Source organism: Arachis ipaensis, chromosome B3 (genome assembly GCF_059453495.1).
Source record: "Arachis ipaensis isolate K30076 ecotype BB chromosome B3, ASM5945349v1, whole genome shotgun sequence".
NCBI lineage: Eukaryota > Viridiplantae > Streptophyta > Magnoliopsida > Fabales > Fabaceae > Arachis > Arachis ipaensis.
Window position 1 is genome coordinate 109,614,616 of NC_142438.1, and position 72,089 is coordinate 109,686,704.

General features: G+C 33.0%; 4 protein-coding genes and 1 long non-coding RNA gene across 13 annotated transcripts in view; 3 read left to right on the plus strand and 2 right to left on the minus strand.

Moving 5' to 3' along the window:
• Positions 1-15,761: 15,761 nt before the first annotated feature.
• Positions 15,762-54,368, plus strand: LOC148572006 (uncharacterized). 8 transcript variants are annotated; one of them, XM_088507011.1, is made up of 7 exons: positions 15,762-16,089; positions 16,283-16,371; positions 16,563-16,679; positions 25,424-25,592; positions 32,085-32,206; positions 40,635-40,689; positions 42,976-43,950. In XM_088507011.1, the coding sequence occupies exons 4-7, from the start codon at positions 25,490-25,492 to the stop codon at positions 42,999-43,001; spliced, it is 306 nt and encodes a 101-aa protein (XP_088363137.1). In that variant the 5' UTR covers positions 15,762-16,089; positions 16,283-16,371; positions 16,563-16,679; positions 25,424-25,489; the 3' UTR covers positions 43,002-43,950. The 8 variants fall into 8 exon arrangements, 4 of the variants coding, with proteins under 4 accessions (XP_088363137.1, XP_088363138.1, XP_088363135.1 ...); XM_088507012.1 differs by having other exon boundaries at positions 16,292-16,371; positions 40,798-43,950; XM_088507009.1 differs by having other exon boundaries at positions 16,292-16,371.
• On the minus strand, positions 45,722-48,172 carry LOC107633426 (replication protein A 70 kDa DNA-binding subunit B-like). Its single transcript, XM_088507351.1, has 9 exons — positions 48,023-48,172; positions 47,666-47,936; positions 47,487-47,616; positions 47,119-47,346; positions 46,742-47,041; positions 46,525-46,639; positions 46,218-46,415; positions 46,036-46,113; positions 45,722-45,907 (listed from the first exon to the last, which is right to left on the minus strand). The coding sequence occupies exons 1-9, from the start codon at positions 48,170-48,172 to the stop codon at positions 45,722-45,724; spliced, it is 1,656 nt and encodes a 551-aa protein (XP_088363477.1).
• A 9,210-nt stretch (positions 54,369-63,578) lies between the features above and the next one.
• Positions 63,579-64,600, plus strand: LOC110269758 (uncharacterized). Its single transcript, XM_088507352.1, has 4 exons — positions 63,579-63,728; positions 63,843-64,058; positions 64,325-64,426; positions 64,553-64,600. Exons 1-4 carry the CDS (start codon positions 63,579-63,581, stop codon positions 64,598-64,600), a joined length of 516 nt encoding a protein of 171 aa, XP_088363478.1.
• Positions 64,601-66,730: 2,130 nt separating this feature from the next.
• On the plus strand, positions 66,731-68,259 carry LOC110270252 (uncharacterized). Its single transcript, XR_002359566.2, has 2 exons — positions 66,731-67,109; positions 67,187-68,259. It is a non-coding gene; the product is annotated as an uncharacterized LOC110270252 (long non-coding RNA).
• A 3,613-nt stretch (positions 68,260-71,872) lies between these two features.
• The window catches only part of LOC107630745 (respiratory burst oxidase homolog protein A), an 8,627-nt gene continuing 8,410 nt past the window's right edge, over positions 71,873-72,089 (minus strand). For both annotated transcript variants that reach the window (XM_021119129.2, XM_088508775.1), the window contains exon 14: positions 71,873-72,089. This exon is cut by the window's right edge and continues 637 nt beyond it. The gene's annotated coding sequence lies outside the window, so the exon portion shown is untranslated.

Genomic DNA, 72,089 nt, shown 5'->3' on the forward strand with positions numbered 1-72,089 from the left:
GCTATGTTTCATTGATAGTTTGGAATTTATAGTATATTCTCTTCTTTTTATCCTATTCGATTTTCAAGTTGCTTGGGGACAAGCAACAATTTAAGTTTGGTGTTGTGATGAGCGGATAATTTATACGCTTTTTGACATTATTTTTAGTATGTTTTTAGTAGGATCTAGTTACTTTTAGGGATGTTTTCATTAGTTTTTATGTTAAATTCACATTTCTGGACTTTACTATGAGTTTGTGTGTTTTTCTGTGATTTCAGGTATTTTCTGGCTGAAATTGAGGGACTTGAGCAAAAATCAGATTCAGAGGTTGAAGAAGGACTGCTGATGCTGTTGGATTCTGACCTCCCTGCACTCAAAGTGGATTTTCTGGAGCTACAGAACTCGAAATGGCGTGCTTCCAATTGCGTTGGAAAGTAGACTTTCAGGGCTTTCCCAGAAATATATAATAGTCCATACTTTGGCCAAGAATAGACGACGTAAACTGGCATTCAACGCCAGCTCTCTGCCCAAATCTGGCGTCCAGCGCCAGAAAAGGAGCCAAAACCAGAGTTACGCCCAAACTGGCACAAAAGTTGGCGTTCAACTCCACAAATGGCCTCTGCACGTGTAACATTCAAAACTCAGCCCAAGCACACACCAAGTGGGCCCCGGAAGTGGATTTATGCATCAATTACTTACTTCTGTAAACCCTAGTAGCTAGTTTATTATAAATAGGATCTTCTACTATTGTATTAATCTTGGGTCTCAGTTTTAATCCATTGTTCATCTTAGGAGACTATTGATCACGTTTTAGGGGGCTGGCCATCTCGGCCATTCCTGGACCTTTCACTTATGTAATTTTAACGGTAGAGTTTCTACACTCCATAGATTAAGGTGTGGAGCTCTGCTGTTCCTCAAAGATTAATGCAAAGTACTACTGTTTTCTATTCAATTCATCTTATTTCGCTTCTAAGATATTCATTCGCACTTCAACCTGAATGTGATGAACGTGACAATCATCATCATTCCCTATGAACGCGTGCCTGACAACCACTTCCGTTCTACCTTCGACTGAATGAGTATCTCTTAGATCTCTTAATCAGAATCTTCGTGGTGTAAGCTAGAATGATGGCGGCATTCAAGAAAATCTGGAAAGTCTAAACCTTTTCTGTGGTATTCCGAGTAGGATTCAATGATTGAATGACTGTGACGAGCTTCAAACTCGCGATTGCTGGGCGTAGTGACAGACGCAAAAGGATAATAAATCCTATTCCAGCATGATCGAGAACCGACAGATGAATAGCCGTGCCGTGACAGGGTGCGTTGATCATTTTCACTGAGAGGATAAGATGAAACCATTGACAAGGGTGATGCCTCCAGACGATTAGCCGTGTCGTGACAGGGCATTGGATCATTTTCCCGAGAGATGACCGAAAGTAGCCATTGACAGTGGTGATGTATCACATAAAGCCAGCCATGGAAAGGAGTAAGACTGATTGGATGAAGATAGCAGGAAAGCAGAGGTTTAGAGGAACGAAAGCATCTCTATTCGCTTATCTGAAACTCTCACCAATGAATTACATAAGTATTTCTATCCCTATTTCATTAATTATTTTCGAAAACTCCATTACTATTTTAATATCCGCCTGACTGAGATTTACAAGGTGACCATAGCTTGCTTCATACCAACAATCTTCGTGGGATTCGACCCTTACTCACGTAAGGTATTACTTGGACGACCCAGTGCACTTGCTGGTTAGTTGTGCGAAGTTGTGAACCATGGTATTGGCATCATGTTTTTGGCGCCATTACCAGGGAAAGAAAGAGCGATGAATTTTACATAATTAAAGTGTAATCACAATTTCTGCGCACCAGCCCCTCTACCACCACCCGTCATACGATTGAGGATTTGACCTGATGGCATGCAGGCGTAAGTACTATTTTATTGTCTTTATCCGCAATCTACTTTGGATTTGTTAAGTTTTATGTGTTTTTATGTGTTTGCTAATCTTAAGTTTTTCATTGATCGGTTTGCACCAAACAACAATGCATGTACACAGGAGATCTCCAATGCGATTAAATCCATGTACAACAACCCATGGTCGAGCTACACAAAGATCCCTGCTAAGACCAGAGAGCGATGATTTCTGAAGTGGATGGTAAGAATCCAATGTTGTTGAATTAACTATATTTTAATTGTATTTTATTTTGACTAACTAATGTTGTTGAATTACTTTGTGTAGGAGAACTTTATACGGAATAGAAAACATAATATCTTGATAAGGAAGATCTACGACTACCGGATACCTAGGCTACTTGAGTAGATAATGTAGGACGCTCATCAGGGGCACGACCACCTCACGGTTTGGCTCCGTCCAGATATTAAGAAGGAACTGAATGTCCATTTTAGTACTAATGAGGGGTTCAAGCGCCACCGTCTGACGAACAGAACTAACAGGGCTTCGCCGAGGTCGTTGAAGTATACCGGTGGGTCGGCAACTTTCATGAAGACGAAGAACAGGCTAGTATGTAGTTTGCTAATCTTCATTAATAATTACTTCATTTATTTTATTAGTTAGTTTCAATATCTGTAGTCTAAGTCATTGGAGTGTGAGCCAACATTGGCATAGACCTTTAAGTATACCCATAGGTTGAAGGCCAATAAGGAGAGATTTACTGATGAGCGGTCTGCGGCTCACTATGTGAGTTTCAATTAATTCTAAGTTTAAAATGTATGTATTCGGTTTAAAGTCAATTAACTATCATCCTAATCACAATATGTGTTATATAGGAGGACTACACACAATGATTGGAGGCTGTGACCCAACAATCTCAGCTTAGTGGGGACGACCCCGACTCCAATGCCTCAATCATTAATCCTAATAAAGCTTGGCACGAGACTGTCTCTGAGCTCTATAAGAATCGCGTATACGGGTTGAGGTCATTCTTTGTTAGTGGCTTCCGCACTTCCACATTGATGGCTTTATCTGCCTCTGCCTCTGCCACCAACCTTGCTGATCCTGAAAAAGTTGTCGATTTAAGGGAAGAGGTGCAGAAGCTCACACAGGAGCTTCACCAACAAGCTCAGCAGTATGAGGAAAGGTATAATGAGCTTCTTGCATGCGTGGAAGACACTGTTGCCATAAGGTTGGATCTGACGGAGAAGCTAGAGTGGCTAGAGCGCTTGCGAGACCTGATGGCAGTATACAATGAGTAGATGCACGCTGGAGGCAGCGGCTGCTAGTACCAGCGGCAACACTGCTGGTGGGACACCGACATCAGCACCTGGTCTGCCACCTTAGCAGGGGGAAGACGATGACGACGATGATTATTAGGATCCGTAGGGTTTATAAATTTAATTTATTTATGTGTATTTTACTGTATGTCACTTCTTTAAATTTTTATTATATTCAGACCCTTGATATTTAATAAAATCATTAGCTGATTTCTGGTATTTAGAATTTGTTCACTAAAAAATTTTAAAAAATTTTAATTTGATTGCTAATTATACGCTAATTGTGAAAAAAAATTGCATACCATCAGGATTTACCGGTGGAATAATCCGACGGTAAATGGGGGCCACAAAACATAACATGGCGCCAAAATTACCATCGGATTTTCACTTATTTTCATCATTAATTGCAAAATCCGATTTAAAATTTGCCGGTAATTAGCGTCGGATGAAATAATCCACCGGTATATATTTTTCAGCACCATTTATACCGTCAAATTCATTCCGTCGGTAAACTAATTATCGATGGATTTATTTGATAAATCCGCTAGTAAATCTGATCTGATGGTACTCAACACTTTTTTGTAGTGTCCTTCACTATTTCATAAAATAAGAATTTTCTTTTTCTATTTTAAAGTAGATAAATTATATCATTATTACTAATAAATAAATACACATTTATAATTGACAATATTTTACATAATCATAATACTCTCCATAATTCCTACTATTCCTGTGTTATACTACTACCTTTTGCATAAATGCATTATTATTTAAAAGAAAATTATCATATATTAATTAGATTATTCACTAACCATATATAAAAAAATAAACAAAAAATATTAAATTATCATACTATATTTAGGGAATGAACTAATAACACATACAATGCTATTAATAAGAAATAATAAAAAAATCATTAAATGATTATAAGCACATAAAAAACTATGACATATATATAAATAAAGAAATAATCATAAAAAAATAATTAATATATGTGAATTAAATATTTACGTACAATTAATATATATATATATATATATATATATATATATAATATTCAAAATTATTTAAAGAAAATAATATATCCTGAAAATTTTACTTTACGTACACTACAAGAGACACATCAAATAACGATGGTTCTTTTATGGATTTACGGTGGTTTTAAATCGTCGCAAAATGATATACTAGCGGTTCCAGAAAACGTTGTGGTTTAGGGAGTGGAGATTTGATTTTGCGACAGTTACAAAACCGCAGCTATTTTGGGCAATGAATTTTAAAAAATGCGACATTTTGAACTGCCGCAATTTCATACATGAGCTTTAAAAAAAACATTTATAAACTCATACCAAAGTGGTAGTTCAAATGGAAACAAGCACTAAATCATTCAATACTTTATAGTAGTTATAATAAATAACTCAACACTTTATATTTACCACAAAACCGTCTCTAATGTAAATGACAAGTGAAAAACACTATTGAGAATAATACTTTTCTAGTGTAAACCTTTCTAAGAGTAAATACTGCTCAATCTTAGAAAAAAATATAATATATAAATCAAATTAAAACTTAACAAACGATGCACTACTTAATAATGTAAGAATGAAACATGGTTCAATTGATCAAAAAGTACAAAAAAATTTATTTGATATATGAATGACCAATTAGATCATAATGGATCATGACTCATCGATCTCTTCACATAATTTATGAAACCACTGCCAAACCTGAAAAGAAATAAAAAAATAACTTGTTGAACGAATAAGTGAAGCAAAGAACTCCCAAAAACACAAAAGGATACAAGAAAAATATCTTTGGTCCTAAATATGACATGCAAGAATACCATAAACATTAATTAAGATATAGTACAGTATAAAATATTATGTCCCTTACAAACGATTCAGAAAATGGCATAAGAACAAGTTAAGCATATATGTATAAATTTCAACTATCAATTTATAAATATACAATTAGACAGACATGTAAGTCTGTGTTGGTCAAGATATATATATAATAACAGCATATGGATTATAATTATAAATAGAATATAATATTTTCCAAGACAAAAAACTATCATAATTATAACTAGTAAATTTTTATTTAAATTATATAGTTAGACACAAAAATCCACATCATATTTTCAATTAAGCAGAAAAGGATTATATATGCTATAGATCAAGTTTAGACTAAGATCAATAAACATTAATAGAACCAAATTAATACGCCAAATTAAGATTAGCTATACGTTAAAGAAAACGATCCACAATAACAAATAAGATAGAAAATCTTATAGCACATTACCATTTTGAAAATCAGTATATATGAATAGATGACATGAATCTCAGCCCAAAAAATTTCTAAAGACAACAACAAAGGGAACATTTCCATATTAGGAAAAGACATGTTTACCTTTGAAGAACTAAAACCATTAACATGTAACAGTGACAAAATTTTGATAAACTTTACCACATATGTACTTTTTTTCGAGCATTTACATCCATATCTGCATGATAGTAATCGGCTTCCTTTTTTTTTGTAACTCCTTTGCAACCTAAAATTATCTTGCCAACAAAAGGGATAAGTATCTACTTTACCTCACAAATAGCATATGACATAGGATCTGAAGTATACACATATTAACAAAGAGAAAATACTAATCTTCCTAAACACCCTCTTCATTACTAAATTAAGGAATGATTGTTTACTTTTTAATATTTAAAGAGACTTGAAGTGTCTACTTGTGATCCATTTAGCCTTTAGGAGAATATGTAAGAAGATTTCTCATATGATATAACATTACTCATTAGAAAATAAATCAAACACTATATCAGAATTCAATTAGCTCATCAGGTATTGGGGCAAAGCTTTTCTATTTTGGAAACTCTTGAAATGAGCACATTATGCTCCCTTGACAGCAAAATTTGACATTCGAAATATATGAAATGTTAGAAAAAGAAAGCAAAATCAGAGGTACTTGTCGCATTCCTTCCTAGAGAAGCAATATACAATTCCTGATTCATTATTTGGATAAGATTCTTTAATGAATTTAACAATTTCATCAATAATCACCTTTTCAACAGATGATTTTTCCTTCACCTGCAGTGTGAATTACAATATAAAAAGCACATTTAGTTTTTAAATTTTAGCTTTATACAGTGAAAGACCATCTAGTACAAATGTATCACTTTGTTGAGGCATTTCATCAAACAACTTAAGGACATGAGCCACCATGGGGCTCCCCATGCCACAAATTGCAGCAGATAGAGAAACGGCAAACAATTTGTCGCTGCTATTGTCTATGTGTCTTGGAGTGAAAAATTAATCAAGTCCCGATGCACTAAATACAGTGGACATCTAATCATCTAACGAAGATTATATAATTTTTGGAACCCACCTTGGCTTGGATTTTAGAATAGAAAGAAACATTAGAATTTGGTTTATGATCAAAATTGCCACTAAAAACAGATTAAATAGTATTAGAGATCATTACTTACATGTATCACCAATACAAGGCTCTTGAACTTCTTTATTTTGTTGATGTTCTGCATTATTTAGATATGAGATGATACAGAAAAAAAATTTAATCAACTTAATCCTAACACTTTTAAATTGTCAAGTCAATTTAGTCTTAAAATTTTCTCAAAGTAAAATTTCCATCAAATAACTATTATAGAACTAAATATATAGACTACCTTATAAATATCAAAGCAAAATGTGAACTTCACATGGCAGAAAACTGTAAGTCCAAAAAGAATGTCACTGTATAGAACATTACTAAATTTGATCTCATTGTTCCACAAATTCTATTCTTCCTTCTAACCTCCAACTCTCAAATGAACATAATCATTGCAGAATAAGAACCAAATAATGAAGTAATTAAGTGACTAAAGAACTCAATAATTAGAAATCAAATATGAGGATAAAATCAAGTAATAAAGTAAGAAAATGTAGAACCACAATAACTTACAATCCTTTTTGAGAACTCATTTTCCATTTAGAATTGCCATAAGAACTTTTAGTGTCCTAGAACATGTTCTATTTTCATTAGTAGCTACAATCAAATGGGTGACTTCTGAACTCTAAATCTTGGTAACTATAGTACTAATCTTGCTTGCAAAATTAATTAGAAGTATTCATACCATCAACAGAGGAAAGATTAAAAAAATAAATATTGGGAAATACTAATTGACTAATCATATGGGAACTCAAGACAAAGAGCTTAAATGGAAACTCACCAATTACAATAGATTCAAAAGCTCATCCTAATTCCTAATAGATAACCCTAATACACATTAATTAATTGAAAGCGAGCACAGAGAGAAGATCAAACAATGAAAGAAGAAAGCAAGCAGTAGCAAAGATGGAGCATATCAGAACGAAAGAAGGATGGTGCATGGGTGGCGTATTGTGGGAAGATTTCGTTCGCGGGATTTGCAGGAGCAGCGGACTGAATAGGCAGTGAGAGGGGGATTCACACACAAGGTGATGCAATAGGATGGAGCGATGACCAAGCAATATGATGAGGGTGGCACGATTTTGAGCGCAGCGGAGAGGCAGAGAGTCCTTGGAGGTTTTGCATTTTTCTTGAATCACAGAAGAAGAGGGTTTCTTTTTTAATTCCAATTGGGTATTTCTTTGTGTGCATTGCGTTTATCCCTTAAGTCACAGCCAAATTATTTGATTTAGCAGCCCTATTTAAAACCGTCATTGAGACTGCTGTAATCTAGCATTTTAGCGGTATTTCTAAAAACCTCTGATATATTGCCTCCACCATCTGTGGCTTCTGGCGTAGTGGTACAATTAATTAAATTATAAATACACAAAAATAATTCTAAAATATTAATAGTTACATTAAAAATTTTGTTAAGGTATAATGAATAGGATTATAGGATTAAAATTTAGTTGTCCAATAATATATATTTAGATATATAAAAAAATCATAAGTATAATAAAATTAAGTTAATAACTACAATTAATAGTTATAATTAATATATATCAAATTAATTTAATATTAGTTAATTTTTTATTTTAAAACAGATAAATCCTATCATTATTACTATTAAATAAATACACAATTATAGTTGACTTTATATACATAATTATAATACTCTTCATAATTATTATTATTCCTATTATACTACTATTTGCATGAATGCATTATTATTTAAAAGGAAATTACAATATATTAGTTAGATTATTCACTAATTGTGCATAAAATAATAAAGGATAAAAAATTGAATTATCATATTATATTTAGGAAATGAAATGATAACACGTATAATGATATTAATAATAAAAAATAAAAAATTATTAAATAATTATAAGTTTAAAAATAATCATATATATGAATAAGAAAATAATTATAATCAGAAAATAATTAATATATGTGAATTAAATTTATTGGAGCTAAAATATAGAAATTCAATAATATCATTTTCTATTATACTACTATTTGTACTAATGCATTATTATTTAAAAATAAATTATTGTGTATTAATTAGATTATTCACTAATCATGCATAAAATAATAAAGAATAAAAAATTATTAAATAATTATAAGTTAAAAAATAATCATATATATAAATAAGAAAATTATCTTGATAAAAAAATTTATATGAATTATAAAAACATAATTCATGTTTAAATTTATCGACGGCCTTCCGTCGATATAATAAATATTAAAATAGATGATATTTCTATCAATTTTAAAGCAAAAAATATTTCAACTTATCCTCTGTTAACAATGCGATGATAACATTAAAATGTTCTAAATTTTTAAAATAACAAACGATTCCGTCGTTGATTTTAATATTTTAATTTTAAATTTTATTTTTTTATTTTATCGATGATAAACTGTCGAAAATTATCAATAAAAATTTTGGCTGTCGATTTTTGGCATCAATAATTATACTATTTTTTATAGTGGGTAGTAATTCAATAATACCATTTCCTACTATACTACTATTTTATGAATGCAATATTATTTAAAATAAAATTGTCATGTATTAATTAGATTATTCACTGATCATGCATAAAATAATAAAAAATAAAAACGTTAAATTATCATACTATATTCAGGGAATTAACTGATAACACATACTATGATATTCATAATAAATAATAAAAAAATATTAAATGATTATAAGGTAAAAAATAATCATATATATAATCATAATAAAAAAATAATTAATATATGTAAATTAAATTTATTGGAGCTAAAATATAATAATTCAATAATATTATTTTCTATTTTAAGAGAAGAAGGATCATATATTACATAAAATTAATGTTAATAAATAATGATATAAAAAAACTACATTTGAAAGAAAATTATCATTGATTTTTAATTTAATAGATCAATCGTATGTGGATAATTATAATGATATATTCTGAAATTAGATAATTGATTTAATTAAACATTAATTGAATATTTTTATTTCTATTTTAAAGTAGATCAATCTTATATTATAATATACTCTCTTAATATATTACATCATTGTAAACTTTTATATTTAAGGCTTATATTTTTTTTTATAATTGTCATGACTATTAAATTATGTTCTAATCTTAGCTTGAATTTAATATATATATTGTTAAATATAGTTCTTTCTAAAATTTTTATTTATAGTCTTTTGTCTTTTTATTTTATCTTAATTTTTTTATAGGTATGAATTTCTTAAAACAATATCTGAGCATAAAATTTGAAAACTTAAAGTTAGAATACTTCGATTATAAAGAGTCAAACAATTTGAAACATATGTATACAAAGAGCTCCAAATGAAATTATTCTACTTGATAAAAAGATAATATAGAATTGTATATCAATTTTAAATTAGTTTGTTATTTTTTATTTTTTATTTTTTATTTTGTTATTATTTTACAAGGGTTCTCATATACAATGTATAATAAAAAATAAATAAGTATCCTTATTCGAGAAAAAAATATCTGAAGGAAGAGTTTATATATGTTATGACCAATATTGGTGTAGGTCAAAATAATATTAGGTTTAAGCCAAGTAGACATGAATATAGGGTTTACTTAAGAAAGTATATTATTTTTGTAATTGGTTAAAGACTCCTTAATCCTGGTAAATTCGTTTAATTTTACTTTGAATATACAAAGATAATTTTAATTTGCTAAGTATTGGTAATACATCTAAGACATCAAATATACCATTGATATAATTAACAAAATATTTATAGAAAAATTTATAACTTTAACTTAATTAACAAATTATACTCTATTTCTTTAGTATTAGTGCAACTTTAATTTGTTTTTTTCTTTAGATATATTAACAAATTAATATTTTTAGGCGCGATTAGTATTTTAGATATATTAATATTAATAAATTTGATTCTTTTGATTAGCTTTTCAAATATATTATTTTGAATTAAAAATTATACTTAAAAATATCTATTTGTAATCAATATTTTCGCAGGTAATAAAAAACTCCAATGACTTAGAAATTTCAAAAACATTGGTTTCAAAAAAAAAAGTTACAACTGATGTGAAACATAATATTAAAAAAGAAATGGAACAGTATGTAACATCTAATGTCGAAAACATAAAGTTGATTGAAAAAATGGTAAAAAAGGTGAAATTGCTATAAAAATGACTCTTTTACATAATAGAATTTGTCAAATAAAAATTGTTCATCATAGATTTTTCATATATTTTATATATATTTATATGCTATTTTGACTTTTCTATTTTAATTTAGACGTCTTTTTTTTTTGTTTTAGGATATTAAATATAATTTGATATTGTTTTTTTATTTGCTAGCCACTAATATTTGATCGTTGTTCGTTTTATATTATTTGTTAGAGAATTACTAGAATATATTAACCATTAAGTTACTTGCTAGCAAATATATATATATATATATATATATTATAAAACACTACACAACATATTATAAAACACAACATATTATATGCATAGGACAAACTTTTTCTCTCTAGGATTAGTTATACGCAATTTTTATCAAATAGATTTATTAGTTCATAACACTACTCATTCGTTAAACCAATAAAAAAATATATTATATAAAACATATTAATTAGAATATAAAAAGTATTTATATATTTATAGGATGTAAAAAAAAATAATTAAATGAAAAAAGTTATGTTACAATATAAAAAATTAATTAGATATGTAATACTACTAATTAGAATATTCAAGGTATTTATTTATTTACAACTAAAAAAATATTATAAATTCATCTCCTAATATTAAGATTTTAAATAAAAAAATTTCAATATCAAATTCTATTTATGAAGACTGTGAATGGATCAGAAGAAGAATTTTTTTTATTGTCACGGTAATTGCGGTAAAATTTTTTTTATAATTTGATGTCAGTAAAAGTTAGATCAAAAAGTAAAATAGTATTTAATGTGATTTTCAGTGGAATAGAGCTTCACTTCTACCAAGTGATATGATTGCACATTCTAAATTTAAAATACCTCTAATTATAGATGAATATTGTACGTGTAATATCTAACAGGGCTCACCTCTTGCTAAATTATTGATAAAGATAAATTTAATAATGTGAGATGGGGCACCTATGTTTGGCAGGTATTGTTATAAGGCACTAGATATATGTTTAAGGGATATTATGAGACACGCATCAATTGTTAATCATGATTCGTGAGCATCCATTCGGGGGCAAAACAGTTATACTTGGTGGAAATTTTAGACAAATATTGCATGTAATTGCAAAAGGATCTCGACAGGATATAGTGCATGCAACCATAAATTCTTTCTATCTTTGAAAATTTGTTAAAGTTCTACGACTGTCAAGGAATGTGAGATTAACTACGGGATGCAAAAATGGAAACCAACAAAAAATTAAGGAATTTAGTGAATAATTGTCAAAAGTTGATGATAGCCTACTAGGAGATAACCTAGATAGAGAGTCAAAAATTGAGATTGTTATTGATATGATAGTTCCAAATTCTTAATAGATATTTGATGAGTTGATCGACTTTGTCTTTCGGGACTTAGTGCATGGTTATTTGTCAAGAAATTACTTTAATGATCGAACAATATTAGCACTGGTCTTAAACGTTGCTAACAAGATAAATAATCAACTATTGTCAATTGTTCCTGGTGATGAAAAGGTGTATCTTAGTTCAGACAATCTTTGTATTGAAGAAGATAATATGGAAAGTCACTTGAAATGTTTGATCTAGAAGTATTGAATCCTCTTAATTATTCTGATCTTTCACCTCATAAACTTACACTTAACATTAGTGTTCTGGTAATGCTACTTAGGAACATAGACCAATAAAATGGCCTATGCAATAGTATACGACTATAGATTAGAAAACTTTAAAATCACTTGTTAAATGCAAAATATTATTAGGGACCAAAATAGGAGAAATTGTATTAATCCACATAATGAATATGGTTTCAAATAATGACAGCTTTCTAATCAAGTTCCAGTGAAGATAATTTTCTTTAGCACTGCCTTTTAGTATGACAATCAACAAAGCTCAAGAATAGACGTCGAAAACTGTGGGTTTGTACTTAGCGAAATTGATTTTTAAGCATGGACAATTATTTGTGGCATTTTTAAGAATTAAGAGCAAGTAAGGGATAAAATTTTTAATTCAGAATAATGAGAATGTCTTTGAAAATTGCACGATTAATGTTGTGTATAGAAAATCTTTGATAAATTGAGATGATTAAGTACTAGTTTAATCATTTGGTATCTCTTTGTCGTTAATTGTGTTTTTTCATATTTTCTTTTATAATTGGATAAAAATTTTCATATAAATAATATTTAAATTTTATTTGATACAAGATCAAAGATACAATCTATAGATGTACAATGATCAATGTTAGAGATATAAACTAAAGTTTTAGTTGTTTAAAAAAAATGTGTGCTTACATTTTCTCATAAAATTTAAGATATTGATTTACTACGTACTACTCCTTTTTCTTTAATTAATCTAATTATTTTGTGAATTTCATTGTTATGTACTTTTGTTTAGTATTCACATAAATGTGAAAAAATATATGAAAAATAATTTAGAATTCTTTGGTCCAAAAGTATTGAATGCTCTTAATTGTTCTGGTCTTCCATCTCATAAGCTCATACCTAAGATTGGTGTTCCGATAATGCTACTTAGGAATATAGACCAGTCAAATAGCTTATACAGTACATGACTACATGTTAGGAGACTTAAAAATTACTTGATTGAATGTGAAATACTAGCAGGGACTAAACTAGGAGTAATTGCATTAATCCTCAAAATGAATATGGTTCCAAATAATGACAACATTCCAATCAAGTTTTAGAGAAGACAATTTTTGTTGATGGTATCTTTTGGAATGACAATCAACAAAGCTTAAGGACATGTTGAAAACTGTGGGTTTGTACTTACCGAGATTGATTTTACGCACAGATAGTTATATGTGGCATTTTTAAGAATTGTACACTTAATGTTGTGTATAGAAAATTTTTTAATAAATTGAGATAATCAGGTACTAGTTTAATTAACTGGTATCTCTTTGTTATTAATTGTGTTTTTTTTTTTAAAGTTGGATAAAAATTTTAATATAAATAATGTTTAAATTTTATTTGATACAGGATTAGAGATACGGCCTATGAATGTGAAATGGTTAATGTTAGAGATATAAACTAAAGTTTTGGATTTTTACAAAAAAAAATATACGCATATTTTCTCGTAGAAATTAAGATTGCATCCTACATTTTCTTTAATTAATTCAATTATTTTTGTGAATTTGTTTATTATGTAATTTTTTTTCCCTTCCAAATTAGGTGTATTACACTACATATTTCATTTCATGTAATGTAATAAAATAGATACAAAGATTTTGGTTTAGTTAAGACAACCACAAAACTAAAAGTAGGATATTCAAAGAAACACGTAAAGAGTAAACATACTAATTTTGCTATGTGGCTTTTTTTTTTATCAAAAACTAGTTTAGTGCCCCCACTCTGCACGAACTGTGTATTTAACTATTTATCATATTATATAATTGAATTATTATATATATAAATATATAAACAAATTGTGAAATGGAGTGATGATATAATTTAATAATAATAAATTTCAAAAATAATGTCTCAAAATTGACTCCGACCTAAATATTATTTCGTATAAGTTAATAATTAGTATAATGTATACATTAAAATATTTGTTAGGTCCATGATTTCGCTTCATAGAAAATCCATCCAAGTAGATGGTCTAATTTATATGAAGTATATTAATAAAATAATTAACAATTTGAAAATATTAGTCAACGTTATTGCACATGTATCATTTGAAAAAAAATAGAAGTACAGTAGATTTTTTGTATTTGAAAAAAATTTAATATTTAATAAAAAATAATTATTCAAAAGAATTATAAGCTTTTTGTTATGTCAATTAAAAAATAATTTTTAAGTTGATATATTTTAATAAGAGTAAAGTGTTTTTTATTTTTAAAGTTTGTTAAATTTTATAAAAATATTTTAAAATTTTATTTTGTTTTAATTTTATCTTAAAATTTTTTTATTTGCATAAATTATAGATTTGACAAGTAAATTTCTAAAAAAATTATGATCTATTCAATAATAATACATGACAACCATATTTAATTAACTTGTGTTAAGAATTATTTTTGTTAACTTTTTGTTAAATTAGTTCAAAATTTAATAAAAAATTAGTAGTCAAGAATATATTTAATGCAAATTAAAAATTTTTGAGATAAAATTAAAATAAAATAAATTATTTTACAAAAATTTACAAATTTTAAAAACAAAAAATATATTTTATTCGCTTTTTACTTTATTTTTTTTGTTGACAATTATAACCTTCTAATAATTGGTAAACTAAATATTTAAATTTATTATAATACTATATATACTAATTGAATTACAAAAGACCATAACTCCCGCTTAAAAATCACTTACAAACTTATTGTCATTAGGGATGGCAATACCACCCGAACCTGCGGGTACTCACCCTGCTCCTACTCGCTCGGGGCGGGTAATTACTCGCCCCGCACTGGGGCGGGTTTTTAGCGGGGCGGGGTCGGGTTTAGGTAATACCCGCCCTGCATATATATAATATATATAATTTTAATATATAATATGTATAATATATGTAAAATAATTAGTAAATGATTAATAATATTGTATCATATTTAAATTTTTACTTTAATTTATGTTATGTATGTGATGATGGTTATATAAATTTTGAAATTTAATTTAATTTATTGAATTTTAATAATTATAGGGGCGGGTTAGGGTTCAACATTTTACTACCCATGGGTAGAAGCGGGGCGAGTTCAATGTGGGTTGTTGTACGGTGGGGCGGGGTCGGGTAGAGCATAAACCCGCCCCGTTGCCACCCCTAAATTGTCATGAATAAAACATTTTTAAAATAATAAAAAACGTATCTTTGTCTCTTCCACTCCCACTTGTATATACAGATATACACACATTTATTATTACTACAATTCAAAATTAAATTGGCACCTAACTTTTCACCAATCAATCAACAAAAAGATACAACTTTTAATAGGTTAGAATAATAAACAGCCAGGAGCATTGAAAACTTGGGATGCTCAATAGTTAGAAAGCTGGATCAGAACTATAGTTCTTAAGTCTGAGTGGATTTTGATCGGAAGTTCTCCTCGCTAATTACACGCATTAAGAAAAATCAAAAGAAATCGTTCACTTTCTTGTCACCAATGATCTTCTCCTTCTTCGAGTTGTTGACCTTGTCAAGGAAAGAATTACCGCTGACGGTGTTGATAATGGTGCAGCTAATGATGCAATTTCCGCCATTTTTCACCATGTCATCCGCCATAATTCTACAGAAGATTTTTAGCTTACCCCATGAGCAGCCATCTGCAATATAAAGGTACTTATGAGATCTGATTTGAGAGTCTGCGATTATAAGTGCGCTCCATTTCTAATAATAATAGGTGTATCTTTTTCTTAAAGATTACTCAATTATATTATTTTTGTTTTTGATTTTTCAAATTGGGTTTCTGTTGAATATGTTTAGTTTTACACATGTTGGTTTCCACTAACATAGTTTATCTGATGTGGAGATATTGCAGATTTATAGATGATACTTGTGAATTTGACGGGGTTGATTATGGGATTTCCGTCGATCTACTTCTTCACCAGATTATTATAAGTAAGTTAGTTAGATTCTCAAAATGTGCCTGCATAACTTGATCTATTATTATTATTTCTGTAAGTTAATAGATTATGCCTCTGTCTTTGAATTTAACAAATTAAATTAAATATATTGTTAATGTTTCTGTAAATTTTGTATAGAATTTTTTTTGACTTTTATTATGTGTTTTCCTTTTTATTTGTGTGGAGAGTACTGCTCTTGACAATGGTAGATATGATGATATTTAGATGAAAATTGGCAAGATTGTGGATAAAGTTATGTTAACAAAATGGTGACCACTCATGACGGAAGCTTCATACTATGAGGTAATTAAAAAGTAAACAATATAAGAATGCTATGTTTTATTGTGAGTATAGTTGATGATTTTTATTACAATGGTATCATTATATGTTTATTGATTTGCCTTTTTATCTATTATACATGATAATGACAGTTGGCTTAATTGTTTTGCATACTTTTATCTATTTAATTTTATGTTGAGCTATACAAAGTGTGTGGTTGGATTATAGTTTACAAATAGGAGTTTGCATAAAATTGATTTTGCAAACTTTATTTTGATAAAAAAATAGATTTGTATTAAGGTAATTTATGTTTGGCAATTTTTATATCAAAATAGATTATAATAAAATAAATGTTGTTTGGATTACACTACTCAAAATTACTTTTAAATAAAAGAACTAAAATAAACATCAACTTAAATAATTTTTATATATTATCTTATCATTTTAATTTAGATATTTGAATAGATCTTATTAATTAATTTTATAATAAAATTAATATTTACTTACTAAAATAAAAATAACATAAAAATTGGCAAGTATAGTTTTAATTAAATCTAAAAAAAATATAAATTTTTGAGAGTACTATAAATAATAAAAAATTAAATATTTACCTTGGTAGTAATCGAAATAAATCAGAAAATTTTTTATGGTATTTTTTATATAGTATATTTTTAGTACTCTTAGTACTTTTTTTTGTATGCTATAATTTTTTACTAGTATTACTATTTATGATTAATTTTTTGTTTAATTTATTTTATCTAATAGGATCAATAAATCATATTTTAAAAAGATAATAAAAAATAATACACAAAAATTACAATTATAAAAGTGTATAATGTCAAACACATAATTAACAAAAAATAAAAATAATAAATAACATACCTCAAGAATAAAGTTGGTAAAAGATAAATAAAGATTTCATGAACAAAGATATTTAATGGTGCAATACTACTAATTTTTTTAAATAATTAAATAATTATTTCAGTAATATGTATAAGATATCCTTATCAAAATACCTTGTTAGGATCAAAATCAATAACAAAAAAAAAAATATAATTCTTATGAACAGTTCAACTCTTTAAATATTTTACACCTACAAAGAAGATTGGATAAGTGTTAGTTGTGATGAAAATTTTTAACTATAGTATAATACATAAAAAATTTATTGACCCACTTCATTTTTGTTCTATTAAGATAAATACTAGTTACATGTGTTGGTATTCTTAAACCATGACAACAAAGTATTGGAGATTTTGAGAATCTTTCGCAGCATTGTGCTTTTGTAGTTTTGCATAACTATGGTTGAATTAGCTACCCCGTAAATTGAAGAAATAATTATTTTTGAAGTGTTAGTTAAAAAGTTTTTTAATGGCATTGTTAAAGAAGATGAAAGTGATTTTTTTAACCTATTTAATGAGTATGAAATTCAGAAAATTTATATTTGATCTATATTTTTGTACAAATTTTCTAATGGTAGTATTTTTAAAGAGGTTTTTTAAGCACTTTTTAATACTTTTATAATACATGTCATGTTAAAGCCTTCAAATATATTTACTAAGATATTTATTAGGGGATTAATATTTTTTATTAATATTAGTCAACACTTTATAATATTTTATTTTTATACTATCATAATATATAATTTAATATTTATGATGTAAAATTTAGTATTTAATATTTAAAGTTAGCTAAATCTTGACTAAAAATTATAAATTTTATTGGTAATGTATTATTTAGACACATAAAATGAATGTTTTTATATTGAATCATCTGCTGTTAGAAAGGGATTAAAAATATACAATTATTATACCAAAAATTTTTAATATTACCCGAGTAAAAAAAACATTTAAGAATCTAATTAACAATCAGCAAGTTTTATCAATAAAATGCATAATCCGTAAATATATAACTGGATATTAACAGATATCATAAACAAATTATATGTCGGTGGAAAAAAATTGTTAAATTGTTAATGATAGTTTGAGTCATACCTTTGATAAGATATGTTCATCTGGTTGCTTAATTTGAAGAAATAATTATTTTTGAAGTGTTAGTTAAAAAGTTTTTTAATGGCATTGTTAAAGAAGATGAAAGTGATTTTTTTAACCTATTTAATGAGTATGAAATTCAGAAAATTTATATTTGATCTATATTTTTGTACAAATTTTCTAATGGTAGTATTTTTAAAGAGGTTTTTTAAGCACTTTTTAATACTTTTATAATACATGTCATGTTAAAGCCTTCAAATATATTTACTAAGATATTTATTAGGGGATTAATATTTTTTATTAATATTAGTCAACACTTTATAATATTTTATTTTTATACTATCATAATATATAATTTAATATTTATGATGTAAAATTTAGTATTTAATATTTAAAGTTAGCTAAATCTTGACTAAAAATTATAAATTTTATTGGTAATGTATTATTTAGACACATAAAATGAATGTTTTTATGTTGAATCATCTGCTGTTAGAAAGGGATTAAAAATATACAATTATTATACCAAAAATTTTTAATATTACCCGAGTAAAAAAAACATTTAAAAATCTAATTAACAATCAGCAAGTTTTATCAATAAAATGCATAATCCGTAAATATATAACTGGATATTAACAGATATCATAAACAAATTATATGTCGGTGGAAAAAAATTGTTAAATTGTTAATGATAGTTTGAGTCATACCTTTGATAAGATATGTTCATCTGGTTGCTTAATTTGCACTTCAACCAATATTTCTAAACACTTCCTTGTAAACAACGTTGTCTGTCGTGTTAAAACCTTCGTCATTACATAACAATATCTTGAGCCCTTCCCTGTTGGTCACTCTAGAAATAGCAACGTATAATTGTCCATGAGTAAAAACAGATTTTTTTAGAAACAAACCAACCTTTGATAGTGATTGACCTTGACTCTTGTTAATTGTCATTGCATAGGAAACCATAATAGGAAATTGTCTGCGTTGAAACTTGAACGGTATCCTGTGATCAGCTGGTGTTAAGGTCATTCTTGGAATAAATATCTTCTGTCCAGAATTCTTTCCTGTCATACTTTTAACTTCGAGTATGTGTTTTCCAAGCTTTGTGATAACCAAACGTGTTCCATTGCACAATCCTGCTGAGTGATCTATGTTCCTTAGCAACATAATAGAAGTACCTATCTTAAGTGTCAATTCATGGTTTGGAACTCCTGAACATCTAATGGTGCTTAGAAATTTTGGAGTATGAATTGATCCCAAAATATCATTGTTCACTTCTGTTGGACATGCTTTATCAGAGCTGTAATAAGTTTGGGCTTCACTTGGATTCAAGCTCATCATATATTGGTTAATCTCATCTACAATTTGCAATGTCGGTGCAAGTATAGCCCGATCTTCGACTTGACTTTCAAAGATGAAAGCTCCAACCAAATCTGGATAAATAGCCTTGCATATGGCAACTGTAACAGCCCAGACCACCCGCTAGCACGATATTGTCCGCTTTGGCACACAAGGCCTCACGGTTTTGCCTTTGACGATAGGGATGATAGCCGAAGCCCCCCACACTCACTCGTCAAAACGCGTCATGCTAGGGAGAGGTATCCACACCCTTATAAGGCATGCTTCGTTCCCCTCCCCAACCGATGTGGGCCTTACAATCCACCCCCCTAAGGGAGTCCAGCGCCCTCGCTGGCACATCGATCCGGGTTCTGGCTCTGATACCATCTGTAACAGCCCAGACCACCCGCTAGCACGATATTGTCCGCTTTGGCACACAAGGCCTCACTGTTTTGCCTTTGACGATAGAGATGATAGCCAAAGCCCCCCACACTCACTCGTCAAAACGCGTCATGCTAGGGAAAGGTATCCACATTCTTATAAGGCATGCTTCGTTCCCCTCTCCAACCGATGTGGGCCTTACAATCCACCCCCCCTAAGGGAGCCCAGCGCCCTCGCTGGAACATCGATTCGGGTTCTGGCTCTGATACCATCTGTAACAGCCCAGACCACCCGTTAGCACGATATTGTCCGCTTTGGCACACAAGGTCTCACGGTTTTGCCTTTGACGATAGGGATGATAGCCGAAGCCCCCCACACTCACTCGTCAAAACGCGTCATGCTAGGGAGAGGTATCCACACCCTTATAAGGCATGCTTCGTCCCCCTCCACAACCGATGTGGGCCTTACAATCTGTAACAGCCCATACCACCCGCTAGCACGATATTGTCCGCTTTGGCACACAAGGCCTCACGGTTTTGCCTTTGACGATAGGGATGATAGCCAAAGCCCCCCACACTCACTCGTCAAAACGCGTCATGCTAGGGAAAGGTATCCACATCCTTATAAGGCATGCTTCGTTTCCCTCTCCAACCGATGTGGGCCTTACAATCCACCCCCCTAAGGGAGTCCAGCGCCCTCGCTGGCACATCGATTCGGGTTCTGGCTCTGATACCATCTGTAACAGCCCAGACCACCCGCTAGCACGATATTGTCCGCTTTGGCACACAAGACCTCACGGTTTTGCCTTTGACGATAGGGATGATGGCCAAAGCCCCCCACACTCACTCGTCAAAACGCGTCATGCTAGGGAGAGGTATCCACACCCTTATAAGGTATGCTTCGTTCCCCTCTCCAACCGATGTGGGCCTTACAATCCAACAGCCTAGACCACCCGCTAGCACGATATTGTCCGCTTTGGCACACAAGGCCTCACGGTTTTGCCTTTGACGATAGGGATGATAGCCGAAGCTCCCCACACTCACTCGTCAAAACGCGTCATGCTAGGGAGAGGTATCCACACCCTTATAAGGTATGCTTCGTTCTCCTCTCCAACCGATCTGGGCCTTACAATCCACCCCCCTAAGGGAGTCCAGCGCCCTCGCTGGCACATCGATCCGGGTTCTGGCTCTGATACCATCTGTAACAGTCCAGACCACCCGCTAGCACGATATTGTCCGCTTTGGCACATAAGGCCTCACGGTTTTGCCTTTGACGATAGGGATGATAGCCAAAGCCCCCCACACTCACTCGTCAAAACGCGTCATGCTAGGGAAAGGTATCCACATCCTTATAAGGCATGCTTCGTTCCCCTCTCCAACTGATGTGGGCCTTACAATCCACCCCCCTAAGGGAGTCCAGCGCCCTCGCTGGCACATCGATTTAGGTTCTGGCTCTGATACCATCTGTAACAGCCCAGACCACCCGCTAGCACGATATTGTCCGCTTTGGCACACAAGGCCTCACGGTTTTGCCTTTGACGATAGGGATGATAGCCAAAGCCCCCCACACTCACTCGTCAAAACGCGTCATACTAGGAAAAGGTATCCACATCCTTATAAGGCATGCTTCGTTCCCCTCTCCAACCGATGTGGGCCTTACAGCAACTACAGGATCATCCCAACCAATAATTAGAATGTCATTTGGGATTTCAACTTCTTGAATTCCATCATTAGGCTTTCCACATGTACCATCCCCAATACTCAAAATCCAGTTAGCAAATTTCGTTGTTTTAGATTTCTCAAAATCACTATCATCTGCCTTTAGCCTCATATTTCTTGTTAGTGTCAAAAGCTTGCAACTATTCCAAATGTAGGATAAATTAATAGTTGCATTCACAATTTCCTAGAGGGATGACGGGCAATATCTGTCTAAAGTTGCCTCCAAAAACAATTGTCTTTCCTCCAAATGGCTGATCATTACTGTTAACATTCTTAAATCTCAAAATATCTCGCATTGTTCTGTCAAGAGCTTCTATACAGTGCTTATTAACCATAGGAGCTTCATCCCATATTATGAGCTTAGTTCTAATAATCAATTCTGCCAATTAACTACTTTGTTTTATGTTGCAAGTGAAAAATTCATCAAAATTTAGTGGTATGGCAAACCGCGAATGAGCTGTCCTTCCATCTGGTAGTAAAAGAGATGCTATCCCACTTGACGCAACTGTTAATACAATTTGTCCCTTGGATCTTAACCCTGCCACTAATGTTTTCTAAACAAAAGTTTTTCCTGTTCTACCATAGCCATATAGGAAGAAAACCCCTCCCTCACCTCCATTTACAGCATGCATAACTGTTTCATAGACTGCACGTTGTTCATCCGTAAGCTGTTCAAGATAGCAACTATGTTGATCTGCTAATGCACATTTATCATAGCGGAGCTCATAAGAAATTAACCGATTCATCCCGCTTGACATTAAGTGATAGGAAATAGTTTGCCTATCAGGAAATGGCATAGATGGAAAATCACGAAGACTCCTATTATAACTCCTCAATTTCTTCTCAATGTCTATTAGAGTTAAATCCTTCTAAGTCTTCATCATTTAGGTGCAGGTCTGTTTAGAACAAAAATTTGTTACAAAAAAAGATAAATGACAATACAAATAAAAGGTAACTTAACATATGCCATTTAATAGTTCTTGATTTAAATTAATTATTATTAACTTAAAACTTCTATGGTACTTCCCATATATTCGTATTAAAATTGAGTTCAGCAACAATGCAAACTTGAATCTATTTATTAAATTAATAATTATTATACAATATCCAACCAACACAGTCATATTTATTAAATTAATAATTATTATTACTTACCTGGATTGTCAAGTATCCTTCTTTGTCTATGAAGAATATCATTAGATAGGAGACTCCATGTTTTTTCCCACACATGTTCAGGTCTAATAATTGAATTAGAAAACAAAAGTGTTGCAAAGAGCTTCCTCAAGTAATCTCCTGATCCCCAATTACTTGCTTCATGTATTGCATCAATATATTCTCTATCATCATCTAAGAGACCTCGTGTATAGCATGCATCTCTAAATGTTGGATAAACCACACCGTCAACTGTTCTAATCTCCTTATAGCAAGTAGGTCCTCTCACAAAATTCAGAAGTAGTTTAAGGTAGTAGATTTCTCCAAACCCAGGAGGAACAAAGAAAATCCTTCTAATAACTGCATGTGATTTGCCTAGGACCCATACCCTTTCTTCCGCCTTCCAAACAAATCTCGTAGGCAATTCTACATATGTTAGCAACCTAACTTCTGCAAATTCTTTATTCTCCTGAAGCCATCCCAAAAACATAGACTCCTTGACAGATGCCTTTCTAGCAACATCGTCTAAGTTTTCATGGTCTTGGAATATAACACTTTGCTCATCTGGCAAGTGAAATCCTAACCTCACAACAGATGGGTCTCTGTAATGAATATTGTATCCAAATATCCTCTATGCAGCTTCACATGGAGATATGTATCTACAATCGTAGTACATACTAACTTCATCTATTTCATCCATGTTTGCATCCCCTGAAACACTTTTATAAAATGATGCTGTTATACGGTCATTTCCTGTGTTGACATACTTGAACAGATATTTTATAGATCTTGATTGGTTACACCATTCAACATTAATGTGTGCTCCATATTTCAACAACAAAAACCTGTTATGCGAAACCACATAACGGTTGTCAAGATCAATTTCGGATTTCTTAATCATCTTCCCACCATCTCTACGCCTATAAACTGGATAACCATCTTCATCCACTATTGTGTTGTCAACAAATCTTTTAGGAAAGTGTCATATACATTGACCATTTTCCATGCATGGTGAATCTTTCTTAAGACTACCTCATGGATCGTGCATCATGTGTTTCTCAACAGCTTCATAATATTCTAGGTTTTCACTGTGGTCTGGAATTTTAGCAGAAATAATGCGATCAATGTCTTCTCCAGTTGGATACTTGTCATCCGGGTGAAGGAAAATTAATATGTGTGCATGAGGGAGTCCACGTTTTTAAAACTCAATGGTGTAAACAACTGGAGAAAACAAAATGTGAATAAAAGAGACTAAAATGAAGAGACTATGATATCTTAAAATTAGAATCTTGATCAACAGTAAACTGCTGAATAAACTTCGTAAGATAACTTGCACAATAATCAAGTAACAAAATAATAAAATTTTTTATTAAGAAAAATTCCTTTGTCAGTGCCTATTGATAGAAATGCCTTAATAACTTATATTATATGTTTTCTATATAAAACAGTATTATCCAATTAAAAGAGTACGCAGTAATTTATCAAATTGAGATATCCAACACCATTATTGCATATACTTAGTATTAGGGATTGCTAGTGATCACCATCAAATATATGTGATTAATATAGTTGGTTTATGACTTTTTCATAGTAATAAAAATAGGAATATGTAATTAAATACCTGCAACAACTCTTTCAAAGATCTTGTTATTTCTGATGTCCTTGATGAGATGATCCAATTTGACCTTGAAAGCCCTACAAACTATGTCTGGACGATCAGATGCATGTAATTCTCTATTCTTTAAAAAAATCCTCAAGCTCAGGCCAGTTAGGATTACATGTGAATGTAATGAAAAGATTTGGATACCCCATAACTTTGCAAATAGCCATTGCATCCTGGTAATTCTGAATCATATACCTAGGACCTCCAGTAAAAGACGAAGGTAGAATAACACGTTTGCCTCGAGAGGATGGTGTTGTTTCCCCATTGAGTACAACATCTTTAATTCTTTTGTACATTTCACATCTGAATTTGTCCTGATCATGACGTATATAGTTCAATCTAGCTAATTCAATCATTAAATATGCATCCACCAAGAATTGTTGAAATAATCTCCTTGCATACAATAATGGAGAACCATCTGCTAACCTTTCTTGTATCCTAAAAGCAAAAAATTCTTTCATTGTTGATACCTCTTGTCTTCCTTTTCCATTGTTCGGATTAATCTTATTGAGAGCTATTTCCTCTTTGTAGCCATCTTCTCCAAAAGGAAATAATAAAGGATATTGTAAACCAAGATAGGCAGGATTAGGTTGATTGATGCGTTGCAACTTTCCAGTTTGCGTTTCAACCACAATGTCCCGATCTGTTTTGTCTATGTCAAAATCACCAACAATCAAAGCTGCCACCTCATTAGTTGAAGGTAAATTAAAACGTCTACCATCCTTTCCTCTTTTTCCCAAAAGCTTTAGCTTGATTGTTGATCTGGACTTAGAAGCGAACGACTCACGAACCATACGGAATGCCTTGACTAAAACATTATGCTCATCTAACATTGTCTTTAGATCCCTAACAATTTCTTGTTGGATGTTATTGTTTTCCCCCTACTTCATAAAAACATATGGTCAATATTAAGTAGTATATGAATAATTGAACTATAAGAAAAATCTAATCCAAACTTTGACTCATTATTTTAGACATTTTAAATAAGAAATATAAAAAAAAATTATTGCAAACACACCTGAGAATAGACATTCGATTCTGGACTTCATTATCAGTATCAAACACATACAGCTGGGCAAATTTTGCTGTATTCCGCTCTGGTGGTATTAGACTACCCATCAAATGATAATTCTCTCTAAAAAGAATAAATGTAGGTGGTCCTTTTGTCCGATTTATACTTCTTTTAATTTTTGCACCCATGGAAGTGAATTGAAACATGCTATTGTAAGTTCTAATGTTCTCACGAAAGTGGCGACTTTTAGCATCATCTGCATATAACAAATTATAAAGAGCCTCAGGAGCTTCTTGTAATTGTAGAATCTCCACTTGCTCTCCTCTACAACAAAGTGTGTATTTCGGTTCACTTGTATTGTAGTGTTTTTTTATTCTTTCGTTGTACCAAAATAATGCTTGGCAATATTCACATTCGTGAATCATATCTCCCTTATGATAGTATGATGCAATATTTAGATCAATAGGCACCATCATGACTATGATATATTTAGAAATGGTAATTATGTAAAAGGATTTTTTAGAATTTTAATATGTAGTTGTGTAAACTAAATTTTAATAATATAATATATGATTATTTTTATATATTTTTTCTAAAAAGAAACTTAGAGAAGTTTGAATATCTATTTGTGTCTACCACATTTGAATAATATAGTTTGAGATACCTTCAGTTGTCTTCACCTTCCTTTGATTAGTGTTCCGTTTCTTTGCCGATACACCTAGTTTATCAAAAGAAACTGAAATTCTTAGTTTTTAGCTTTTAAATACTTAATATTAGGCAAATAGACTCTTCAACCAAAGGATTGTTATAATAATTTCATAAATTTTCAAGCTAACCTTCTTTGGCATTGGTCATAACTAATTGACTTCTATTGTTTGTTAACAATGTCTCCTTTAGCCTGGCCTTCTTTCTCGATTCTGTATTGTAATAAAGTACCGACATGGATATTTGATATCAATTATTGTGTATTATGTGATTTAACGGACTTCATATATGATAGATTAGTCTGTCCTATTTAGAACTACAACTTACTCATGCTATGATGAATATTAACCGTTGAATTTATCTCTATGTTATCCTCAACAACTATGTCTGTTATTATGCTGTGTGATAAGTTTCTTCTATCAGCTGTTGTGAACGAACTTTGATCGAGATTATTCATTAGAGAATTATTTTCTCCTGTAAATATATATTCACATAAAAGTTGTGCATTGATATAAGTTAAAACAAATATAACAGAATATAGTAATAGTCTAGATAATATACTACCTACTCGAAGTTGGTCCCTATATAACTCATTTGATATAGTACCCTGAGCAAGGCCTAAACATAATTAAGAACCACCTTTATCTCATCCTTTAAGGTCTATATAACATATAAAATAGTATTCAAACCCTAATAAAATAAATTTCACCTGTTGACCTCATAGAAGCCATATTTTTTCATTTCACAGCTAGTTTCAGCGCTCTTTCCTTTCGAGCATTCCTGGTGTCACCTACTTGGCAAAACATATATATTATTTGTAAAAAAATATATGAAAATTCCAAGTATTAAGCTGAAAGACACCATATATCTTGACAATACCTCTTGAATTTTGGTTAGATATTCCAAGTTTTAGGCTGAGATTTATTGAGAACTTTTGCGTGTTGTTGATACAACTTTGAAAGGGATTCTTCTTGTTTGTTTTCCTTCTTACATTTGATACTGATATGGTGTTTTCTTTGTTTGAAATCAATTCTTGAGTGGATATTGCTGAAATTGTTGGCACAGTACCTGAATTTGTAACATATAAAAATCAGTTGAACATAAAATGTTGATCTTTAAGTTTTTTAAAATTTAATCTTTACTTGAGGGTGTAGTAGCATGTGTTGTTTGATGTTGTTGAGGATTTATGAGTAGAGAATCCGAGGTTCTATTGAGATACCTTCATATAATGGTTAATTTACACAATCCAGGTCCATCTTTAGATAGTTTTGAAAATATGTCAAGTCTTGATGTAAATAGTGAAAGTGTGTCTTTGTAAATAGTGATGTATAATTATATTTATTCAAACATATCCAACATAAATTAGTCAAAAATAGATCTGAAAGCAATTTTTTGTAAATAGTGATGTATTTATACGTAATTTTTTTACATCTTGTACTATACATAGGTTGAAATGATATTTCACCATTAAATGTCATCTAAAAATCGTGTTTAGTGGAAGTAAGCTTCAAATATATGTATTCGTGTATGTGAAGAAAAAAATCCTGCAATAATTATATAGGATAAGACAAATACATCTTATGAAAGTAATTTTTCCAAACACATTGAAGAAAGGATTAAATCTGTACATATCTTGAGATATAAAGTTATTGAAAGTAAGTACCTGGTGGTGTATTTCTTGAGTTTAAGCTAATATGTTTCAATGGTTCTCTTGTTAAGTTCTGCTCACCATATTGGGCATCGTCTACTATTTTAAGCTTCTACCTCTTCTCATAGATGAAATTTTTTCTTTCCTGTCTAGCTTGTTTGGGAGTTTTTTTTCTCCATTTTTTTCAAATAGGTGAGCTTAACTCAAACTTAGTTGGTATTTTCTGACAAAGTCTCTTCTTCTATCCTCTTGTTGATATAGCAGAAAGAATAGGTTGCACTTACTAACTCTCGATATTTGCTTTTCATCTTTCACCTTTGAGATTATACTAAGGTGTCATTATACTTATGCTGTAATATGTCCTTATTAGTGGCTATTTTTTTATATTGACCAGAACTGAACTTGTTTCTTGTCTTGACGGAAAAAGATATTAGTTAGCTGGCCCTGCTCCTTTAGTTTTAACAGTGTATGATAGTGATATTCAGTTTAAATATATTACTAAATTAAAAATAAAGTCTCCCTGATTAATATTGTTTGTACTTGCAACCTACTAACAATGTAATAAGATTTTAGAGTATATGTTTAATATTATTTGAGTGTCAGAGTATTAACTGTACTACTCAATTGTATTAATATATAAACCAACGTGATATCATAAGAGTAAAGTATAGAGTTATGGAAGTTGGCCCCTTTGTGAAAAAATTTTTAGAATATATTATTTTAGAGTTTATGATAATTTTTTCATTGAATGTCATCTTTTGACCTGGTGGTGATATTATGTTAATTTATATTTGATGTATAAGTATGATAAAAAAAATTAAACTGAATTTGAATAGAGGTGAATTTAAACTGCACCCACATTGCCCATTTTTCTGGTTTATATGAAGTGTGTTAATAGATTATAAGTCCTAATAAGTACTTTATATTATTTGTGGTTTGGCACTAATTTAATATATATGGTGATTATAATATCGAGATTCACTCTTTTAATCTATTAGAACTTATTATCACCCTTAACTTATTAATCTCTAATAAATGTATAAGATACTTTATAACACCCTTAAATAAAAACATATGATAAATATAAAAATACAAAGCTAAAGTGAAACTAAATACATTGATTTCTTAGTCAAATAGGATTATAAGATCAAACTTTCTGCTCTGAAACTCATAAACTCAAAGTTTAACACCCACATCAATAGAGCTAAGCAAGAAATAAAACAACGACATGCACTCTAGGCTAATCCCAGCACAATTTTAGAAATTAAAATAACATAACAAAAACTAAGACAGATATTCAAGTGGCATTACAAACACATCTCACTATATTGAAGACAATTGAACATTACACTTTAACAACTTTCATTAGGAACATTATACCAGGTATAGTCCCTGACAATGCATGGTGACTGTTTTAACATAAACAGTCTCATGCCAACTGTGCTGAAAGAGGTGTTCCCATAATCTTCCCCTGTATTTAAGCCTTGAAAGGATAACTTCAGTTATCTCTGAATCATTTGCACTACCAAAATAGCAGCTGGAATCCAGGACAGATATTATATCTTTCCCTACAAACAGTGTGGGATTATAAGGTATTCCAACACCAGAAATCCGTATCATTTTATCCCAATAGAGCTTATTATCACTATCACGGTTAATTCCCCACACCACAATCTCCCTACTAAAGTCGGTGTTCTTATAGGATATGAACCCTATACCATCTTTGAACAGAGTGAAGGAGTGATAAGCTGATTTCACTTTGTCTGGGACCTTTCCTTCATAAAAAAGTCTCTGCTGCAAAGAAAATGTGAAAATTAGTTTTGGTTTCATAAAGTCATCCCCTCCCCAACCTATCCAGTAGACAATTATGTTGTTAACAACATGCTTGGGGCCTAATTTCTGCACTTCAGTGTTAAACTTGCCAGATCTATTACAATCAGCTTCAAATGAGTTGTATAAGGTCCATGACATCTGCTTGGTTGAATAAGCACATTTGTAAACGTGGATAATGCGATACTCAATGCCATCAACCAAGTAACCGAATGCATAAAGAGAAACGGCATGGCGGCAATGCTTGCTGGCCTGATCAGACACGAACATCATTCTACGTGTAAGTAGATTCCATATCATCAATCTAGCACTAAGGCCTCCTTGGGAGAATCGTATACAAACATTGCCGTTGTCTAAACCAATAAGAGAATAGAAACCAAATCGGTTGATAGGAATAGGGACGTTCATATTCATTTGCTGGCCTCCATCTAACATTGCCTTCAGAAACCACCTGCAGCTTTCATCAGATGGAGGGTAGCCAACTTCGATAATAACACTTCTGTCCCTATTTTTGTTTTGCTTGAAGTGTTGCTTGACAAATAGAGCTGTGGATAGCTTGAATCTCCACTCTTTACTGGTTGTTCGAGATCGCCCCACTGTTTTTGCATCACACCTAACAAAGATCTTCCACAAAAGATCTTCATTGAGCTGTGGAATAGTTACTCTCCTGGGTGTTATATCACTCATTGCTTTTATACAAAACCAAAAGCTTCTAGTTAGGGAGGCTAATGAAAAAGAAGAAGTTTTATGTTTACCATTCTTCATTGTATTTGTCTCGTGATATTTATAGGAGTTATTTTCTCCTATGAAGACTACCCCTTAGTGTCATTATATATTATAAAAAGCACCATTTAAGTTGTTTCTGCGTTATTGTCTAGATAAAATAAAAAATTAATTTATTTTTTCCTTTTACAACATTTAAGATGGCCTCTAATAAAAACATATACATAGGACATTATGAATTGATTGCTCCTTTCATATTAATAGACAATGTGAGGTCACATAAAAGGATGTAGGATTTTATACAAAGACTGATAAAGTATTCCCAATTGATTTGATTTTTTAGCCCAACCTAAAGGAGTGACAATAGAATTGTCAGCTTTCAATTTCATAAATTTTAATATTCATCATATATATATGTAACTAATATGTAGCCTTTTAAAAGCATTATTGAGATTGCTATATTTTACATTACCTCTTTTATGTGATGGATTCTATCTCTCTTTCCTACCATAAAATCTACTTTGAAAAAATTTCCAAGATATAATTTAATTAAAATTTAATCTTATCAATCTTTTGAGTTACAATTGAATTGACATGATGGATTTGCTCTAGAATTGCAATAAATGGATAACTATTCTCACAAAAGAATACTTTCTTTGTTAAAATTTATTAAACTTGTTCTCCTATTTCAATATATCAAAAAGGTCATTTCTACTTTTTAATGCTCTATTCCACTATGTTACAAAATATGGATCCATCTATCTCCCTTATCCAATAGCCATCAAAGAAAGGAAGACCTCATATAGACATCTATTGATGTGGTATTATATTAAATGATAGGACAATTCTACCAAAATTTGGAAGCGCGTGCAAAAGTGTCGTGACAATACAAATAAAATAAATGAGAATATTTTTATGTTACCTACTATGTTGAATGAGATTAATGTAACATATAAAAATACAAAATTTTCAATACCTATTTTTTTTAAGAAGGAATTTTTCCTACATGAATTAATATGTCAGCTATTAATGGGATGCCTGGTTCTATCTCTTATTCGCACAATAATACTTGTTTTTTTCATTGTTATCGGTAAAGGATTTTTGTATGTATATATTGGTTCTTTTCAATAAATAGTATTGTCATTCTAAGCATTTTATATAGACATGTATGCACCATATATCATTTGACCGGATTAGTATAACTACTGGCTGAAGTTTGTATCTCTTAAAACTTAAATTTGACATACTGATAACGTGTAATCTTGACACATCAGGGAACTTTCATCATATGGGGTTGGTCCACTACTTTAATCCATGTAGCTTTCAAAAATCAAATATCTTCCAAGATACGAAAAGATATCATGATCAAGTTGACCTCGTGGTTTCGAACATCGAGGTAAGCCTTTTCAACTTTAAGCAAATCTCAAACCTGCACATAAAAAATATGAAGACTAAATATGCTTCATGTGTGATTCATTTTTTATGCTATCAAGTTTACATCTTTTTGCTGAAATAGACTCAATTACATGTTATGCTTTAAGCTGATGGGCTTTGAAGTGGATGTGATTTCTATTTGTTTACTTTTTCCAACATACTACTGAGACTTGCTTTGTTTAAGCAAAAGTCAAACCTGCAATTGAAAAAGTATGAAAGTCTGATTTTTATATTTAACTAAGTTTAAATTTTATTTGTCATTATCTCTGGCTCATTTTCATTAAATAAGTATCCTACTCTCATGAATAGGTATTGCCCCTTTATTGAATCGCATATACTCGTCAGCCTAATGTAAGACCCGATTAATTAATGACTAATTAACTCATAAATTAGAATTTATTCTAGAAAGCTAAAAATGTAATTTTTATGGCTTAATATGATACAGGAGATTAAAACGAGAATTTTGATATCAATTTTAAAGAAATCGGCCCAGGATTGGACCGAACGGGCCAAACCGGACCAACCAGACCCATATTGGGCCCTTGGCCCAACCAAACAAATCCTAAAACCCTAAAAACAACACTCTCTCTCCTTTCTAAACCCTCAAACACGCTGAAATGGAGTAAGGGAGGGGAAGAACACTCTTCCAAAGTTCTAACTCTCACTTGATCTTCAAACCACCATAACTTTTGATTCGGAGCTCCGATTGCCGCACCATTTGCGGCCACGCGTTCACCGCGACAAGCTCTACAAAACCCACTACTTTGTTCTTGAGGTAAGTGATGAGAGAACTATTGTTAGTCTAAATTTTCACAAAATAAAATTCCATCGTTGAAAGTATAGTATAGACCAACAATTAATTCCCAAGATCAAATAATAAATCCAATGCAAATTATAACTGAGAGTATTTAGCTCCCAGGTCGTCTTCCCTAGGAGTTGCAATTAAGTGTACAATCATTGGCTATGAGAGAGAGCATGGGGATTGGGGAATGAAAGCAAGAGAGCAAGTAATGTAAATAGCAAGGAATTGAAACAAGCATGCAAGGAATTGAAAAGAAAGCAATTAAAGGACACTTGGCAAGAAGTGGGTAATCTAGATTTTCTATCCTAGTTGTGGACCACAAATATGGCAATTGTGTGGAATCAATCCAAATCAATCAATCCTCGTTGAGAATTAGTCAAAAGAGTGTAATTGGTCTCAATCCGTAAGTCCTAGTCAACTCACTAATTACTTAGTGAAAGACTAGCTTCAATGGAAACCAAACCAATTAACTATTCTCACACAATGCGGAATGGACATCCACAACTCAATTCCACCTAAATATCCAATTTCTCAACCAAGAGTGTGAAACTAAACATGCAAGAAATTAAACATCAAAGCAATTAAAGTTAAAGCAATTAAATACAAGGAAAAGAAATGGCAAGAAAGTAACTTAACATGCAAGTAAGTAAATGAAAGCAAGTAAAAGTCAAAGCAATGAAACTTCAAAAGAGAGAAACCTCTTGACAAGTAATTAAGGACTAAGGCTACTTATGCTAGCCATTGACCACAAACATATGATGATTATGAAGAGTAAATCTTACTTAGTCAACCTTACATCGAAGATAAGTCAAATAGGCATAGTTAATTTCAATCCCTAAGTCCTATGTCAACACTAAGGGGTCACATAGAGTCAAGGGAGACCAAATCAACTAACTACTCTAATATATCAAACAAGAATAGACATCAATGACTTAAGGGACACCAAAGTCAACAATTCCAAGCCAAGAGTGAAGAAAAACTAAGTAAAAACTAAGCCAAGCATTTTATCAAACACTTGGTATGCATGAAAATAAAATAACATTAAATTGCATTAAAATAAATTCCTAACTACCAAAAGCAAGAAAGTGACAATAACAACTAGAGAAAGCAATAAATGACATGGAAACATAAATTTGCATTAATTAAAATTAAAGTAACAAAGAGTATCCATAAGCATAAAAATGACAAAATAAAGGAAATAACAAGAGAAATGAATAAGAACAAGATAGAAGAACATGGAAACATAAATGAAACTACACTATAATAAGAATTAAAAGTTGAAATTAAAAGGAAATTAACTAATAAAACCCTAATTCTAGAGAGAGGGGGGAGCTTCTCTCTCTAGAAATTAAGAGAAAACATCATAAAAGCTAACCCTAATTGCCCCCCCCCTTCATCCTTCTTCAATTTGGCCTTAAATAGCTTCAAAAAATGAGTTGGATTGGGTTTTGGGAGCCAATAAATCACTGCCAGCGAGTTGCAATTAACGAGTCACGTGCAGGGACTTGTGCGGACGCACAGACGTGTGCATCCGCACACATGCTGAATCCCGACTTATGCATACGCACAAGTACCTGTGCGTACGCACACGTGGAATTATGTCCACTTTAGCAAATTGTATATCATTTTGAAGCTCCGGACGTTAGCTTTCCAATACCGCTTGAACCGATTCATTTGGACCTCTGTAGCTCAAGTTATGACCGATTTAGTACAGAGAGGTCAGGATTGTCAGCTTTCCAAATCTTTCATTTCTTGAATTCTTCCCTTTTGCATGCTCTTTTCCTTACTTCTTCAACCCATACTTGCCTTGGAAATCTGAAAATCACTTAACAAATACGTCAAGGCACCAAATGGGATTAAAGTGAATAAAATTGACTAAATTAAGCACAAAAGAGCATATTTTCACTTTCAAGCACAAATTAGGAAGAAATCTCAAAAGCATGCTATTTAGGTGAATAAATGTGGGTTTATGTGATGGAATCCACTCAAATCAAAATAAAATATATCGTAAAATATGGATTCATCAATCCCCCCACACTTAAACCAAGCATGTCCTCATGCTAAACCAACCAAAGGAGATGAATGAAGGGGTAATTATTAATGCAACTACCTACATGCATGTAACTATACTAAATGCTATCTATATATATCTACACTATGATTCCTATTGAGTTTGGCAAAAATAAACAAAAGAATCTCAATCAATCCAAAGTAGGAACTTAGGGCCAAGACAAGGAAAATATAGCAATATGATCAATGTCCAGAGATTGATTTGAAATTTTCAAAATTAAGTTCAACAACTTGCAAAAAAGATACAAAGTAAGCAATGAAAACATAGAATTGAGCAATTGAAACCCTCACCGGATGTGTTTACACTCTAATCGCTCAGTGTGTAGGGTTTAATCACTCAATTCTCCTTTAATCATGTTTCTCAAAGATTTGCAAGTCATCTAACAATCAACTAATACTTGATGAATGAATGAAAATATCATGAGGACTTTTGTGGGTTGTAATGGGGCTTAGGTAAGGGTAGGATCAATATGGTTAAGTGGGCTAATAGATTGGATCTTTGATTAGCTCAAGTATCCCACCTAATCCTATATCATCATTTATACATAACAAAACAACCTAACTATCCATTTATCCTCTTTCTCACACTCACTCATGCATACTCTTTCTAACTCAACTACATATGCATCTCTTATTTACATTCTTATTATCATTTCTCTTTCTTTCTTTTCTCTTTTTCTCTTTTTTTTCAAAAAGTATATACACCAAAATTTTCCTTTTATCAACAAAAAGAGATGCATATGTCTTACTTAATAGATGCATGAGTGTTTACCCATTTTTCCAAAATATTCTCAATGAACACCCAAAGCACTAACTACCAATGTTTCCCATAAATTCCCCCACACTTGATTAACACACACTCAAATCCAAGCTAATCAAAGATACAATATAAGGGCATTATTGGTTTTTCACTTAGGGCAAATGGTGTGCTTAAAATTTAGAACAAATAGGATTAAAAGGCTCAAAAGTGGTTTACAAAGGTAGATGTAAGGGTTGGTCATATGGGTTAAGTGAGTTTAATTTCAACAATGGCCTCAATCATACTAAATGCATTCAAATTAACAAATATAGGACATAAAGATTAAAGTAAATCTAAGATTACAATCATAAGAGGAGTTTATCACACAAGAACAAGATTTTGTGGTTGAAAAATGTGAAACCACTCAATTAAATCTCAAATCTCCCTAGGTATTTTGTTCAAGCTCTTTTCTATGTTCCTTAAGAAAAAAAAAATACTTCAACCAAGTTCAAAAACAAATTTTCAAATCTAATCAATGGAATATCCAAAAAGAGATTTCTTGAAAATTCTTTGTTGTTTTGCCAAACTTATTCAATCTAACATACAACATACAAATATTTACTATCATATAACTACAAGCATTAAAGAAATATATACAAACAAACCAAACAAAATCCAAATAAGAACAAAAATTGCAAAAATTAAGGAAAAAGAACAAAAAGAATATTGCAAAGTGTTTAAGAAAAGGAATTTTACCCCCTTGAAGTTGGCAATCCTCCCCCACACTTAAATAATGCACGGTCCTCCGTGCATGCACATGATCCGGGGTGAAGGAATGTGAGGCTCCACCTTCAGCTGGTGGGCTCCGGTTGCTATGTAAACAAATAAATAACAATTGAGGAGAAGTAAGATGTGTGTGGTGTGATGAAAGGCAATGTGTGCATTCTAAGTGCGCGGTTTAGAAGACGCACATTGGCCCGGTAAAAAGAGAAACCACATAATTAAAAGAATTAGTACGGTCCTCAATTAGGTAGCCTAGGTTGCAAGTAAAGAATAAGTAAACTTAAGGCACAAGCAATCCTAGGCAACCACAAAAGTGAGTTGAGTATATGATATTGGTTATTGAATTTGTGCACGTGAAAGCGCAAGATTGATATAAAATAGCACGATAAACAACAACCAATCCCATAATGAACGGAAACTCCTTATTCATCATGAAACATAATGAAAAAGTCACATGGGAAGGTACTTGTTACAAAAAGTGATAAGTTTGATAAAAATCAAGTTAAGTCACTCAAACAAATGCAAAGCATTAACAAGGAACAAGAACCGGACATGTGATAAATTTGATATGAGAATCATAATGAACAAGGAAGTTTCAACTCAAAGCACTTAATTCAATGCACTTATATAATTTGTCCTAGTGGTACAATCAAAATATGAGTAGCCAAACCCACTAGGTACTTGGTAAGTTAAGGCAAAGTATAAGTGCATTGGTGGAAACTTCAAGCAACAAGCAATCCAATCATCAAACTAACACTTGTAATTTATTTAATGAATAAACTACCAAACTAGAACTAATATAATTATCAAAATAAAAATGAAATGCAAACAAAACAAAGTAAAACAAGTAGAAAAGAAGGCAAAAGCAAAAGAAGAGAGGGGTGGAAGAAAGAAGAAGAGAAGAAATAGAGAGAAGAGAAGAAAAGAAGTATAATGGGTGAAAACAGAGGCATGCGTACGCACACAAGGTGAAATAAGGAAGGGTGTGCGAGCGCACAGCATGGTGCGAGCGCTGCGAACAGAAGAGGAATTAAGGAGTGTGCGTGCGCACAAGTCTGTGCGCATGCACAGAAGACTTTTTTTTTTGGAAAGGATCATGTGTGCGTGCCCACACAGGTCCGTGTGCACGCAGAAGAGCGTAAGGGCAGTGGTTCACACGCACAGGCTGTGCCAACGCTCCCACCAGAGTGGTTGCAAGTTGGCGTGCGGCCGCACAAGAAGCGCGAAAAAGGGTATGCGTGCGTACGCACGATTAGGTGCGTACGCACAGGCCGCAGAAAGCAGTTGAGCGTGTGCACAAGGCGTGCTAGCACTGCAAACAGAGGGCAAAATGATACGTGTGTGCGCACAGGTCAGTGCGCACGCACATGTCGCAGAAAATAGAAGTTCTGTGCGCACGCACAGGTACGTGCATACGCACAAATGCCCTGTTTTGCAAAAAGTTTTCTTCAAAATTCTAAGGTACCAAGCCTTAGTTCAATCAAAACTCAACACTAAACCATGCAAGAACCCATAAATTCATGATCTAAACAAAAATTAACTTACAAATCTCAATTAAACTAATTCTAAGCTAACCAAAACAAGCAAACATGCAATAAAGCCAAAATATATACAAAAAGAGAAGAGTAAGAATGATGTTACCAAGCACTTTTATTTAATGTCTTTAAGTTAGACAATTGGGAGAGCCCTTGCTATGATGGCTTGTGCTTGACTCTTCCTCCAATGGCTTGAATGTCCAACGTCCTCCGGGATCCCAATCCTAACTATTGACAAAAATAAAAGACAACCAAAAAGCAAGCTATTTACATATTAACATATTTACAATAGCCACTAACTTTACACCATTGCAACTCTCCAGCAACGGCGCCAAATTTTTGATGAGAAAACTGTTGTTAGTCTAGATTTTTACAAAATAGAATTCCATCGTTGAAAGTATAGTCTAGACCAACAATTGATTCCCAAGATCAAATAATAAATCCAATATAAATTATAACCGAGAGTATTTAGCTCCCGGGTCGTCTTCCCTAGGAGTTGTAATTAAGTGTACAATCATTGGCTATGAGAGAGAGCATGGAGATTGGGGAATGAAAGCAAGAGAGCAAGTAATGTAAATAGAAAGGAATTGAAACAAGCATGCAAGGAATTGAAAAGAAAGGAATTCAAGGACACTTGGCAAGAAGTGGGTAATCTAGATTTTCTATCCTAGTTGTGGACCACAAACATAGAAATTATGTGGAATCAATCCAAATCAATCAATCCTCGTTGAGAATTAGTCAAAAGAGTGTAATTGGTCTCAATCCATAAGTCCTAGTCAACTCACTAATTACTTAGTGAAAGACTAGCTTCAATGGAAACCAAACCAATTAACTATTCTCACACAATGCGGAATGGACATCCACAACTCAATTCCACCCAAATATCCAATTTCTCAACCAAGAGTGTGAAACTAAACATGCAAGAAATTAAACATCAAAGCAATTAAAGTTAAAGCAATTAAATACAAGGAAAAGAAATGGCAAGAAAGTAACTTAACATGCAAGTAAGTAAATGAAAGCAAGTAAAAGTCAAAGCAATAAAACTTCAAAAGCGAGAAACCTCTTGACAAGTAATTGAGGGACTAAGGCTACCTATCCTAGCCATTGACCACAAACATATGATGATTATGAAGAGTAAATCCTACTTAGTCAACCTTACATCGAAGATAAGTCAAATAGGCATAGTTAATTTCAATCCCTAAGTCCTATGTCAACACTAAGGGGTCACATAGAGTCAAGGGAGACCAAATCAACTAACTACTCTAATATATCAAACAAGAATAGACATCAATGACTTAAGGGACACCAAAGTCAACAATTCCAAGCCAAGAGTGAAGAAAAACTAAGTAAAAACTAAGCCAAGCATTTTATCAAACACTTGGTGCGCATGAAAATAAAATAATATTAAATTGCATTAAAATAAATTCCTAACTACCAAAAGCAAGAAAGTGACAATAACAACTAGAGAAAGCAATAAATGACATGGAAACATAAATTTGCATTAATTAAAATTAAAGTAACAAAGAGTATCCATAAGCATAAAAATGACAAAATAAAGGAAATAACAAGAGAAATGAATAAGAACAAGATAGAAGAACATGGAAACATAAATGAAACTACACTATAATAAGAATTAAAAGTTGAAATTAAAAGGAAATTAACTAATAAAGCCTTAATTCTAGAGAGAGGGGGGAGCTTCTCTCTCTAGAAACTAAGAGAAAACATCATAAAAGCTAACCCTAATTGCCCCCCTTCATCCTTCTTCAATTTGGCCTTAAATAGCTTCAAAAAATGAGTTGGATTGGGTTTTGGGGGCCCAAAAATTGCTGCCAGCGAGTTGCAATTAATGAGGTCACGTGCAGGGACTTGTGTGCGTCCGCACACATGCTGAATCCTAACTTGTGCGTACGCACAAGTACCTGTGCGTATGCACACGTGGACTTATGTCCACTATAAGAAATTGCATATCATTTTGAAGCCCTGGACGTTAGCTTTCTAATGCCGCTGGAACCGCTTCATTTGGACCTCTGTAGCTCAAGTTATGACCAATTTAGCACAGAGAGGTCAGGGCTGGCAGCTTTCCAAATCCTTCATTTCTTGAATTCTTCTGTTTTGCATGCTCTTTTCCTTACTTCTTCAACCCATACTTGCCTTGGAAACCTGAAAATCACTTAACAAATACGTCAAGACACCAAATGGGATTAAAGTGAATAAAATTGACTAAATTAAACACAAAAGAGCACGTTTCCACTTTCAAGCACAAATTAGGAAGAAATCTCAAAAGCATGCTATTTAGGTGAATAAATGTAGGTTTATGTGATGGAATCCACTCAAATCAAATCAAAATATATCATAAAATATGGATTCATCAGTAAGCCACGATTTTAGTCCAGTTTTCTCAGCCCTTAAATTCGAATTTTTGGGAAAAAGTGTTGAGATTTTGGGCTCTTTGATGTTATAGGATCCAACTAGCTTGAAGGAGAGGCTTAATCTTGTCTCCTTGATCCTTGGGTGTGGTACGATTCTCAACCCTAATAGAATTTATTGGTTTATAATGTTTGGGTATTGAGTGGGTATGTTTGAATGTGATATTGTGGTTTATGAAGTGTATATATGTGTGTTAGAGCTTGATTGAGGTTTTGGAAATCTTGGAAGAAGGGCTCTTGTGTGCTAAAAATCTATCCTTGGAGGTGTTAAAGCTTTGAGAACTTGTGAAAAAGTGATTTGGAGGTGTTCTAGGTTAAGCGGAAAAGCGGCTAAGGTATGGTCTCAGTTTCCTGTATCTAAAATGTAATGTGGTGTGAAAACTTAGGCTAGAGGCCCTAAGATAGGATTTGAATGGTTGATGTTGTTGAATGGTTGAGATAAATTGTGTGGTTATGTATGTGATTAATGAATATTGATGTTTTGATGGGATGATGCATGAGAGATATGCATGTTTTGATATATGCTTAATGATTGGTTGATGTTGAATTGTGGGTGAAACCATATTGATGGTGAGGGTGATATTGATTATATATATTGATGGTTGATCGAAAATGGTATTGTTGGAAGTTGGGAGGAGAAAATATGTATAATAAGATATTGTGTTTGAAATTGAGTTATTTGATTGAGATTAGTTAAAATGGTGGATTGGTGGCTTGTGAATTTGATAAAAATATTAACATATGAGTTGAGGAGGCTTGAGGTTGATTTTTGGTATATTTTGGTTGGTTTTGAAAAGGGGTTGAAATTGGTTTGTTTTAAAAATGGAACTTTGTGATTTTGTATAAAAATATGGTTTTGGAGCTTACTTTGACAGAGCATATCTTGGTCTCCAGATCCCCGATTTGTGTCAAACTTGTTTATAAATGAAATTGGGTCCGAGATGTTTATGCCATTCGAAGAACGAATGGAAAATGACTTGGAACAAAAAAGTTATGCCCATCGGAAGATTGGGGTTTGAAACTGGAATTCTGCAGCTTTTTAACTTAGTAAAATTTTTGGCAGATCATACTTCCACGCGTAAGCGTGGCCGACGCGCATGCGTCGCTATCAAATTTTCACTACTCCACGCGTGCACCTGGCCGACGCATACACGTTGATGTGCTGATTCAAGTACCCAGCCAAAATTCTTGAGAGTTGTGCAGGTATTGTGTTGGTTTTGTGCGAGGGGCACAAAATGCATCCACGCATACGCGTGACTGACGCGTAGGCGTCACTTGACTTTTCTCCCATCCACACGTGTGCGTGGGCGATGCGCACGTGTGACTCCGTTTTCACCCCAAGGTTGATTTTTGAGTTTTCAAAGCCAACCTTCAGACTTCTAAACCTCCGATCTCACCCCCTTATGTCTTAAATCCTTGTGATATGCCTAGCAGTGGGAAGAAGCTAGGGAATGTGGTAACTTGTGGATGAAGTAAGGGGAGAATTAATGATGAATGATGATCAAAGATCAATGTATGAGATACGGAGGATGATTGTGGAAGTGATTTATATGCCATGAGCCGAAGGGTTGTACTTGTTAATGAATTGGCTGGTTATGGATTGTATCATAAGCCGAATGGTTGAGATATCGCCGAATTATGGCTGAGCCATTATTGAATTATGGCTGAGTATGATTGCATATATGCGTATTGAATGAAATGTGAATGTTGCGCTTCCACTATCTGAGATACGAGTTTCCCTAGGTGAAAACAGTGGCTAGCCACCACATGTTCCAGGTGGAGACTCGATACTCTACTGACCCTATGTCGTAAGTGTGGCCGAACACTGTGAAAGTTCCGAATGAGCTCGCCCCCATAAGTAAACACCAGTGTGGGTGTTGTGAATATGTATTGATGATTATGATTGAGTATAACTCGAGTTGGAGATGCACGACAGAGGGACAGTCCAATGGTTAGCTACCAGGACTTGTCGAGTTGGCTTTATAACCGACAGATGAGACTCATCAGCCACTATGACAGGCATACATCATATGCATTATATGTGAATTGTTTGGAATGCCTAATTGACTGCATAATATTTGCTAATTGTATAAATGTTGTATCTGCTTCCTGTTTGTGCATTGTCTTGTTGATATAATTGTGATTGCAATATCAAACTACTGATGGCGGTTGGGAGTTTCGCAGGATTTGGAAAGGGGACTATTAGTTAGACTGAAGATCTTTAGTCAGTTGCCTCTATTTATAAGCTTTGATTCATCTATTGGAAGTTCTAGGATTGCCTTCGGCTTTCCCAGGACATTACATGTTAGATATGTGGGTACTGTTACCATACTAAGAACCTCCAGTTCTCACCCATGTGGATTTTGTGGTTTTCAGATGTAGATCGTGAGGCTTCTCGCTGAGGCATGCTGGAGACTTCTGGATTAGCGAAGATCCTTGGTTCTCGGAACTTTATTTTGGTTTTATGTAGATACTTATTATCTCCACCAAATAAATATATACTGTTTGACTCCTCTTAGAGGTTGTCCTGGAGAACAGGTTTTTGGTAGTTTGTCCTTGGGGTTTCCCTTGGGTTTCTTACTTTATCTATATATATACATGTATACTCTATGCTCGAACCGGTTATCTTCGCAAACCGGGTCTTGAGTTTTGATATTCGTATCTTTGGCACTCTCTTGTTTATGGATTCGCCTTAGTTTATCCTTTATCTGTTTCGTTACGTTATTGATCAGAGTGTTGCGCTTTTCAATTTAACGATTTTGATTTACCCTTTTCTTTAAAGGCTCTTAGTTACAAGCATTTTTCGCACTACTATATATACTAAATTTTATTTTTAGAGGTCGTAACACCTCGCCACCTCTGTCTTATAACTTAAGCATAAGGCTCTGTGTGGTAGGGTGTTACACCCAACACTTCATAGCTTTCTGCTTTTCAAATTCTACATTTGTTACTAAAAGGTAATATAGTTTTTTATGCGGTGAGCTTCTATTTTATTTTTGTTGAAGCAAATAATCCTAATTTCTGAAAATAAATATTTTAAGCAATTTTGTTTACAGCTTTCTGCTGAATTAGCTAATTACATGTTATGCTTTGTGCTAATTGCCTTGTCAGCTGTGTTGGATTTATTTTTGTTGCATATAGAATAAAGTTATAATTTCTTATATGTAAAAATAAAATGATATACATCTATTTTTTTGAATCAATTAGTACATATCCTATAGAAAAATAAATTAATGTTTCTGAGCATTAATTTAATCTATTTTTTACTTGAACTAAACTTCACCGTTTCGTTGGGATTGTGACCAACCATGTACCTTATGCTACGAGTTTCATTTAAAATTTTTCTATCTAAATAATTGTTAGGCATATTCTTTCTTTTACTCTCTTAATGCTTGTTCTCGTTGACTAAGTGAACCAATTTTTTTATACACAATAAGTTTCTTTTTTTTCCATTCGATATTTTGCCATAGCCATTGTGATGCTATTAACATCATAGGTTCTTGAGTCTTTACATTGGATACTGTGTTTATTGTGTAAAATGTAAATAACAAATATCATTAAAATCCTTTGCAGTGGATGTAATTTTTTATTAGTTTACTTTTTCCAACATACTATGGAGACTTACTTTATTTAAGCAATAGTCAAACCTGCAATTAAAAAAGTATGAAAGTCCAATTTTCTCATTTAACAGAATTTAAATTATATTTGTCAATATGCTGGCTCATTTTCATTAAATAAGTACACTACTCTCATGAATAGGTATTGCCATTATTTATTGAATCCCATATACCGGTTAGTTCAACATTTTATAGCTTTATGCTTTTCGAGTTACTAAAAGGCAATTATAAATTTTTATGCGCGCGGTGAACTTCTAATTTATTTTTATTGAAGCAAATAGTTTCAACTTCTGAAAAGTATTATTTTAACCAATTTTTGTTATAACATACAGGACAAACATCAATGATCAAGTAACTAACTATTAAAACACCAAGTTTTGTTAGATTAGATATAGATCCTAGTTAAAAAAAAGGCTAAATTGCAATACTTGTCCAATTAAAACAGATTTTACAAAATTATTTATAGCGTAATTTATTTCTATTGGACTAAATGGTTTATTTTAACATATGTGATGCAGTATTAGATAGAAAATATTTTTATACTGATCTTTTGGTAAATTCTCTGAATATAAGACTTTGCTCATGAAGATAACTATTCTTTGAGTTTCAATCAAATAATTCGTAATGCATATATGGTGCTCGTGCTAACAATTCTTAATTATTTCATTTTTCTTATATACACAGAGTTAACAACACAACTACCAATATTGGAATTTTTGTATAGATTGTGCTGAGTATATTGAAATCATGGATCTATGCTATGCGCCTTCACAATTACTATAAGTTTCATTTGGTGGTGCTATCCAAAAGTGTTATCTATTCTCATTTTGATATAACTTTGAGAGCATTTAGTATACAAACTATCCCATATAGTTTTGGTATTTTGGAAATTAATTATACATATCTTTCTACAATAGACTTCGTGTGAAATTGTCAATAAAAAGGCTTAGATACATAAATTGGTTGGATAATATCTATGAGAGAATTTATTATACAACTTTTTCCATCTATTTCACATATATTTTTAATTTTATATCAATTTATCCAGTAGACTTCATATAGAATTTTCAAAATATCCAAACTTAAATAATGGCAAGCTCTTTATCACTATTTGGATAGTATCCATCAATTTCACATAAAACCTAAATTTTATATCCTTTATCCAATGAACTTGTTACGGATAATCAATATAGATATAAAGCAAATATGTATACGAATCCCTTATAGATATAGCAACATATATAGGAATCCCTTATCATATAAGGATGTCAAAATAAAGGCATACATACTGGCAAGCTCATTCTAAGTTTTTGAATAATATCCATGGAATAGATTCCATGGTAATTAGATTAGTTCACCAAGTCCATAAATTAAATTGAGTCTAAAGAAAGATTCACCTAAATACGTTATCAAATACTTGTGCACAACTATCTAAAACATAAATATGTTAACCAAAACAATCTTAATTGAAAATTCAGCAATATTCAAAATCCTTTATAAGTACATCACTCATCCCCTTCAATCACTTGAATCTTCTGTCCTTTTCTATACTTTCTACTAAACTTATTGGTTGAAAATTGTCCATCATCATTATTATCAATTGCACTATTAAACCCATACTTCATCCCACTGGAAGCTCTTTTAGATGAGGTCTTGTGTTTGAGGGAGGAAACACACTCATCCAAAATATCCTACATATAAACATAGAACTAACAATAAATTATTTTTTCAATTAGGATTTAATTGAACAATGAAAGAAAACTACCTAAAAATATGATACATAAGAAGGATGGAAACAAAAGCCAAATTTTTATACTACAGAAAACTGAGGATCAGCATCAACATTAAGGTGAATAATATTTTCAAACATATCAACCGAGTTGCTGCAGTTAATTTCCTACATAATCCGAAACCATCCTTTTTGTTTAAATATACTTGTGAACCATGCTTATTTAAGAAATATAACTTCTTTAAGAAATTAACATAAATATTAAACCATACTATAATACTAATAGACTGATTAGATTGCATCTTTTTTGGAAGATTCTTCTGAATTATCTCATCATCATCACACACTTTCATGACAGTGTAGACTTGATCTCTATGATTAATGTTTGCAGATTTTACATTAATCTTAAATAGCACCCTTTTGTCCATCATATTATCAAGGATAGGGGGATATTCATCATCACCTATTTCCTGGAGCTAAAACTAAATGTTAGTCTCACTAATCCTAGCTTATTTATTGAATACATTTATTGTTTTAGATTAATTTAAAAAATAGCATCATGTCTAGTTGTGTACTTACATCCTCCTCCATCACTTGTTCTTCTCGCTTATCACACAACTGAGTGATTTCTCTGTCCCATAGAAGCAAACTTATACTTCCAGTGCTATCATATACCATGACCTCCACCTTGAACCTACCATGTCAAAAGATAAAAATATATTACCAATTAGGACAACTCTAAACCTAGTACTTGTATGGAACCACGATAAGTAGAGAAATCTAAACAAAATAATACCTCAAAGCTGCACAACCATGAGTATGGCCACATTTGTTACACTCGTATCTATTACCAATACTTGATTCTACTTTTTTTGGGCACCTCCTACATGTCTTGTAGAACCAATCCTTGTTCGTGGCATTTATAGCCACAATGGTTGCAGATATCCAACAAGGACCTTCCTGAACCAAGCCAAGTGCTTCTTCGATTGCCTTTACAAAAACAGACCCTTGATTAAGTTCATCAGCTCCTGACCATGCATGTTGTGAAGGCACTTGAGTAATCCTCACAGAACTTGATGGTGACACACTAAGCAGCCTAAGGTGAACAAATGAGAAATAATAAGTAGCAACATGTGGTTGAATGAAAAATATTTACATTAGAGTTATTAATACATTAAATATTTTGCAACCCTTTTCTGAAACTCCATGATCTCTTTTAAGTTGTTGTCAAAGTGCATTTGAGACACATCAAAGTTGCTTTGAATAGAGGTCTTTCCATTCCACCTTATTGCTCTGAAGTATTGAAACAAAACTATAAGGGGTTCCACCCTTCCATCTTCAAGTTGTGGAAGAATCTGGTCCACCATGTTCCCGAGTAGAATGCAGTTTATTCTGTTGGCCCTACAAGAAGTTAATGGAACAATTTAAACAGTGCAAATCTTTATTTTGTAAAGTGATTCTAAACATCAAAAGATTTGGACAAAGTGCAAATTTTTATTTTGTAAAATAATTTTAAACATCAAAGGTGTTTAACAACATACTCTAGGTCTTCTAGGACAACCACCAAACACTTAATCTCTTTTTTTTGTTGGTGACCAAATGTCTGGGATCCTCTTTGCCAACTACCTCGGCAATGACATTTGAGAATACAAATGCTCTTTGTCAATCTGACTAATAACTTAGTATAGTAACATGTTCAGTATAAAATACATGTACTAACCAAAATCCTCAGAATAATCTAACTTATCAGCATTCAGTAAATCTGGTATAGGTTTGAAATAGAAGGCTTCTAATGGGAAGTATGGATTCTCCACATGGATGACTCGTGTTCTGTGAGAGAAGCAAAGTATCCATTTGCTCGGAGTTATGATTGTGTCCATATCATTAGCAACAACAATGAAGTGGGTCATTTGGTAATTCTGAAACTGCACAATAGAACCCTTCCACTTGCTGATCAAAGACCTGGGGATTTTAGCGTGCATCCTATCGCCCTATTAGAAAGATTTGGTATTAGTTACTGGTGAAGCATAAATATTTTATTTAGTCGGAAGAAAATATTTAAAAACAGTGTACAAACCTTACTATCCTGAAGAATCATTTGAATGCTTCCAACCTCCTTCTCATTATACTTGCTTGGGACTTCCCAGATCCTAATAACATAAACTTTGAAATTCCAAGTAATTTTTGTTGGATTCAAGTCAAGTAGGTAATCAACGTGCTCGGCCATTTGGATGTTAGTATTTGTATGAGATGGTGATGAAGGAGATTTTTGTCGGTAAAGAATTTCACAAATGAAATCTCGTTGCAAGTATAGTTTCTAATCCAACAAAGAATCCTTTCATACAAAAATTTGGTTGTCACTAAAACAAACCCAATAAAATTAAACCGAAGTATTTAAACCTCGGGTCATCTCTCAAGGAATTGCAGGGAGGTGTGTTACTTATAATTGGTTATGAGATTGTATCTTTTTGGGTTTTTGAAAGGTTGCACAAGGAATGTAAATGATAAGAAAATAAACTAATAATTAAGAAAGCTCTTGGCAAGGTATGAGAATTAGAAGTCCTATCCTAGCTATCCTTATCAATTGTGACATCAATTGTCCATTTCTCCCACTTAGTTAACCTCTAACTATGAAGAAAAGTCAAGTGGATGAATCAATTTGATTCCTCAAGTCCTAGTCAACTCCTAAGGAAAGACTAGCTTTAGAGAGATCCAAATCAACTAGCAACTTTCAATTATCAATCAACAAAGGAGTTTGATAACTCAAGAGTCTCCAATTACTCAACCAAAGCCAAAAGGAAAAAAATCTAACTTAAAACCCTCCCAAGCATTTTATCAAACAATTGGAAGGCACAACATAAAAACATAGAAAAATAATAAGAGATAATAAAATCTAAACAACCAATTGAAAGTATCAATAACATAAATTGAAGAAAGCAATCATAAATATGAAATACCTCAAATTGCATTAAATAGAAAATCAAATCTAACATGAAGAATTCATAAACTAAATTGGCAACATAAAGTAATCAATAAGGAAAAATAAATAAACTAGAATGCTAAGACAAATAAAAGTAGAAGAAAAACTAAATTAAACTAAGATAGAAATCTAAAATTGAAAAGGAATAAAACTAAGAATCCTAAAACTTAGAGAGAGGAGAGAGCCTCCCTCTCTAGAAACTACATCTAAAACCTAAAATTATTTGAATGAAAGTTGTTTCAATGAATGGATGAATGATTCTCTCACTCTGCAGCCTCTAATCTGTGTTTTCTGAACCGAAAACTGGGTCCAAAACCAGCCCAAAAAATCGCCCCCAGTGCTTTCTGCAGATTTCTACACATGGCGCATGTCACACATATGCGTAGGTTATGCGTACGCGTCGCTTAGCAAAAATCCTTGTCACGCGTACGCGTCAGTCATGCGTACGCGTCACTGCTAGCTTCTCAATTCCTTCAATTTCTTGTATTCTTTCCACTTTTGCATGCTTCCTTTCCATCCTCTAAGCCATTCCTACCCTATAAACCCTGAAAACACTTAACAAACATATCACAGCATCGAATGGTAATAAGAGAGGATTAAATATAGTAAATTTAAGGCCAGAGGAGCATGTTTTCAATCAAAGCACAAAATTAGGAAGGAAATGTAAAACATGCGAATTATATGAATAAGTGTGAGAATAATGGATAAAATTCACTCAATTAAGCACAAAATGTACCACGAAATAGTAGTGCATCAAATCTCTCCACACTTAAACATTAGCATGTCCTCATGCTAAGCTCAAGAGAAGCTATAAAGGAGTGAAGAGGAATGGTAAAACTTATGAAATGCAACCTATCTATATGAATGCAACTAAATGCAAAAATACTTCTACCTACTTGGTTAAAAGTAAAAAAATTCTCCAAGACAAACATAAATCAGATTCCACTAATTCAAATCAAACAATAAGAGACAAGTAAACTTGTAAGAAGATAGCTCATGAAAGTCGGAAACACAGAATCAAGCATTGAACCCTCCCTGTAAGTGTATATGCACTCTAATCGCTCAAGTGTATGTCTAGGGTTAATTCACTCTAATCTCCTCTAGTCATGCTTTCTAAACTTTGTTTTTCATCTAACCAATCAACAAATATTTACTATACCAATGCAAACATCATGAGGTCTTTTCAAGGTTGTAATGGGGCTAAAGTAAGGGTGAGGATATATGTATAGCCAAGTGAGCTATAATATGAATCTTTGACTAACCTAAGCTCTCACCTAACATACACACACTCTATGTAATTCTAAAATCATGCCTAGCTACTCATAATTCCCACTTTTGCATCACATACGCATGTATCAAATTTTCTTTAAATTCACCACATATGCATTGATCTTTTATTCAACTTAGCATTGGGGGTGATTTTATCCCCTATTTCTTTATTTATTTAGATTGTACTATAAATTTTTTTTTAACATGAAAGCAAACATAACATATCAATGTACATGGTTTTTCTGGTTTCACATGAGTATGCACCCAAATTCTCTAATACTTTTGTCAATAAAACACAACACAATTTCATCAACCCAAGTTCCCACAGTTCCCCACACTTAATTGATACACAATCTCTATCTTAAGCTAACCAAAGATTCAATTGGGGGTAATTAATTATTTTTTCACTTAAGGCTAGTGATGTGGTAAAATATAGAACAAATGGGGATTAAAAGGCTCAAATTGGCAAACAAGGGTAATTGAAATGGTAGGCTATTTGGGATAAGTGAGCTAATAACAAATGATTGCCTCAATCATATGTATGCATGCAAATACACTAAAAAATGGACATATAGAATGGAATAAACTATAGATTGCAATCATAGAGAAGAAAACACACAAGAATAAAAATCATGGTTAAATAATGTAACCATATAATTAAGCTCAAAATCTCATAGGTTGTGTGTTTTTAGCTATAATTCATGTTCCGAATTAAAATCTTCAAACAAGTTCAGCATCAAAAATTTTAATTTAAAGAGTAAAGTATCGTTTTTGTCCCCAACGTTTGGGGTAAATCCTATTTGTGTCCCTAACGTTTAAATCATCCTATTTGTATCTCCTAACATTTGTAAAAGTGATTCAATGTTATCCTTTCGTCAATTACACATCATGAGCGCTTTAGTTTGAGTTTTAAAAATCTCTTGAAGTTAGAATACAAATGTCTGGGATAGAATCGATGATCTACTCCAAAAAATAGCTCATTAAATGTTGAAACTAATTCCTACAACATTTACATAATTCACTCTTCTAGGGACATAATTGAGTCTAAACATAAATAGTGGGTATAATATTAAAATCGAACACATCTAAGTGAGACCTAATTGAGAATGAATACATCCAAGTGAGAATAATTGAAAAATATAATCTGATTTGTTAGTATAATTGATAGTAGGATAACATTGAATCACTTTTATAAATGTTAAGGATACAAATAGGACGATTTAAACGTTAGGGACACAAATAGAACTTACCCCAAACGTTGGGGACAAAAACGATACTTTACTCTAATTTAAATTAGTGAAATACTATAAAAAGGGTCTTGAAAAATAACTTATCACTCCAACCAAGTAGTGGTAGAAGAACATGCACAAAATCAAACAAACATGCAATCAAACATGCAAATGCAACAACTAATTTAACAAGGAAAATTAAACATTGGTGTTGAAATAGGAAATAACTAACCTACGGAAGTCGGTATCGACTTCCCCACACTTAAAGATTGCACCGTCCTCGGTGCATGCTAAGATGTGCAAGTGGACGGGCTGCTACAACTGATGCTTTTCTCTAAAGATTTTACAGATGGACTTGTTTATCGCTCTATTGAGAAGCTTTTCCTTTCCCTTCTCAGTGGCCATCCTAAAAGAAGAGGAAAAAGAAGAAAAGTAACCCAGAAATAAAGATAAGAAAACAAATAAAGTATGGGTGGATTAATGCCAAATAACGAGAGTCTCAATTACATGGTAGCTACAACATGCAAGTGAGAAAATAGTAGAAGTAAATGGCATATCAATAGTGAAAAAATTGCAACAATGGGGAAGAGATAGTAGGTAATGAAAGACAATATAAATTCATGTCAATGTAAAAGGAACACAGGTATCACAAAAGATTGGCATTGACAGATAAATAATATCACCCAACATTGTAAAACAAATCACTAAGCACCAAAATAATGCAATAAAAGATGCAACAGTTGAATAAGAACATTTAACACCAATGAAGAAAATAATAAACGTAGAGAAGAAAATAAAAATATGCACAAAAGTAAAATGCAATGAGTGGGAGTATGCAAATAAATTAAATAAAATAGAATGACAGAGAATAAGTATGAGACGTTAAAGAAATGAAGAAGAAGAAAATAAGAAAAGAGGAAGAAAGAAGGAGAAAGGAGAGAAGAACAAAGTAAGAAATGAAAAACAGAGCGTGACGCGTGCGCGTGCATTACGCGTACGTGTGAAAACGGAATGAGCCATGCGACGCGTAAGCGTCGCCCACACGTACGTGTGGGTGGCGAAAAATGCATTCTGACACGTGCGCGTCGGTCATGCGTACGCGTGCCTTCTCACGCAACTCCAGCACCATGGCCACACAACTCTCTGTTCAATTCGCACTTTACGCCTATTTTCCTCCCCACGCGTACGCGTCGCTGATGCTTACGCGTAGGTTGAACTTTCTGCAGGGGACGCATACGCGTGAGGTACGCGTACGCGTGGGGTGGCTTGTGCGCTACGCACCCCTCCCGCGTGTTTCTCACGCAACTCTCTGTTCAGTTGCGCATACACAAACGACCCGTGCGCATCGTAGAAACTTGCGCGTCGATCCCCCCTTTTTTTTTTGCAAAATGAAAGTAAATCTGCAAAACTGGAAATTAAAATTGACAGAAATAAATTAAAACTAATAAATGGAAAGATCATATCATGGTGGGTTGTCTCCCACCTAGCACTTTTATTTATTGTCTTTAAGTTGGACATTTGGTGAGCTCCTTGTCATGGTGGTTTGTGCTTGAACCATGGTTCTGAAAACCGAACCGGACCGGCCAGTTCAACCGGATTAACCAGGAACCGGTCACCTAGCCGGTCCGGGTAAGATCAAAAACCGTTTGGCAAAAAACCGGTCAAACTGGCAGTTAACCGGTGAACCAGAAGAACCGTCCGGTTTTTTTACGGTTTTTGGTTTGAAAATAAAAATGCTAAACGGCGTCGTTTTGGGATTTTAAAAAAAAAAGAAAAAAAGAAAAAAGGGGCTAAACGCCTAAACGAGTAAATGAAGCCCTAAATCCCTAATGTTCACAGAAATCACCCAGATCCCAGAACTCCAGAAGCCAGAAGAGAAGAAGAATCACTGAAAAAGCAGTTCACCACCCACAGTTCCACCGCCATCGCCACTGCATCCCGCAGCGATAGCAGCGACGGCGTTGAGCACGGCAACCACCACTGCGTCCTGTTTCGTCGCTGAACTCGCCCCCTGTTGCGTCGTCGCCGAGCTCGCCTCCTGTTGCGTCGTTGCCGAGCTCGCCTCCTCTTCCGTCGTCGCCGTTACTCGCCGCCGGTGATACTCTGTTATTCACTTGTTCTATTATTCCTCCTTGCTGCTTCATGATTTGTGGTTTTTGATTTGCTGAGGTTATTTGAATTTTTTTGCTGCTTCATGGTTTTGTGGTTTTTGATTTGCTGAGGTTATTTGAATTTGTTTGTTGCTTCATAGTTTTGTGGTTTTTGATTTGCTGAGGTTATTTGAATTATTTGAATTTGTTTGCTGCTTCAAGGGTTTGGGTTTTGATTTTCTGAGGTTATTTGAATTTGTTTGCTGCTTCATGGTTTTGTGGTTTTTGATTTGCTGAGGTTATTTGAATTTGTTTGCTGCTTCATGATTTTGGTTACTGAATTATTTATTTGTTCATAGTTTTCTGAAGTTATTTTCTGGCCTTTGATTTTCTGATTGTTACAGATGGAACAATCACAAAGTAACCCACAGCCACAAGATAATGCTGAGAAGTGATTGAGCAATCTGGAGCAGTTCTTGCAGGCGATCACGCCCTCTGTGCCTGCTCAGTATCTTTCTATGGTTAGTTTTCAGTAACTAGCTGGCAAGTTTTGGCTAGAATTTTTAATAGTTGTGGCTGGGTTAGGGAAGAAATCGTTTCTTTAACTAAGTTATGTAATTTATTGTAGTATTGTCATTGTTTGTAACGGATAGATTTAATGGCTGGTGTGACAATAAGGAGTAACATTTTGAAGGTCTGAATAGGATCAATGAATAGAAAGGAGAAGTGAGTTTCTCATCCATAAAGAAGTAAGCTAGTAAATGATTATTTGGTATTTGATTATTGACAGATTTCCATTGTTTACAAGTCATATGACAGATTTCCTTTATTTTAATGTGGTTTACGGATTTGATTCTCCTTCATTGTTTTTGTTTTTAGCCATTTGCTTGTCTTTCCTCTTTTGATTGTGAATTGAATATTGCAGAGGATCATGATGAGAGTATACCCTTGTATTAAACAGGAATGAGAGTGTTGTTCAATATTAAGTTTTCTATTTTTCTAGAATTAAACATGATCATGATGGATTGAAATTTTTATTGAATTTGTATATTTAAAATTGTATATTGAATTTTCAATAATTATATTATATATTTAATGAAACCGGTTCAACCCCGGTTGGACCCCGGTTGAACCATTAAACCATTGAACCATTAAACCTGTCACCTGACCGGTTCAATAACCGGTCCGGTTCTCGCAACCTTGGCTTGAACTCATCTTGAAAATTGTACCAATGGTTGGTCTTCCAATAAACTCCGACATTTCTGAATGAACTTGCCAAGCCTTAAGGGAGGTCTTCACAAGCTTTGAACTCCCAAAATTGATTCTCTTGTATGACCGGATCCCAAATCTTATTTCTACACCTGTCTATAAGTGGCTCATCATCGCTCCAATCGGGTGGTTTAGCCTTGAAATTCTCATGTAAGCATGCAAACATCCTCCTAGACCCAATCAATTGAGAATTATACCAACCCTTGCAATTAGACCTTGAGCTTCCAACCATAACGAACCTAGGATGGTGTTGCCAATCGCTAACCATCTCCCTTTTACTCTTAAAACCGCAAATAGCTCTAAGTTGTCCATCCGTTTCAAGCAGATCATATTCAAGTGGGAAGGTAGAGTTTAAGGATAAGAATTTTACCCACTTAAATGTTGTGTTGGATGGTAATGGCTTGGGGGAAGGTATCTCTAGTGGCGGCCTTGGCAATGTATGCTTCAATCTCTTAGGCTCCTCTTTGATGATCTCCACCTCTTGACAAGCTTCTGCAACATTAACCTCTTCCTCAAGTTCAATGGGAGAGGATTCAATTGTGGATAGAAATTCATTGATTCTTGAGTCTATATCTTGATCAACCTCCTCTAAGTTTTCAACCATGATATGCCTTGGAGGTTGTACACCCTCCTCAACATCAAATTCAAACGTCTTGGAAGGAGGCTCTATGACTTGAGTTTCCCATGGAGGTTCTGCATCTCCTAAGTCCTCAACCACTTCCTCTTCTTCAATAATTTCGGCGTTCTCCACTTACTCTAGTACAAAATCTAACTCCTCCTTGATGACCTCCACCTCTTGACAATTTTCTTCAGGGGTCTCTCCTACCTCCACCTTTTGGGCCTCCTCTTGCTTCTCTTGAAGTATGTATGCGTGAACTCGATCCATTACGTCCCTAAGACGATCTCTTCTCTCTTGTTCCATGTCAATAGCGTAATTTGGATCATGTTGCTCTTGGATTGATGGACATGGGTGAAAAGGAACTGCACTAGAGCTTGAGGGTTGAGTATTGGGAATAAAGGATGATTCCACACGAGATATAAGATCTTGGAGAGTAGAAGTGAGACCGGTGAAAGTAGATATGAGTGTAGTTTGAAGCTCCTATTGCCCTTGGCGAATAACACTAAAAGTATTATCTATGGGAGCTTGGGGTGGATAGGAGGGTTCATTTGTTGGGAGAAAGGGCTCATAATGGGAAGGTGGTTCTTCTTGGTAAGGATATGGAGATGGTGAATATTGAGGTGGTGGTTCTTGGGGGTAATTGTGTTGGAATTGTGGTGGGTCTATGTATGGTTCATATGGTTCATATGGTGGTTGGTTAGGTGGATATGGACTGAGGTCATATGGAGGCGAATGGTGGAAAGGGGCTTGTGAGTATGGTGGTTCAAAGCTATGTTGAGGAGGGGGTTCATAGGCATATGGTGGGACTGGGGCTTGTTGGTAACTACAAGAGGGTCCACCATATCCATTGTCTTTGTACGCACCTTGGAATGGTTCTTGCTCATAGTAAGTGGGTGGAGGTTGTTGCCAAGAGGGTTGATCAAATCCTTATGGCTCCTACCATCTTTGGCTGTCCCATTCTTAATGCATGTTCTCATTATATCTTCCATTCCCTACAACATAATTTGAACCAAACTCATAGCCAAAGGGGTGAAAATTCATAGTATCAAGAGAAAATAAAAACAAAAACTAATAAGGAATAATGAAACTAAACTCCTAAAACTAGAAACAACTAACAAAGAAACAAAAAGGCAAACGTATTTATAATATTCACAATAACCAATAATAAGGCACACATTTGCAATTCCCCGGCAACGGCGCCATTTTGATGAAGGGGATTTTTGTCGGTAAAGAATTTCACAAATGAAATCTCGTTGCAAGTATAGTTTCTAAACATTCAAAGAATCCTTTCATACAAAAATTTGGTTGTCACTAAAACAAATCCAATAAAATTAAACCGAAGTATTTAAACATCGGGTCGTCTCTTAAGGAATTGCAGGGAGGTGTGTTACTTATAATTGGTTATGAGATTGTATCTTTTTGGGTTTTTGAAAGGTTGCACAAGGAATGTAAATGATAAGAAAATAAACTAATAATTAAGAAAGCTCTTGGCAAGGTATGAAAATTAGAAGTCCTATCCTAGCTATCCTTATCAATTGTGACATCAATTGTCTATTGCTCCCACTTAGTTAACCTCTAACTATGAAGGAAAATCAAGTGGATGAATCAATTTGATTCCTCAAGTCCTAGTCAACTCCTAAGGAAAGACTAGCTTTAGAGGGATCCAAATCAACTAGCAACTTTTAATTTTCAATTAACAAAGGAGTTTGATAACTCAAGAGTCTCCAATTACTCAACCAAAGCCAAGAGTAGAAAAATCTAACTTAAAACCCTCCCAAGCATTTTATCAAATAATTGGAAGGCACAACATAAAAACATAGAAAAATAATAAGAGATAATAAAATCTAAACAACCAATTGAAAGCATCAATAACATAAATTGAAGAAAGCAATCATAAATATGAAATACCTCAAATTGCATTAAATAGAAAATTAAATCTAACATGAAGAATTCATAAACTAAATTGGCAACATAAAGTAATCAATAAGGAAAAATAAATAAACTAGAATGCTAAGACAAATAAAAGTAGAAGAGAAACTAAATTAAATTAAGATAGAAACTGAAATTGAAAAGGAATAAAACTAAGAATCCTAAAACCTAGAGAGAGGAGAGAGCCTCCTTCTCTAGAAACTACATCTAAAACCTAAAATTATCTGAATGAAAGTTGTTTCAATGAATGGATGAATGATTCTCCCACTCTGTAGCCTCTAATATGTGTTTTCTGGGCCGAAAACTGGGTTCAAAACCAACCCAAAATCGCCCCCAGCGCTTTCTGCAGATTTCTGCACATGACGCATGTCACGCGTACGCGTGTAGGTCACGCGTACGCGTAGGTCACGCGTACGCGTAGGTCACGTGTACGTGTCGCTTGGAAAAATCCTTGTCATGCGTACGCGTCGCTGCCAGCTTTTCAATTCCTTCAATTTCTTGTATTCTTTCCACTTTTGCATGCTTCCTTTCCATCCTCTAAGTCATTCCTGCCCTATAAACCCTGAAAACACTTAACAAACATATCACGACATCGAATGGTAATAAGAGAGGATTAAACATAGCAAATTTAAGGCTAAAGGAGCATGTTTTCAATCAAAGCACAAAATTAGGAAAGAAAATGTAAAACATGCGAATTATATGAATAAGTGTGAGAATAATGGATAAAATCCACTCAATTAAGCACAAAATGTACCACGAAATAGTGGTGCACTAGATGGTATGAAATAAAATTTTTGGGTGCCTTAGAGGGATATTTAGCCTATTTCTTTAAAGATAGATATATGAAGAATAATGGCAGAACACTGGGTCAAGATACAGTGAAAAGGTCTGTATTTATAATCACAGCAAAGGTTGATGTACCGCTCTCTTATTATGTACCACTCTTTTATTTAACCAATTTAATTTCAGCAAAAATTTGGTCCATGTGTATTCGATTTAGGGTTGATAGTTGTTCAAACTGATTTTAATTTTTATGTAATTATTAAGTGACATCAAGTATAACTCTATATATGTATAATTGTATTATACTTTTAAAAAATACTATCTCATATATAAGTTTGAATTAAGCAAAAAATTTGGCTCTGTGTGTCCACTTTAGATTATTGCCATCTGTTCTAACTGGTTTTATTTTTTATTTTTTATTATGATGTGGCATCAAGTATAATATTGTATATATATAAATGTATAATCTTATTGAAAAATTATCAGGTGTTCCCCTGACAAAACGGTAAATACGATGTTCATGGTACGTTCAGGTAGCCAATAGTATTTTTGTCTTGTAGCTAATGTTAAAATGTTAAAAATGCCCACTCTTATAGTAGTGAATTGTCTGAAGTGATCAGCTGAGCTAAAGAATGTTATTGACTCGACTTAAAAGAAATGAAGCGAACGAAATTGTGCAGTAAGTGGGCCTCCCCCGTTTTATTCAAATCCAGTGAAATACAAACTATTCATAAAACCTTACCATTCTGAAAAAAGAAAAGAAAAGAAAAAACATGCACGATTATTATCATATTATTAATAATAAAATAAATATTTGCCTAAAAAATAATAAAATAAATCAATAAGAATTTTTCTTTTTGGCTCACATTCTCCATCAGCAGCAGTTAGTTGTTATTAATCATAGAAATTGAAAAATAAATCAGAACACAAAAAGAAAATTAGGCAAATAATACACGCATGCTAATTTATGCTTATATAATTTTATCAACTTCATATTCTAAAAATTATGTATGTATATTTTATTTGCCTTTGTTGATTTTATCACGCCTTTAATCCATTCATTAACATTTTAAAATCAAAACAAGTACAAAAAATGGGTTTATTTTATTTTATCAAGAATACAAAGTTTTAAGACATTCTCATCTGTCTATTTGCATTGAAGTAAAAGGTAATAAGGTTAAAAGCTTTTGCAACCAATGTTAAAGGTTTGAAGCATAAACGGTCAAATAATAATAATTAACTTTAAAAAAATTAACAATTAGAATGAAGCACACACTAAATAAAGTGTCGAGAATATTGTTAGTGCCTCCAGAAAAGGTACACCCCATGTTTGATTGATTAATAATAATAATAATAATAATAATAATAATAATAATAATAATAATTATTATTGGATGTTTGTATTACAAAAATTTGTGGTGGAGATGAAAAATATTCTTCCAATTTATGATCTTTTTATTTTATTAACGTTCTTTTATGTTTGAATGTCAATTTTTTTACCATCCATATTTTCAAAGTATTGAAAATGTTATGTATTTTTTATTCTTATCACATACTCTAAATGTACTTTGTATTCTTATTGTGTTTTTTTTTTCTAAACCAGAATTTGATTGTGATTTGTTTTTTGTTCTTTTTTTTGGGTCAGAATTGTTATTTATATTGTGAAAATTGAAGCACTCTAGCCAAAATTTATTAAATAAGGCCTACAAAGAAAATTCAATCCATCTTTCGAAAGGCGAAACGCTGGTTCTATAAGGCTCACATCCATAAACCCAACTCTCAACAACGAGCCAGCTTTAAGTAACAGTAGCTAGTAGCTAAAACCTAGCCTCCTTCCAAGCGGTTTTGGCAAACAAAAAACTTTAAACCCTTATACACTGCACAATGGTTAGACCAGTTGCACGTCCAACGTGGGCCTATTTACCTTCGTATCCACTACAACAGATATCCCTTAACTGCAACCATTCAAATTTTTTAAATTATATTTGGAGGCCTACAATTTTTGGAACAAAATGTTCCGTGTCCGTACAACGAAACACGTGAACATCTACCAACTTTATATGTTCCAACTTTATATGCAGCACTATTTGTATTTGAAAAATTTTCACATATACCAGCCACTTTATTGGTACAGCAGTATAACATGTACGAATCAGTGACCAGTAAAATTTTTGTCCTCTTGCATGCTGTGTATTGACAAAAAAGTCCATAAAAAGGCAAGAAAAAGACAGCTAAGAGTAATAAATCTGTGGCTAAATGATGATTTGTAATTGTAAGCCAGCCACATTAGAGTAAATTCTGGATGGCTTGGAGCTGATGGGTTCTGTATATCAAGTATGTATGTACATGGGATTATTCATTGGTTTGTAAATGAAAAAATAATTAAATAATGAAGTAGGCTGAATTATTTTTTACTAACATTAATGTATGCCCAAAAAGAATAGATAATTTTTTAATTAGTGTTCTAATAATACGTTATAATGACCCAAAAAATACATAGGTTATATAATTAATTATTTACCTATTATGCAGAAAACAATAAAACATTCGTTTTCTAAATTTTTTGGTCGAAAAGTTTAATTTTCAATAAATTTTAATTATTAAATCAGTTACTAAATTTATTACACAAATTAATTTTCATATTAAATTCTATAAAAAATAGACCAATCAACTTTTATTATTATTTAAAAAAATATTAGAAAGTTATTAAAATTTATTATTTTTTATTATCACTTAATTATAAACTCACTTTTTTTAGTTTAATTTTTTTAATCTAAAAATCTAATAACATAATTTTAGACATTAATAACTAAGTGATGTAAAAAATAATAAATTCTGATAATTTTTTAGTATTTTTTATTATTTAATAAAAATATGAATATCTATATAGACAAATAATTTAATATAAAAACTAATTTTTCTAATAAAATAGAACTTTAAAGAATGATTTGATAATTAAAATTTATTAGAAAACTAAAATAATGTTTCATAAAAATTTTCTTAAATATCGATCCAGTCATAAATTAATTAATACTAACTTACGATGACTAAGACTAGTAACTTTGTTCAATCCCTTAGATGACGAATAATTCACTACAAGAGAAGCACTCCTTAGCAGCGCCCAATTTCCAGCATCTCTCCAAACCGCTGCAGGTTGATGGAGGAGCTGCGGTTTTATGCCTCAAACGCAGCAAATCACATAAAGATCAGAGTGACAAAACAACCAAGAATTGGAGAAATCCATATCCAATTTCCCTCGTTTACGCGCGAACCCAAAAGGGGGCAAAGGCACCAATCACCAGGTCCAAGACTCACTCCCATGGTATACATTCCTTCCATCAGCTGCAGCCGCCACATCGTTCTGGGTCACTGATCTGCTGAAGTTGCTGTATATCTCCTGCGTGCGAAAGGAGGGTGGATACGCACGTCCGTTGTTCGTTCCTCCGCTGTGCACGTCCCGGTGTCCTCGCGAGGCTTCCCGACTGCTCCGGTGTCGTCATCCTCAACCTTCCCCCCATACCCTGTTGTGCGCCGCTCGTTATTTCTTAAATTTGCTTTGCTTCATTTAAGGGTGTTTTTTGTTCCTTGCAATTTACTAGCTATTTGATTGTCATTAGCAAGAAGGTTATCTTATTATAATATCCACAATTGTTGTGTGCTGATGGAATCGATGTTTCTAGTTGTCCTGTTTCACCCCTAACTCTTTAGTCAATTTATAGCTTTAACTGTGATGGCTGTAACTGTGCTGGAAAATTTGTCTATGGCTTTCCATTTTCCAGAATTTTGAATTCCCAAATCTTTATCCTCTTTATTTTAGTTGGTTTTGTGATAGCTTTAACTATGAGAAGAGCAAAAGAAATTTACACCATTCTCCTTTTTCTCAAAACATTCACAAAGTCAATCCATGTCTAAATTTCCACTTGAATGCAAGTAGAAAAAGGATAATTATAAACTGATATGATATGTGAATATAGGTCAAAGAGAGGAGTTTATTAATTAGATTCGTATCTCAGGTTATGAAATAACGCACGAGGATAAGAAACTAATAGTGAGTATTTTAAATAATTGAAAGAATAAGCACGATTTTTTCTTGGTTTATTTCAGATTAAGATTTTTTGGAGAATTGTAGAATTCAATGTTCATGACTTATACAGAGTACTTATAATTGTTTATTTCCATAGCTAGTAATTGACTTATGGCTAAGTATAGACATAATTATATAAGGGGTTAGAGACTTAACATATATTGATCATTCTCAAATGTAAACAAGGTATGTTCTTAATTTGAGAAATGTATTACTCCTATTATGTATAGAGTTGTTTACGAGAAATGAATAAAGTAGGGGGAGTATATTGATCATAATCATTATTGTTTGCTTGATTTAGGTTTCAAAGGATAATTAAATTCTATGGATTCAGGTTTCCAAAGATAATTAATACTCTGGCAAAACATGAAAGTTTGGATTTATTAACTTGAATATATATTTTTTGTTTATATCATGTCTTGGGTTTTGATTTGATTTCGGGTAATGCCTGTATAGTGCTTATGCAACCAAGTTGTAACTCATGCCTTTGCATGTATATTCTCGTGTGAAAGGAATACATAGTTACTTATGATAATTTTATCATGTGCTGCTCTACATGTTTTATATATGTACTAGCATATAAAATTCCTTATTTGAACCGCATGTATTATTATGAATTTATATTGCACCTGTTTGGTCACTTAATTATACGCATGACATAGATATTGGAAAGGCATGTCGCTTCCAATTATCTAATTTTAAGCCTATTGCTTTTTTCTTTTACGAGCTTTAGCATGTATATATTATTGCTATACGTGTCTACATATTTCTTGAGTTATTTAATGCTCTTGAATTTTTGTTTATTTTTTACACTTTGATAATAGTATTAAGTGATATTGTTGGTGGTACCAAATTTATTAAGATGCCCAGGATAGGTCGTTTCACGAAGAAATCAAAGGTAGACTCAGTATGTCAACAAATGCAAACAGGATCTGCTGCGGCTTCGTCCGTGCCCCAAGTGGATAGCCTAATTCCCCCCTCTGGTGGTACTGGTGCCGCTCCGACCTCATCTTTACGCCCCTTTCGACCATCCCGTATCGAACCACCGCCTGCTCCACCGCCTCCCACGAATAGTGCTCAACACTCGGAACCGCCTGATGAAGACTTAGACCCAGAGGCAGATGAGGTAGATTCTTTTGAGCAATACGTTGACAACCTGTTTGCTGCATCAGAGGCTCTGAAGCGCAAGAGACGTAAGACCACCGAATTTTGAGATGTTAAAACAATTGGTATACAATAATTTATCCCATGTATTTTTTTATGAGTAATTTCTTTATGATTTTATTGCATCTTGGCCACAGTGGTTACTCACACAGACTAATTATGATGAACAAAGTCCGATGGGACAATCAAGTAACTTCATTTAAGTGTGAGAGAGGCTATGAAGCCACCTAACGGTAGAAAGATCGTACTGAGGTTCAATGATAGACTGCAATCAGTTGGAAATGAAGCGGGTATACTAAGCGGCGTTGTCGGAATGCTGGGATCTGACTACACCAAATTCCCAATCTGCGAGAAGGACTGGAGAAAGGTTCGCTCTAGGGACAAGATATATAATAAATGTGTAAAGGTAAATTGTTATATTTTTGTAAAGTCCCTTTAACTTAATTCGACGCCTACCAACAATTTAATTCTACTCTTGCAGGAATTGTTCCATTTTGAAGAAGATAGTGGAGGAATTATCAAGCGTACGATATTAAAAATGCTAGGAAGGACTTGGAAGGACATGAGGAATCATTTGTATCATTACTTTTACGATGAAGAGCTGACCCTTGAAGAAAATATTAGAGGCCATCCACCGAGAATTACTGCAGATCATTGGAGATGGTTCCTTGATTATCGCAACAGTGAAGAAACAAAGGTAATTTATTTTTATCTGATATTTTAAAAAATCTATTTATGTCATATTGAGTTAGTAAAAAATAGTGTCTAGTAGCTCTTATGTTTGATGGGATAACAGGAGAAGTGTAGGAAAAATGCTGAGAATTGATCGAAGCAATTATACACTCATACTGGCGGATCGAAAAGCTTGGCAAGGCTCGAAGAAGAAGAGGTAATTTACTCTTAACCTCCTTTTTGAACATTCTCTACGTAGACCTATTAACTATTTAAGCTATATTGTTGCAGTCGAAACGACAGGGGTGTCCAGTTAGTAGGGGGGAGTTGTTTGTCTTAACGCACAAACGAACTAATGGATTCTATCTCCATGATGTAACCCGGACCACTGGTGTAAGTAATGTGTTAGAAATCGTTATGTTGTTTCTCATATGTTTTGTTTTTTCTAAATTGTGTTCAACGTATGTTTGGTTAGCAATTAGCTAATAAATGCTTTTGTTCACTTATCTAATTGTGTAGGAAAGAATTGCGGAGATTGAGCAACATGATGAATCATCAAGACGGTAATTAAAAGAGCGCTGATTGCCGGTGCAAAATACAGTCATTTTGCGGCCATTTAGACGGAACAATAGCGGCGGTTATCAAATTGCCGAAGATAAATTTAAATTTTTGGGAAAATTGGATAGCGGCGGTTAACCGCCGCAGAATACATTTATAAAAATACAACGGTTAATAGAACAGCAGCGGTTCAAAACCGCCAGAAAATGCATTCGAATTTCCTGTTGGCCAAATAGCGGCGGTTTCAAACCGCCGCTAAATCAATCGACGCCAATCAAGTGGTTTTCCAGCGGTTGTGCCAGCGGTTTAACAAAACCGCTGTAAAATCAAATGTCCACGTCCTGTACAGCAACGGTTTTTGAACCGCTGATAACTCGTTTCGTGGCGGTTATAAACCGCTGCTAGTCCTCCTGCAAACCGCTGCTAAGAGGCGGATTTGCTGTAATAATTTTGCATCCCAAATAAAACTAATTTAATAAAAGTTTGTTGAATCAAAGGTTATGTTTCATGTAAGGTGAACTTGCTCTATCTATAATCATAAACATGAACAATGTTTACTTGTTTTGTCAAAGACAAGTTTTTAATTTTTTGTTATTAGGATCTCTTCCATCGATAAGTGGAATAGATATATTGGTAATGAATTAGTCATGATATTAATGATAATAAAAATTTCATGATAGTAATTACTAACATTATAATAACTAAACTAAAATTTTTTTGATTTTTTTTTGTAGTGTCTTGATTAATATACGATTTTTGTCAAAAAATATTAGTATTTGTGTTAGTTTTTATACTTTTTTAAAGAAATAGAAACTTTATTTAAATAAGCACTATAAATGATATTTTTTTCTTTCATTTAAATCAACACTAGCCAATAATTCATCATGTATATATTACATAATTAAAGAATTATGCATAAAGTTTATTTTAAATATAAGTAATTTTAATTTTTATATATTAAAAATATAAAATTATATAGCAAAAATAAGAGAATTGAAATCATAGACTAGTTAATTTTATGTAATTACTAATAAAAGTATATATGATACTACTTAGCAATGATGTCAAAATAAAACTCGTTTTTTTTATTAATGAAAAAATTTTCATTATACTAATTATTTATCTTCTTTGCTTTAACTTGTGTATATATAAGAAATCAAATAATGTTAAATAGGATATCATCTTTAAAAAATCTTTTGCACTTAATTTTTTATTCTAAATAAATAGGATGATAAAAAATAACTTATTATTATTATTATTATTATTATTATTATTATTATTATTATTATTATTATTATTACATTTTTAACAATATTTAATAAACTATACTTGTTAATTAAATTAAAATATTGTAACATTAGTTCTCTTTGGTCTATATATATATAATTGATAGTTATTTTAAAAATATCTATACTTGATAATTATTTTGAGACTTATGGTATATTTTTTAATATGACTAAAAATGAATAAATAATTTGTCAAAATTGAATATTAATTAATTGTTCAAATTATCAAAAATATATATATACTAGTTACATATTTATTTTTATTTGGTTCTAACTTCTAACATATGAAAGGGTTATTAAAAAAAAAAGTGACTTTAAACTTACTAGTTAGTATGACTTAGTTTATTCTGTAACATATGACTTGGGAAAAAAAAGGCTAAAAATTTTGCAATGCACATACAAGCTGCACAAACATGGAATTTTGAACCAATATAAACTGGGAAAAGAAAAGACCAGTTGTAAGTGTTTTATGAACTTTCTAAATTACATGCTCACAATAATGTTACCAACCCAATCTGAACCGTATAAATTATTTAATATAAATCTTAATGGTTATGAGACGTGAAATACCAATATGTCAGGAAAGGACAATGGCATTAGTAATCTACTATACGGACTACGGTGATGCAACAACACAATAAAAAAAAAGTTCTTTTTACACTACATAGTGCCACGTGTTGCATAATAAAATTTACCATTTGTCAGCCAGTGAACTATATACTACTCTCTTATTATATATAGAGAGAGAAAAAAATTTTATTGCTTAATAAAAGTTTGGGTCCACGCTGGACTTCCATACAAGGATGAAATAGGGATTTTTCAGATAAGAACTGAAGAATCATAAAAGAGAAATAGATAGATTTGGTGGTAAGAAGGAAAAGTCATCTTCTTCATCTAGTTGCTGAGGGGGTGGTGTTTCGAACTTCTTCTTCACTGCAGGTGGCCACTTCAACAATTCGGTTCGGGTTGAGAGCTTCACCTTCGAAGAAAAATTTGTTTCTTCCTTTCCAGATTTCCCAGAGCAGATACGCAGCATTGTGAATCTTTCTTCTTCTATTTCTTTCAATTTTTAACTTCTCAATCAAACTCATCCACCATTGCCAAAGACTCGTGGTCTGATGAAGAGTAAAGATTCCCATTCCTGCAAATTGCCACACTAATTGCGAGGTTTCACAATTGATGAGGCAAAAAAGATATTCTTGGGATTCTTTCGTGCAATCTTTTACCCGTAGGTATACCATTGTGCATGATCTTCCATAGGAAAATCCTCACTCTTGATTGTATTTGTAATTCCCAAATTAATGCCCAGAGTTTCTTCTCGTGACACTGGACTGGGAGCATTTCCAGATAAGGGTGATAGAATTAGTAAGCCACTTGGTAGCCTGAAGCAGCTGCGTATCTTCCTTGTTTCTCCTTGGGCCAGGTAATTTCATCCTCCCCATTATAATGCTTGTCTGAAAAATTGGTTGAGCTATATCTGGATTAAAAATTTCTGTGATAAATTGTTGGTTTCACTGTCTATTATTTGTGATGAACTAAGATACCCATTCTACTTGCATGTTGTTCGGGTGTTGCATAATAGTCGATAAAGGGGGTAATTTTTTATCCATGGGTCTTCCATTAACTTCACTGATCTGCCGCTTCCTATCTCCCACTGAATTCCCTTTTCAATCACTTTTCTGCCTTCCAACTTACTTTTCCAATCCCATAAGGGGTTATTTCCTACTCCTTCCTTAAGAAAGGATGTAAACCTGAAATATTTGCTCTTATAGACTCTGCAAAGCAGTGCATTAGGCCTGGTCAAAATTCTCCAGCCTTGTTTTTCAAGCATGAACAAATTAAAAGCTCTAATATTAAATTATAGCCTGTCTTGTTGTTTTGGTCTGCACATCAGATTCAACCCTATCCACTGCATTTTCTTTTCATTCTCTTCTTGGCGCCACCAAATCTGCATCATCATACTATGAAGTTCTTCCGTGAACGTATCTGGTAGTTTAAAATAGTTCAACGTATATAAAGAGACCGCCAATGCTACTGCTTTAATAAGAATCTCCCTTCCGCTTGCTGATAATAAGGATCATTTTCAATGTTGTAACTTGTTAGAAACCTTATCCTTAATATAGGAAAACATTGCTCTCTTAGATCGGTTGATAACTGATGGTAATTCAAGATATTTATCTCGGTTACTGACACGGGGAACATTGAGAATAGCTACCAGGTGATCTCTAACTTCCGTAGGGGTGTTGTGGCTGAAGAAAATGGAGGATTTGTCTGGGTTAATGACTTGGTCGCTTACTTGAGAATAAGTGTGAAGAATAGTCATTAACTGTAAGCAATCCTCTTCTGTTGTCCTATTGAATAAGATGGAATCATCCGCAAAAATAAGTGATTGGCTGTATGTCTGTGGAGCAGATAGCAGGGGCCCTCTGCACAAAAGAGAAAAAGGTAGGAGGATAAAGGATCACCTTGTCGCAATCCTCTATATGGTCTAAAGAAGCCATGAGGTTGACCTTCCACAGTAACAGAGTATGAGACCGTCGTCACACATTCCTTTAACCAACCAATCCATCTCGAACAAAAATCCATCTTCTTCATAATCGCCCATACATAACTCTATTCCACCCTGTTGTACACATTATTCGTATCCATTTTCAAAGCTAATTCTTGAGAGCCGGACCTTTTATTCTTGAGAAAATGCATGAATTCGTGAGCAATAAGAATATTATCACTGATAAGCCTGCCCCTTATGAAAGCACTTTGATTATGGCTAATGACTTTATCCATAACACTTTGCATATGGTGCACTATTACTTTTGACACAATCTTGTAAAAAACCGTACTGAGGCTGATTGGTTTTATATGCTTCATAGAAGTAGTGTTAGTAATTTTTTGAATAAGACAAATATGAGTATGGTTAAAGGCTCTAAGCATGTACCCACCCGAAAATAAACTAACCACAGCATTAATAACATCAACTTTCATTACCTCCCAGAAGAATTGATAGAATTTAGCTGTGAAACTATCTTCACCAGGAGCTAAAAAAGGATTGATAGAGAAAATAGCCTCCTTGACTTCTTTATCTGATACTGGTCTTGTTAATCTTCTATTAATGTTGTCATCAATTTTTCTTGGAATGTCAGAGATAGTTTCAATTGGGTCTTCCGGATTAGAAGATCTAAACAAATCCTCAAAATAAGCTTGAGCTACTTCTGCAATACCATTCAGATATGATTTTTCTGCACCATATTCTGCAACAAGACAAGAGATACAATTCTTCCTATTCCTAACTTGAAATTTGGTATGAAAGAACTTGGTGTTCTTGTCACCCCAATTAAGCCACTGGATACAAGATTTCTCCCTCCAATATCATTCCTCCATGTCATAAGCTTCTTCCAGCTCAGCCTTTAAAATTCTGATAGTCTTACCATTTGCCGAACCTCCCTTTTCCTTTTCCTCCATCAACCGATTATTAATTAGGGAGATTTGGGCCTAGGAGTTAGAGCTATGAGTCTTCTGCCAATCTACAATTGTATGTCAACATTTCTTTAGCTTTTAATGAAGTTTAAACATTGAAGATCCTTCAAAATCATCCCTTCATACCTCTTTGATCAAATCCATGATCACTTTTTTATTGCACCATCTTTCTTGGAATCAGAATCGTCTCTTTGGCTTTGTTGTGTGTGTATCCGAGGTGAGTGGAATCGGTCTATGATTTGATCTCATGTCAGTTAAATGAGAAACCAAGGCACTTGGATAGGAATTCCTCCATGCTTCTGACGCAAATGCTCTATCCAATCTTTCTTTGATGTGGTTGATGCCATATTGACGGTTGGTCTACGTAAATTTTAGTCCCTCATAATGCAGATCTATCAAACCAGCCTCATTGATAAAGTTTTGAAATTTTTGAATTGAGGACTCTGACTTTTCTCTACCTCCCTCCTTTTCATGTTGGGCTTTAATAGCATTAAAATCCCCAATGATGATCTTGAGTTACTCTCCATTCCTCGTGACCTCAATTAGCTCCCTAAATTGAAGTTTCCTTTGTCTTTTAGCCGTGTTAAGATGCACCCCATCACCTTCCACCTCCTTTTATCTCCTGGTACTTCCAACTTGAATTGAATAAAATAGTCTTTGTAGTTGATTACTTGTACTCTCCTTCCAACCAACTACCAATCCACCAGCAATTCCATTTGGTTCCAGACAATACGAGTGTCCGAAACTTGCTTTCTTGAACACCTTCTCTACCTTTGAGGTGGTGTTTTTAGTTTCGCAAAGGAATACCACCTCAGAGAAATGAGCCTTACACAGCTCTTTCATGCTGTGAACCGTCAGGGGTTTTTCCATACCCCAACAGTTCCACATCATAATCTTCATGGATTCTTGGGTGCTATTTGTTGGGTGACGCCCTCCCCCATAACAGCAAGAATTAATTCTGGATGGCAGATCTTCTTACTCCCGACTTCTTTCTTTGCTTCCTCGGTTCTCCTCTTAACTCCTAATATTTTCCTCGCTAGCTGGCCTTTCCTCATCATCTTTTTCAGCGAAAGTTTATGTTTACCTGAGTCCTCTGTGAAGCTCTTTACACTTGAGGAGCTGGTCTGTTTTTGGCTAGGAACCTCTTTCACTGCCAAAGCATTTTTACCCCGTTCTTGCCAAAGATGTCCGTTGAAATATCAACCCCTGTTGCCTCCTGAATTTCTGGTTTTTCTTTTAGAATTATAGTTGTATGGGGACTGTTCTAAACCTCTTCTTTATCCTTATTACTTATTCCTCTTGTATCTTCCATTGATAAAGAAGCCAATCCTTTGAGCAAGTTAACTGGTGTTGGAGGTTTTGGCCTCACTCCTATCCCTGTTTCATTGCTCAGATTATTAGGATTTGCATTCTCTTTTGATATTTTCTCCCTTCTCCCGAATTGATCCGCCCTTATCCACCCTCCCTACCTTTTCTCCGCTACCCCTTCATTCATTGCATCCCGTAGTTGAACACCATAAGTTCTAGCTTCATGCCCAATGTGACCACAATAGTTGCAAAAATTGCCAAGTTTTTCATATTTCAGATTTACCTCCATGATTTTCTAATCAGACCCAGCGATCTTCAGAATTCTGCGCAAGGATTTAGTTATATCCAAATTCACTTGAATTTTGACAATCTTTTCGTGCCTGCCTCTCAGATGAAAAATATCAGCATTAAGAACCTCTCCTAATGCTCTTCCCACTTCTCTTCCAAGCTCCCTAGTTTTGCAGTAATAAGGAAGTCCTCATAATTGTATCCAAATTGGCACATTTGCAAATTCACTCTCATCTATTTGTTTTCTTTGTTCCCATCTCCTTAGATTGAGTAGGTAATTTTTGAATAGCCAAGGAGAACCCCTTTAATTTCAATCCTCAGTACATTCATTTCATCATAAAAAAAATTGAAAAACATTAATTCCATGGTTTTGTACCTTGAAACCTGCTGGTTGTCCCCAAATTGCAAACATGGTAGCCTCCATTGTTGCTGAACTGAACGGGCGATCAGGCAGAAGCCTTCCGATTAAACTTTTTGCACACTTATCCAATTTAGATTAAATGTCTCCATCATTAAATACCACTACCTCCTTTTCTTCAGCTAGGTTACGCCTCTGATTCTGTCTAACAGAATTCGAATTGCTTCCCATGATCCACCTTGTTTACGAATCTTCGTAGAAAGTCAACGACTTCACACGACTTTGAAAAAATTAGGATTATACTTTACTAACCTTAGCAGAGCACAAAAAAAAAGCTCTTAGATCATTTTTTTTATTCGAATTTTATTATGTATTTTTGTTTAATATTGATATAAATAAAAAAAATATGAACTTAATTTGAAAATATCAAAAAATATTTTTTATTAACTCTACTTCAGATATAAATAAAAAATTAAACATTTTTCGTACATACACTAGTATCATGCAAAATGGATTGTGATCATTAAGCGAAGGGGCAGTCGTTTAAGCAGAGCAGGCTCATGATCAGATCATAAAAGAGCTAGTGAAAAACTCGATTCTCATTAGTCAATATAATACACTTTATGTCTGGTATGTTCATCAGCATCACCCTAGGCCCTAGCTAGGAATCATTCTGGGCTAGAAAATGACATAAGAGATAATATTGACTTGAGCACATTAGCATTCCACCATGTCATTTGTGTAATATTGTCCCTCATGTATATGATAAAAAAATAGAAGGTAA

What these genes read in the sequence shown, in the direction of transcription:
- LOC148572006 (XM_088507011.1), top strand. Translation starts at nt 25,490, where the DNA reads ATGCGTTGCAACTTTCCAGTTTGCGTTTCAACCACAATGTCCCGATCT. An exon ending in TCGTGGTTTCGAACATCGAG is followed by an intron (nt 32,207 to 40,634) that starts GTAAGCCTTTTC and finishes TTGATGTTATAG; the next exon opens with GATCCAACTAGCTTGAAGGA. An exon ending in CTCCTTGATCCTTGGGTGTG is followed by an intron (nt 40,690 to 42,975) that starts GTACGATTCTCA and finishes TGTGGTTTTCAG; the next exon opens with ATGTAGATCGTGAGGCTTCT.
- LOC107633426 (XM_088507351.1), bottom strand. Translation starts at nt 48,172, where the DNA reads ATGGCCGAGCACGTTGATTACCTACTTGACTTGAATCCAACAAAAATT. An exon ending in GTTGTCCTAGAAGACCTAGA is followed by an intron (nt 47,347 to 47,486) that starts GTATGTTGTTAA and finishes AACTTCTTGTAG; the next exon opens with GGCCAACAGAATAAACTGCA. An exon ending in ATGCTGATCCTCAGTTTTCT is followed by an intron (nt 45,908 to 46,035) that starts GTAGTATAAAAA and finishes GTTTATATGTAG; the next exon opens with GATATTTTGGATGAGTGTGT.
- LOC110269758 (XM_088507352.1), top strand. Translation starts at nt 63,579, where the DNA reads ATGAAGCCACCTAACGGTAGAAAGATCGTACTGAGGTTCAATGATAGA. An exon ending in GCGAGAAGGACTGGAGAAAG is followed by an intron (nt 63,729 to 63,842) that starts GTTCGCTCTAGG and finishes CTACTCTTGCAG; the next exon opens with GAATTGTTCCATTTTGAAGA. An exon ending in ATGTAACCCGGACCACTGGT is followed by an intron (nt 64,427 to 64,552) that starts GTAAGTAATGTG and finishes CTAATTGTGTAG; the next exon opens with GAAAGAATTGCGGAGATTGA.